The 72089-nt window shown below is 40.4% G+C and overlaps 1 protein-coding gene and 1 pseudogene across 1 annotated transcript; both read right to left on the bottom strand.

The window, feature by feature from the left end:
* Nucleotides 1–766: 766 nt before the first annotated feature.
* On the bottom strand, nt 767–58799 carry HTR2A (5-hydroxytryptamine receptor 2A). The gene is made up of 3 exons (XM_061170989.1): nt 58388–58799; nt 55232–55432; nt 767–1566 (listed from the first exon to the last, which is right to left on the bottom strand). The coding sequence occupies exons 1-3, from the start codon at nt 58797–58799 to the stop codon at nt 767–769; spliced, it is 1413 nt and encodes a 470-aa protein (XP_061026972.1).
* On the bottom strand, nt 26045–26450 carry LOC133076565 (prefoldin subunit 4-like; annotated as a pseudogene).
* Nucleotides 58800–72089: the final 13290 nt, after the last annotated feature.

Below are 72089 nucleotides of genomic sequence, written 5' to 3' on the forward strand. Positions count from 1 at the left end.
CAAACACTAAACAAGACCACACTGGAAATTCAGAATAAAGCACAAGTAGTAGAAGAGAAAGCAGCAATAGTTATTAAATAACACTTAAAATCTTGTTCACTTCTGAGAAGAATTAATTTGAAGTGCAGCAAACGCCAGCAACTTTGTGAATATTGCAAAATGGCATCTATGAAAAAGCAGGATTGAAAAAGTTGTCAAGTATTTCTTTTAAGTATCTTAGCAATACAGATTTCATAACACTGTCTTTCGTGTCTTTTTGTTGTTGTCATCCAAAACGTGTATCATGGTAAGTTTTAAAGAGAATTTTTTCTTTATGTAAGAGGCCATTATATTCATCCAATGTTTCACTATTTAGAGCTATTTTTGTTTACAGCGACAGGTAACCAACTCATGCCATCAATTAACAACACAGTAGCAAGTTTTACACTTGCAAATAGAAGATAATTTAGATTTATTTATGGCCTCATTGTAATTATACAATAAAAGCTAATTATTTTAAAGACATATAATTTACAATGTTAAAAATAATATCATAAAGCTCACAGCTGAAATGCTGTCAGAATATTTTTGAAGTGCACGTTTTGTGGCATCGAACCCTGCTTTTCACTGACATAATAAAATGAGGCATATAGATATTATTGTTGGTTCCATTAGACTGGCCTAATTTTTTCCAGTCTCCCTATTTTCTTTTCTTTTTTCTTTTTCCTCCCAGATAGGGGGAAAATTGCTCAGTGTGCCCTCCACAGTTGCCATGGCAACCAGTCCATCACACACAGCTAACCTTTTCAGTCACTGTGTTGATATTATCTGTAGGAGCATCTTCTGAATGTTGTTTTCCTAGAGCAACCATAGTGCAGTCGTTATCTGTCGTCTTGTCATCTTCCTTCGAATTCTTTCTTTGTCCCATTTGGAGTTGACTAGACTTGTAGGCCAAGGCTGGGATAGTGTTCACTAAAATTAACTGCAAGGGTTTTTTATTTTCCTTGTACTGACACTGAATATACCTGGAAAAGGCCGACCTATAGGTCTTATTGAACAGTGTGTACACTAGCGGGTTGACTGCTGAGGAGAGGTAACCGATCCAAACGAACACATTGAGCAGGGCTCCGATGACATCCTCGTTGCAGGACTCTTTGCAGATGACGGCCATTATGTTGGTGATGAAGAAGGGGCACCACATCACCACAAACAGAAAGAAGACGATGCCCAGCACCTTGCAAGCCTTTTGCTCGTTGCTGATGGACTGCATAGTCCTCCTGCCGTAGGAGCCTGGCTCCCTGTGGATGGACCGCTGGAAGAGCTTTTCTGAAGACAGGGAGCTCTGAGGCAGGAAGCTGAAAGAAGCTAATTTGGCCCGTGTTCCAAGATCACTCACACACAGAGTAGCTTCTTTCTGGAGCGACTTGATGGTTAGAAAGTAGGTGATCACCATGATGGTTAAGGGAATGAAAAAGGACACGAAAGAGCCAATCAGGACAAAGTTATCATCGGCGAGTAGGCAACTTCCTTCCTTAAAGACCTTCGAATCATCCTGGAGCCCAAAGACTGGTATTGGCATGGATATACCTGGAGTTGGACAGAAAATGAAACATGGTTATTAAGGAATTGAGTATATGAAGGCAGGAGCATCGCCACATAATGGCTGTTCACAGGATTTTATGTCAGCATTGTTCAAAACTGAACACAGGGACTTCCCTGGCGGTCCACTGGTTAAGACTTTGCCTTCCAATGCAAGGGGTGCAGGTTTGATCCCTGGTCGGGGAGCTAAGATCCCACATGCCTCGTGGCCAAAAAACCAAAACATAAAACAGAAGCAGTATTGTAACAACTTCAATGAAGACTTTAAAAATGGTCCACCTCAAAAATAAAAAATATCTAAAAAAAAAAAACTTAACATATGCTTTCAAAGAGAATTAAAATTCCCTTGGACTTACTTATCTGTTTTATAAATATATAGGACATAGTTCCTTATATTTACATTGCCCTATATAGACAATCCTTTACTTATAAAGAAATACAATTAATCTAAGTTTAATTTTTTTCATGCTGTATTTTTCTGATTATAACATTATACTTATTAACTGAAGAAGAAACATACTAAGACAAAGAAAAAAATAAAAATGACCAAATGATGCCACCACCCAGAGATAATCATCATTAACAGTTTGATGATGTTTATTTTAGGTACACACACACACACACCATGCACGCACATTTAAAAACAAATTCAGATTCTATTTCATATACAGTTCTATAACACTTTTTTTCACCTTACGTATCATGAGCATGGTTTATACAAATAACTTCATAAAATCAAAAACAATATATTTTCTTTCTAGAAAATTTGGAAAATGCAAAAAAGTAACAACACGTAAAGAATAATAACATGTATTCTTGCCAGTCAGGGGCAACCATAATTTACTTTTTGTGTCGTTTTATTCTTCCATTTCCATGCATATATATATGTGCATGCAATATTTTATGTGCAGTTTTATATCTTCTTATTCCATTTAACATTAAATCATAAAATTGCACATATCTTAAAGTATTTTTGAAACATATGTTTTCTAATGTGAAGTTAAAGTAACTTTAACCAATTTTGATTCTTTTTTAAAAAAACTTTTTATTATGGAAAAATTGTTAACATATACAAACAACACAAAACAAAACAAAACAAAATCCAGCACAATGAACCTATTGCCCAGCTTCAACAATGATCAACTCAAGGCCAATCTTGTTTCACCCATACCCCTACCTGCTGCAACCCTCCCATGTTATTTTGAAACAAATCCCAGACATCATATCATTCAATCTGTAAACATTTTAGTATATATATGTATATATATATATATATACACACATATATATAAGCTATGCACTCTTAAAAATCCTAATACTATCACAATACCATTCCTACTCCTAAATAGAAATTTAATATTTCCTTAATATCATTAAATATAGAGTTGGTGTTCACATTTCCAATGTCCCATAAAAGTCATTATATATTTTTAATAATATTTTTATAAGTAGAGCATTCCAAAGGGTGGATTACAAACAAATAAGCAGCCAGAGACTTTTCTCATTGACAAATACAAATTTGGGTACATAATGAGACAAATATATGGGAACATGAGTCCATGGTCGGTTGCTTTGTCACTCAAATTTGGGGAACCTGTAAAGGTCTTAGGCTCAGGCAGAGGAGGGAGCAGAGGGGATGAAGGCAACAGTTGGCCTCTAATCATGCTAATTTCTCCCCCATGATGATAGGACCAGCTGGCCACAACCACCATTGTACAGTTTGGGGGAAGTGGCAATGTCTTCCTCTACTGGCCCGGGACTGGTCAGGCCAGGCAATCATGTGTTTGTCATAAAGGAAGAATCAGGATGATGGAGAAAGGAGAGGAAACATGTATCAAATACTCTTTATAACTTAGTTTAAGGTTGCTTCCTTTGTGAAGGGTAGATACCACAGGGGCACCCTGGGAGAGTCAGCAAAAAGTGTCTTCCTAACTCTTGCCCATGTTTTCTTCAGAAACTGTATAATAGGGAGTGTCCTGGTCCCTGCTTCTGACCACCCTTTAGAGTCTAGTAAGTGGTCACAATCCAGCCAGGAACACAGGTTCATTCCAGAGGTGGGAGCTACTGCTTGCTTGACTCTTGCTATCCGTGGAAAAACTTCCTTTGAGGATCTATAATCTAACTTCTGCATACTCAGAACAGAGCTCATCTCCATCCAACTATGGATCGGACTGTCCTAACCTCACGTCACCTCACACTGGCCGTCCTTGCAAGGAGGGTACATTAGCTTGAGTTAATGTAATGCTTAACACAAATCTCCCTCAGTGACATTCGCCACTATCTTCACAGACTGAGTTGTCAATATCTGTCACTTGTCTGTGCAGGGCCATCCCAGGATTCTTGGAAGGTGGAGGCAAATGACATCAGAGCCGTTCTTAAGGACACTCAGTGTGGTTGATGACTCTTCATTTCCTTCATTCCTCTCTGTCCCTGGCCTGTTTCTGGGAACATTCTGTGGGCCAAGAAGAGATGGAAGAAATGTGGCTCCAAGAGGGACATCCTCTGAGATTCTGGATACGCATCAGTTTTGCTTATCCTTCAAAAAACTCTTGATTGTAAAAGTTAAGACACGGTTTCCAAGAAGAGTGTTTTGTTTTTCTAATGTTTGAACATATTCTCTGTGAAAGGTGTTGCCTGTACTAATCTACAGGATCTTTGTTAGTGTAGTTATTCACTGATTAGAACGGATGCAACCAACATGCCTCCATGGATGTGGTGAGGATAAAATGAATCAATATGCAGAGCACCTAGGACAGTGCTTAGTTCAGAGTGGATGCTCTACCAATGGTAGGTAAACATGAGAGTAGCTTTCTTTGCAGGATTATTCAGATTAAATACACTAACTTGATTTTTCTCTAATTTTGTTCTATTTTGCTTTGCTTGTGTATGCTGGACTATAATGTATAATAGATCTTAAATCAAAAGAAGTGAAAAAGACTTCTGGCTATTGGCTCTATAGTTAATAAATAATGATGTAATTATTATCTTCTGCCAGGGTGACAAAGGGTCTCAATCAATTTTAGTTTTGTACAGCTAGAACTGTTGATTGCTTTTCTAATGTGATGAATTATAGCCATTATGATTAGTCATGATATACAGAAACAAAATATCAACTGTCCAAGAAAAAAGTATATGATTTTGTTATTCAGCTCTTGGGTGTGCATTTTCCTGATTAATACAAAGGAAGTCACCACCCTGAGAGCCTTTTGCCCTATTTGTTTGTGACCTGGTAATTTATATAAGTGGCAATTCTCAATTAACCAGAATATAGGATTACCTAAAACACCAAATTTCAGTCATTTGGAATTCAGATACGTGCCGTGCCCTTGTTTGAGGAGAAGACATACTTTCTCTCTCTCTCTCTTTCACACACACACAAACACACACACCCCTCCAGAATGGCCCAACTTCTGTGGTCAGGGAGGGAAAGGGATGATGGAGCCATTTCACTGAAGTACAGCTTCCTCCATTAGCTCCCTGGGATGAAGAGCCACTTTAAAGCAGCTGGGGCAAGAGGGCACAGGTAGGTCATCTACTAGGGAGACCTTGGTTTGGAGGGGCAGAATCAAACTGATTAGGTCTTTAAATGGCCCATTCCTCTTTATATGTAACAAAAATATCTTGAATGCTCTCAAATACCGTTCTTTTCAGTGTCTTACTCATAGTAGATGGTAAGCAAGGGTTTAGGGAAAGAATACCTAGACAGTTAAAGCAATACTCTATAAAAGAGGGGGAGGAATTTAAGGCAAAGAACATTTAGATAGACTTTGTGGGTACAATAAGCAATTCAAAAACAAGCTCCTACCAAGAGAGATGAAGACGCTCCCTGATAGCCAAGATTGTGGTCACAGCCATCTCCAGTGCATTAATTTTCTGATTGCTTTGTTTGATAATGGCTGCTTTTGGAGACCTGAGATCTCCTCTCACTTGAAATTTCTGCATATAAAGCATTTTCCTTTATGAACAAACAGACAGTAGCTTGAGCTACGTGACTCTGCATTTTGTTTAACATATTTTTCTGAGGAGTGGAAAACAGCAATCAAAATTCAGTATGAGTATTGGATCCTCCTTGCTCATTTTTATTTCTTTTTATTCAGACTAAGACAATGAAATAATAGGAAACATTGACACCCAGGAACATGAAGGCTTTGGCTGGTGTCTTTCTTTTAGGGTAGCCCTGCCTAGTCTTTGCGTAAAAAGTTTGCACTTCTGGTTAACATCTTACCACAGTCAGGATACATGGCCCTAACCTTGTAGCACTGGCTGTGAAAAGCAAGCTTTATTCTTAATCCTAGATTTTTACACTTTAATATTTTGGGACTGAAGGTACTTCTGAGACAGTGTTTCCTTGGGAAATAAGAAGATTGATTTACTAGGGAGAGATCCTCTGATAGGGAACCAGTGGGAATCCCCAGGGCCTCAGGTCAGGTAGGAGGTGGAGGGGAAAGAAACAAATACCTCAGGACTCCCGTGAAAAAGACCAAATTTGGGTTCATAGGTTTAATTTCCCCGGAAACTACTACTTTCCCTTTGCATTTTAACACACGCTGAATTTTTTCAAGTTATAAGAATGGATTTACTAGCAGTTTGACAGAAAGTGAATACTAAGGGCTGGTCATCATACCACAGGGAGAGAGAGATTGAATATATAGGCCAACCGGGGCTGGGACTCACCATCCATCTAATACAGAGTTAGCTCTGAGTTAGCTCAAGAGTTGCTGAATTCCTTATAATTGATGGTCTGCTGACAGGGCAGGTGTACATAGCAGTGAAAGCGAGACATACATGTCAGTTACCCAAGAGATTGTATGTTTCTTCTTAGATTAATTCTGAATATCTCTGACAATAAATCGTAACTTTTCAAAGTACTTTTGCATGTATTCATTTACTCTGAATTGATTTTTTTTTTTTTTACAAAATTGTAAAAATACTAACCACATTGCCCTATAGGCAGATAAACATTTCATTTTATAGAAGAACTGAGGCTTAGCAAGCTTAAGTAATTTATTTAGAATCACACAGCAACTTAGGGGGAAAAATCAAGACTCAGTCTTAGGTTTCTCAATTCTTATGGCTGATTATTTTTATCTGCTTATTTGTTTCTTTTATGGTAGTTATAAACGTCTATGACTATATCAGAGGTCCTTAACATCGGTTTTAGGAAGAGAGTGATAGTCCTAAAATCTGCAAAATTTGCATATATGTACATTGTTTTGGAGAAGATACAGCCTTCATCAGATTATCAGAAAAGCTTCTGCTCCCAAGAGGCTGTTAATAACTACTGAATTATATCAACACCCTAACTATAGAACACACACACACACACACCCACCACAAGGATTCTCTACACCTTGATACTTTCTTTTTCATTCTTTAATCTCGAAGGCAAAATTTCCTCCAGTGAGACATTATTTTTGAGGCCAGACAGATATTTTAAAACTGAAATCCTTATAACCAACACCTAGTTTTTTTTTTTTTTTTCAATATAGCAGTTATTCTCAACTTTGGCTGCATATTAGAATTACCTGGGGAGCTTTTGAAAATTACTTTGCCTGGGCTCCATTCCCAGAAGTTCTGACATTAGTACCTTAAACAATACTAATGTTCAGGTCCCGCAGGGACATTATTACCAAAACCAAAGAACACCCAGCTGATCCTAATCTACAACCAGTGTCAAGAACCTAAGATGTATAGGATTAAAAGTATAGTAAAAATGTGTTTATTTAAAAATAAAACCAAATCAAGTAAAGTTTTACAATTCTGCCCTTTGCCTTCATTAAACAAATCTATTAATTTTCCAAGGGGCTCAGGCTAACTTCCCGCAGCAAACAGCAAAGGAACATGGAGAATTGATGGAGAGGAAAAGAAACCTGCCCTTTATCCCTCCCCCTTCCTGGGCAGGAGCTGTCTGGGGAAAAAAAAAAAGTGTTGAGTGAGGTTATTATGTTAAGCCCCAAGTCCTTGTTTCAGTTCTTTGACTGTTATGACCAAATCTCCAAAAAGCTTTTAAACCTTGTGTTCTGCCCTAGTCCATACATGATACTTGGAAGAAATGCTCAAAGTCTCCTTGCGGTACAAGCAGTCGTGCACTCACTGCCCAAGCTGGTGGCCTTAGTTCCCGGTCCTTGCTTCCTAGAAAGGCGATTTCTTGCTCTTCTGACCCTCACTCCTTTCCCATTGTGTTTCATAGCCCAGAAATTGTGCTTTTCTTAAATTTAATTTTTATTTTATATTGGAGTATAGTTGATTTACAATGTTGTGTTAGTTTCAGGTGTATAGCTGAAGTGCTTTAGTTATACATATACATATATCCATTCCTTTCAGATACTTTTCCCATGTAGGTTATTACAGAATATTGAGTGGAGTTCCCTGTGGTATACAGTAGGTTCTTGTTGATTATCTATTTTATATATAGTAGTGTGTATATGTTAATCCCAAACTCCTGATTTATTCTTCCCCGTCCCCCCCGAGAAGTTGGGCTTTTAATGTGACGATCTTGCACTGAAAGGTAAAGAGATTGAATTCTGACTTGTCAAACATGGATTGTCAGCTGTCACTGGGACACCTGAAAGTCCATCCACATCTCTCATCCCAGGCAGATTGGCATCCACCCACCATCTTCTTCCCCTGACAATATGTCATAAAACCCAAATAGAATCTGAATGATACAATGGAATTTGAAAAAATTATCAGAGCCTCATTTTGTTGTTGGAATCACCATAAAGCTACTTTTCAAATTCTTCCATTCAACTTGTCATCTGTAATAAGTGGATATCATCCTATCCATCAACAGAAAAGTGTTCTAGACTGCATATTTAGCAACGTGCTCATGAGCAAAGGTTTATTTGCCAAAAAAAATTCATCTCTGTCCCACATGATGGAACCTCACCTTTAAAGAACTACGTCCTTCCATTTGTTTAAAAGGGGGTAGATTTTGGAGTGGTTCCTTCTGAAAGCTTGGAGAATGAAACTCACATGTGACATCTCATTTCAGAGACTCTGGTCTAGAAGGTGTGTGTAGAAATGGTTACAGTGTCTGAAAAGTGAGCTTGTAGCAGGTGCCCTCATAATCCAGGCCTATGGGGAGTCTGTAATTTCCCCAGCCTCTCTCATCCACGGCTTCTCAAAGCACCACATTTATCACATTACGTTATGACGAACTACAGTGTCCCTAATGCTCGAGCCATTACCAGCGACGGAGCCCACCGTACCCTACAAGGTCTCTGTGATCTGGTCTTAATGTCATTATTCAACCTTCTCGATTTTGACATAGCCATGTGGCGTGCTCTCTCTTCTTTATGTTATATCTTGAACTATTCAGGAGGGTATTACACGTAGCTTGACTTTGCAGCTAATCCCATAGTGTGGTCTGAGTAGCTCCCAAGATCCTTCTGGTCCCACTGTGTCTTCCCCCAGTGGTGAGCTTGGTATACTGCAGTGTCCCGCTGCTAGAGTGAAGGGTCCCATTTTGTGTACCTATAGTACCTCGGTGGGTTAACTATTAATCCAAACCTGAGTTGTAGAGGCACAGAGATGCACAGCAGGGGAAACTCCTGAGGGCGTGGGCATCGGAAAGAAGCCCATCATAGGAGAGAGACACAGAGAATAGCTTGGGATGCAGGTCAGAGAGGAATGTGGTGTCCATGGCATGTTGAGTTGTTCCTAAAAGACTTGAGCACCATGGGGGAAGGAAGATGCACTGTACATAGTATCTGGGAGGTATGGACTCACTTTTTCATTTTGCCCTGGACCAGTTCTGATGCCACCCCCTCCCCTGAAATGCTCTACCAGCCCATGGGGGGCTCCGGAATTTCTCTGTAGCAAGGACCTAGGGGTGGCAGCTGGTTGGGTGTGGGGAGCCAGGCAACCTATCTTGTGGCTACATTTGTTTTTAATTTGACTGTTTGATTATTTGGGGGTGGTTTGGAGGCTGTAGATGGAGATCATGTTCCCAGACCATAGTCTACATTTCTTTTGAGACATATCTCATGACATCCTTCTTTCAAGACATCCCTTGTATGAAGCTTTCCCCAAATTATTTCTCTCTGTAATTAGAACTCTTTTTTTCTTACTCTTTAGTCCTTCATCACCTCCATAAATAACTTACACTGAGCTAACTCACACTTCTAATGCCTTAGAATTTTTCTCTAGAAATGTCATTTCAACCATGAGATGATAATCTCATTAATGGCAGGGATATCATTGCTTTTACTTATTGCAGGTCCCTCCAGCATCATGCAGCTCTGTTCATACTTGGAGCTTAGTAAATGCTTGTGGGATTAGTGAGCAAATGAATGAGAAGAAGAGAAAAGATAAGGAATTATAAATGTAAAGTATAATCAATTTTATAGACACAACTTGCATTTACTGGATTATTTCAGAATATTTTCCTTCATTTTTGCCCAAAAAACAAATGAGTAAATGAGGTTACCAATTAGCCACATAGGGCAGAAAGAGGGAAAAGGGATATTTATGTGACACTTAACTTGTATACCTTCTGAGAGAACTATGTATAGGATTAACCAGCACACGTGCTGACTACCTTAACAGCTAAAATCACAAGGGAAAAGATGGCTGTGAAATGCAGCACCTGAGAGAGAATCAGGAGACCTGGGTTTATTCCTGACTGTTCTGACTCATAGATCTAGAGCTGTTGTTTTTCTCAAAGCTCTCTTTCAGGTAAATTAAATAGGTATGTATTAGGAAACTAGAGCATGATACAGTGGGGAAAGCATGGAATAGGGCATCACAAGACACAGGTTGGCATCCTGACTCTGTCCATCACTAGCTGAGTGACCTTAGGCTGCTTAATTTTAAAGCCTCCCTCTGTAAGGTGGAGATAATAAAAAGAGGCCTTCCCTAATTTACCTACAGGGCTTTGGTGAGAAAACAGTGAGGTGATGTGTCAATTATTTTGTAAACTTTTAAGTTGAAAGTGATTATAATTAACTTGGCACTATGCTTGATTCTGTGGGTACCACAGAAGACCTCTGAGAACCTTCGTGAAGTCTAAGATCTTGCCGGGAAAACGAAATAGACACAGGTGATTTAGAAAGACAGCAGTGCAGGATAGAATGAGATCAAGAGGCAAAATAGGTGACGTGGATAAACACTCCTACACGATGTCAGGATGTGATGATCACTGTGGGTTAGTGTCTCCAGGAAAGAGTTGTGTAGGGGCCAGGGTGGCTAAGCTGGGTCTTGTGGGTGAAAAGACTCTGGAGAGGGGTCAGGTCCAAAGGCAGGGAGACAGGTATACGATCGCTGTACATCCGGGGCCGAAGTGCACTTGGCCTTGCCAGGGCTGAGTTGAGCTGGGTTTGGCAGGCAACTGAACTCAGGAGCGAGCGCACGTGTTCGTCAGAGGCATCAAGCAGGTCCTCTGTCTGTGATAGCAATCTGTTTTAGTCATTCATCCAGTGATCAAATATTAATCGAACATACAGTGAACTAGGTATTTTAGGAATTGAGAGGAAGAAGCTGCTTGATTCTATAATCACTACAGTTCAAGACTTTTGGCTGCCATTCACGAACTCATCAATCCAAATCAAGACAAGGAGGAAGAGCATACAAGGTGTAAGCAGAAAATCTAGGTTTAGCACTGGCATCAAATTGTTAAAATGCAATCAAGGTAAATCTGTATCTACCCTGGATATTTTTTTTAAGGCAGCTATAATGCAGGAGAGCAGTTCTCAAACAGTTTAGTCTCAAGACTCTTTTACACATTGAAAAATGATTGGGGGCTCCAAAGTGTTTTTGTTTCTGTGGGTTACATCTATAAATATTTGCTGTGTTAGAAATGAAAGCTGTGAACACTGAAGATAATTTACCAATCCATTTTAAAACAAAACGAATAAACCCATTATATATTAACATAAATAATATTTTTTATGAAAAATACTTATGTTTTCCAGAACAAAACAGTGAGAAGAGTGGCACTGTTTTGCAGTTTTGAAAATCTCTTTAATGTTTGGCTTAATAGAAGACAGCTGGATTCTCACATATGCTTCTGCTTCAGTCTGTTATATTGCATGTCAGGTATCCTCTGGAAAATTCCCCTGCACCCTCATAAAAGGATGAAACAGAAGAGGGCAAATGACACTTCATATTTTCCCAGCTTTGCTGAGATATATTTGACATATACCATTGTGTATGTTTAAGGTGTACAATGTGACGATTTGATACACATATATTTTGCGAAATGTTTACCACAATAAGGTTAGTTAACACATCCTTTACCTCACGTAATTACCATTTTGTTGTTGTTACAGTAAGAACATTAAAGCTCTACGCTCATAGAAACACTCAAGTATACGATAAGTATTGTTAACTATAGTCACCATGCTGTACCTTAGAGTCCAGAACTTATTCATCTTAGAACCAAAAGTTTGCACCCTCATTTCCCCCAACCCTTAGCCCCTGGTAACCAGCATTTTACTCTGTTTGTATAGATTCCACATATAAGTGAGATCATACGGTATTTGTCCTTCTCTGTCTGATTTATTCACTTAGCATAGTGCCTTCAAGGTCCATCCATGTTGTCACAAAAGGCAGGACACAAATATATATGCACCATATTTTCTTTACACATTCATCAGTGGACACTTAGGTGTTTCCATGTCTTGGCTATTGTGAATAATGCTGCGATGAACATGGGGGTGTAGATACCTCTTTGAGATAGTGATCTCCTTTACTTTGGATATTATTATTACTATTATTATTATTAAAATAGTATTGACCTCCTTGGCTTCCCGAAAGCATCCTGGAGATCCCTGGAACCCACATTGAAAGCCACTGACGTGTAGAAGAAAAAGCCACCAGCTTCGAATCAGAAAACTCAAGTTTGGATCCCCTATGACTTTAAGCAAGCCACTTAATCTGTCTGAGCTTTTTCTCCCATAAAATGGGGGATTTAATAGTATCCCCATGAAAGGATTCTCATGAGGACTATAAATGAGAATTGCTCTCCTGTTTGTAGTAAATACAGAATTGTCTAGCAGACAGAAATAATAGAGAAGAACGTTCGACAGCCTTTCTTAGTGGGCAGAGTCCTTCATTCTGTCTGAAAATCCCTGCTGTAGCTGAGAACGCCTACATCCCTTGTTTGGCTCTAACAGAAAGGAAAACCAGCTTGCTGTCATCCTTGCAGCTTAGCTTAAAATCTGTGTCTTGCTTGCCTCTTTTGCACAGAGGTCCGAGAAGAGGGAACCAGTTCACTAGTCACCATAAGGGCCACGTAGAGCAAGACCATCTCCCAGACTGGCTGAGACTAGACTCCTCAGCTCTGTCATTTTCCACAACTGACTAAGTAGCGAGTGGTGAAAATTTAACCACCTCTTCTGCAGATGGTGACAATTAAGTCAACTGCCAGGAGTACTGAGTAATGGGTGTGCAATGTGATATGACTTTAGAAAGTACATGTTAGGATTCACAGAGCAAGGATAAAAAAGAGTTTTCTCCTGTGCACTTCCTCTGTGGGAACAAGGGTGGCCTGATGACATCTGGGGCTTCTTTCACAGGTGCTGGGATTCATGGAAATCAGCACGAATGGCTTTCTCCCAAGGCAGCCCCAATGAAAGTTTCTCAAAGATGGATCTACCACTGCTTGCTTTATCAGTCATGGATTTTGGTTTCAAGCAATAGAAGCTGATTGGGCTGATTTAGCAGAAAATGAGTTTAATAAAATGATACTGAGTAGTTCAAAGAATTCTTGAGAGGGCTGGGCTCCAGGCTAAAATTCCAGGAGTAAAATTGCATTGCCGACCCGGCCTGATGAGGAAACTTCTGCTGTTTTCTTCGTCCACTGAGCATCAGAGCCTCCTGCCTCGTCAATGTCACTTCTTTACTAGGGAATCAATTATGCAACCACTGGGAACCTGATGGCCCAGCTACCTCCATGCTGGCAAAGACATTATATTTGTTCACTTTGCTCTTTTCCACATCACAGTTTTGCCAGGAACCACAGTTTTGCCATGGTCTCTGGAGGAACCTAGACCATGAGCCAATGTCCTAGCTACCAGGAAGGCTGGGAATTTGAGTTCTGCCTCTCGGGAATTTCTCCAAATATAGAAAGGCTAGTTGAAAGAGATAGGCAGCTATGACTATGCCGGGTACCCATCTCACTGGACCTAGGTATGGCCCGATTTGCAGCTGTTTTAATTGCGCTGGGTGTGGGGAGATGCCTCGTCCAAAGACGGCAAGGCTGGAATTTCTGGCCTTTTCCTATTTTCCTCTTTTTCCTAGGATTGTTCTCTTTCTCCATCATCCCTGCAGTCAGCATATGTTCAAGTATCTAATACTTAAAAGTAAGTCAGTCTGGAAATTACATACCAGTAGCTGTGAACCTGAATGCATACGGGACTAATGTAGTCATATAGCTGGGTTACGGGTTGGGGTATAAGATGACAGGAGAGTGGTGCTTGGAAAACTGAACAGGACAATTGGGTTCAATTAAGAAAAAACACATTGTGCAAGCCAAACCAAACAGATCTCTGGGCCAGACCAATTTTTCATTTTTCAATTAGCTTGGCATAGGTTTGGAGCTTTAAAAAGTGTTTTGGGGGTGGATTCTTCTTTATTCACATCCCTTATAGGCTTCTCATCTTGGCCTTGTTCTTGGGGTCACTGCCTCTGTCCTGATAAACTGACACTGTTTCTACCATAAGGCTCAAACACATTTTAATTTTTGTTCCTAAGTCCTTTGATCAAGCAGCGTCTTTCTCAGCGTGGGCTGCAGATGCGCTCCCCTTGGACTCAGATCAGTGCTGCCGCCACACAGCTCGATAAGCTCTTGTTCTGACAGGTGTCCCTGGAGGAGGGGGACACAGAAAGTCCCTAACTAGTGACTCCCTTTTTAACCTGAGCTGATCTTCTGTATGGCCCTCCTGTCTTTGCCCCTCTCTCTTTGAGCTGGTAGGATACTAGAAGCTTCTTCACAGCTTCCCACTCTTATCCCCCATCCTTCTGGTTGGCCCAGACCTCCAAACTTCCCGTCCAGTTTAGGGGAGTCTGAGATGAAGAGCTTTGGGTTTTGATTCTCCTAGACTGTGTTTTCAGCAAGTGCTACTAAAAGTACCACTCTGTGAGATTTCATTTACTCTAACTTCTACAAGGTTATTCCTACCCTGAAATTTTACTGATGTTGGGGGAGATAAAATTTTTGTAACAACTGTTGGTGGGAATGTAAATTGATACAGCCACTATGGAGAACAGTATGGAGGTTCCTTAAAAAACTAAAAATACGACCCAGCAATCCCACTACTGGGCATATACCCTGAGAAAACCATAATTCAAAAAGAGTCATTTACCACAATGTTCATTGCAGCACTATTTACCATAGCCAGGACATGGAAGCAACCTAAGTGTCCATCGACAGATGAATGGATAAAGAAGACGTGGCACATATATATAATGGAATATGACTGAGCCATAAAAAGAAATGAAATTGAGTTATTTGTAGTGAGGTGGATGGACCTAGAGTCTGTCATACAGAGTGAAGTAAGTCAGAAAGAGAAAAACAAATACCATATGCTAACACATATATATGGAATCTAAAAAAAAATGGTTCTGATGAACCTGGGGGCAGGACAGGAATAAAGACACAGACATAGAGAACGGACTTAAGGACATGGGGAGGGGGAACGGTAAGCTGGGATGAAGTGAGAGAGTAGCATTGACATATACACACTACCAAATGTAAAATAGATAGCTAGTGGGAAGCAGCCGCATAACACAGGGAGATCAGCTTGGTGCTTTGTGACCACCTAGAGGGGTGGGATAGGGAGGGTGGGAGGGAGATGCAAGAGGGAGCGGATATGGGGATATAGCTATACGTATAGCTGATTCACTTTGTTATACAGCAGAAACTAACACAACATTGTAAAGCAATTATACTCCAATAAAGGTGTTAAAAAAATTTATTTTGCAACATTGGAGAGACATTTCTCTGGTCTAATGCCTGCTTCTGAACGCTGCATCTTCCCTAGTCTAAATATGACCTAGGCTTGCAGAAAGATGTACTAATATTGGGTTAAAAAGTAGCTTTAACCAAGAAGTTTATCCAGTTGTTATCAAGAGGATGGTTTATTGGTTTTTAAAGAGCTGAAATAGAGCTTAATGATCATCTAGCAAAGCATCTTCTTCTTACATTTGATGAACCAAGGTAGAGAGATAGTAAGTAAAAAGAGTGGGAAAAAACCTATATTTACAGATGTCCACCATAGATAGTATAGGCACTGTGTAGGTGTTCACAGATGTTAGCAAATTTCATCCTCACAAGGCACAAATGAGCCAGGAATTATTATCCCCATTTTACAGGGGAGGAAAACTGAAGTTCCAAAATAGTCTATAATTGGCTCTAGGTTTTTCAGTTAGTAAAGGAATGAGCTAGGAGTCAAGGAATGAGCTAGGAATCATTTGTTTTCTTCTGTACCTTTTTTTTTTTTCCAATAAGCTTTACTTTTTAAAAACTTTAGATTTACAGAAAAAATGTGCCGATAGTTCAGAGAGTTGTCATATACTCACACCCAGTTTCCCATTACAGACACTACATTACTATGGTATGTTTATTACAATTAGGGAATCAATATGGATACATTATTGTAAGTTCATACCTGATTCCCATCTTTTCAGTTTTTACCCACTGTCCTTTTCTTGTTCCAGGATCCCATCCAGCACCCCACACTACATTTTGGGGTCATGTCTCTTTGGCGTCTCGTGGCTGTGGCAGTTTGTCAGACATTCCTCATATTTGATGACCTTGACAGTTTGCGGAGTACTGGTCAAATATTTTGTAGAGTGAGTCTCCATTGGTATTTGTCTGATGTCCTTCTCATGGTTAGTCTGGGGTTATATGGGTTTTTTTTTAAATTAAATTTAATTTTTTTATATAACAGGTTCTTATTAGTTACATATTTTATACATATTAGTGTATATATGTCAATCCCAATCTCCCAATTCATCCCACCACCACCCGGCACCCCCCGTACCTCACTTTTTGTCATGACCTTGGCCTCATGGTCCCTAGGCTAGTGGTCTTTGACTACATCAGAATGTTTGGTTCGCTCCTTCACTGCTTCCACTTTATAACTAATACTTTTTTGAGTTTTAGGGATTAAGAATGTTCATGGGTCAAGAGCCTTGAGACGCAAATGAATATTATGTGGGCTCTTATACACTGGAGGTAGGAATAGAAACAGGAGATAGAAGTGGAAAACAAGCAAAAGGGCTGTGCATTGCCATTGATATAACTAGACTTCACTCTCAGGGCTCTTCAATACAAGTATCCTATTCAAGGTCACAAATAACTCTTTAATAAGCAATAAACAAATATGTAGTTGCCTACTTGGCCTTGCAACGCGGATGTCTCGAATAGGCATCCTAACTTTACACGGCCACAATAGAGCTCTGGATTGCATCCCTCACCGCTCCGCCAACTTTCTCCACTTTTCCCGTCCTAGTTAATGGCACTACCATCCATCCAGCTACACAGCTCAAAAACTAGAGTCATTCTTTTCATTATCCTATGCTTGCAAAAAACTCGCCAACATATTATTAACTCTACCTCCAATACATATTTTATATCCAAACCTGTCTACCTTTCTCTATCTCCACTGCCATCTCTATACTCCAAGCCATTAAGAGTCACACCTGGATTACTGCAAGAGCTTCCCCACTGCTCTCACTGTGTCCACCCTTACCCATGTAACCCTTTGCTTGAACCCTTCAGAGATCACCCATTGCACTTAGAATAACGTCTACCTCCTTAGCTTGGCTGCAAGGCCTTCTCTTATCAGCCCAGCCTCCCTCTCTTTCCTTGTCTCCTGACACACATCTCATCGCTTCCTGATGAATTGCTTGAGCTGCACTGGCTTCTTTCTGATCCTTTAACCCCATCAGCTGGTTTCCACATAGGACTTAGGACTTGCTGTTCCCACTGCCAGGAACGTGTCCTCCATGTTCCCATGGCTGGCTCCTTCTTTATCATTCAGCATCAGTTTTAATTCCCTCTCCTTAGTGAGCCCGTTCCTGACAACTTAACCTAAATTAGCCCTTGCTCATCCTGCCTGAGTCACTCTATAGCACATTTCCCTGATTTGTTTTCTTTATAGCACTTGTCATCATATGAATTTTTTTTATTGGTCTATTTATTTGCTTGTTTATTGTTTGTCTTTTTCCATGAATGTAAACTCCATAAAAATCAGGGACTTTTCCCAAGATAGTGCCTGGCACACAGTATCTAAGCATTAAAAAATAAATAAAGATTCGTGGAATAAATGAACAAGCAAATTCAGAGGCCTTTGGGACATAAAAAGAAGAGCAGAAAGCAATTATGATTAGATAATAGACTTTCTCATTACCTTGGTTATAGGGGTAAGGGCAAGAGGTTGCCCAAATATAGGTCATTTGGGGCACTAGAAATTCTAGTCAAATTAGGTCTTTGTAGGTGATGAAGGTAAAGCTATTAAATATGAGGGCTTTCAAGAGATAGTACCCTTTCTCTAATACCCTGCAATTAATAAGATCTTTCATCTTTACAGCCTAATGCTTCTTTAGGGACACTATGTAGTGGTGGTAGGGATGGTAATAATAATAATAATAATAATAACATAATAGTAGTAGCAAATAGTTGTATGATATTTTCTATGTTCTAAGCACTGTCCTAAGTGCTTTACACAAATTAGCTCACTTAATTTTCACAACAACCCTGTGAGATACGTACTATTATTATCTCCATTTGCTGATGAAAAACGAGGCACTGAGAGGTTAAGTAACTTGCCTAAGGTCACACAGTAAGAGGCGGAACTAGGATTTTGAGATGCAGCCAGTCTGGCTCCAGAGTGTGTATGTTTCTTTGCTTTGTGGCCTCAGCACAGTGCAGCTGTCAGGCATGCAGGCTCGAGGGGTCAAACTACCTCATTTCAGCAAATCTGCTACTTAACAGATCACATCACTCCTGGATTCTGCATCATCAGGTCTGGATCCTGAAATTCATGCTGGGCCCTAGCTATGAAACATGCTGCTGAGTGCAAGCCTCCTTCTTTCTTTGCATATAAATTTCACATTGAGAGCCATTTAGATGCTATTCACGGGAAGGCCAGTCATGGCTTTCCATGAGAGAGAAACAAAAATGAAGAGATACGATAGGGAGCCTGTCGTTCAGGAGCTTAAAGTTAAGGAGGAATTATCTACTATAAGTCTTTAATGCACATCTCCCAGTTTTTTTAATTTGACATTTTTACATTAACATGAACAATTTTAACATTTTTAAAATTACAATTTCCTCCACTATTTTTTTACACTCATTCTCTTTCCCTGGGTTCCAGCTGATTGATATCCTGCACCTGTGCTGATGTTGAATGCTTTTCTTCCAAGTTAACCTTTAGATGATTTCATGGATGGGGGTGGGGCAGAAACCCTCTGAAAATGAATGCAAAAGTTTATGTTCTTCTGACTGTGTAAAATTTTCAGGGGAAAGGTAATCCTGCAATACTCTGTAACACAAAAATGATTCTGGACCATTGAACCTGGATATACAAAGGCTACATTTGTGTGTGTGTGTGTGAGAGAGAGAGTGTGTATGTGCCTCCTGATAAAATCACAGCTTCACAGCTTCATAGTTCCATATCTCCTGGAGAGTGCTTTTCTGAGAATAAGGAAGCAATTTATGCTTTAAAAACACATCAAGAGACCCAAGTCACAGTCAAAAATCTAATGAGCCAGTTAATTTTAAGGAAATGCAGGAAAATGATAACAGGATGAGCTTTTTGATGAATTGTGTATTCAGGTTAAAACACATGCGCGCACGCACACGTGCACACACACACCACAAAACACATTAGTATCCTGGGGAGAAGGTAATTTGCCAGTTACATACGTGTTAAAATTGAAGCAATTCTTAGAATAAGTCAGACCAAAAGAATACTTTCACATAGACAAAAGACAACTTTCATACAATGGAAACAGGAACTTCTGAAAAATTGCTCATTTGTCCAGTTTATAAGGGTAGGATGGTTTTAGAGCAAGTGGGAGAGAGAGAGACCCTCCTTTTAACAACATTTTGGGCATGTGGGGTAGTGGTGGATCCGGTTAAGTAAACTGTGGACTTCTTGATGATACGCTCACTGCTTTTCTAAACTTTGTGACAGTAGCAAAGATACTGTTTAACCAGCTCCAGCCCACTAAATTCTTGAACTGATACATTTTGTGGGGGACAGAATAATGATCCCCTGAAATGCTCACATCTAACTCTGGGAACCTGAATACGTTGTATTTCACAGCAAAGGGGACTTAAGGTTGCAGATGAGAATTAAGGATGCCAATCAGCTGACCTTCAAACAGGGCGAGGATCCTGGATCATCCAGGTGGGCTCACTGTAATCACAAGCATCCTTAAGGTGGAAGAGGGAGGCGGGAGAGCCAGGTCAGAGTGATTCAGTCTTGGAAGATGGCGGCCGGTGGACTCTGGAAGCTGGAGAGGGCAAGGTGATGCTTTCTCCCCCAGCCCCTGGAAGGAACGCAGCCCTGCTGATGTCTTGACTTGGCCCGGTAAGACCTATTTTGAACTTCTAACTAGACTTGAAGGTAACACATTTGTGTGTGTTTTTTTAAGTTGACAGAAGTGTTGCTTAAGTTTGTGATAATTGTTACTGCAGCAACAGGAAGGGAACACACGTTGCCTGGACCGGTTCCTTCTCTGATACTTGGGTGTTGCTGTAAGTAGGCACATTCAGGGGGTCAGTCAGAGAGTGGGGCCTCTCCAGCCTTTGCTTGTACACAGCGTCCTCTGTTCCCACTGTTTTGATGGCATGGCGTTTGTTCATTTGGAGTGAGATTCACCCGGCAGACTCTTCAAAACTTGATGAGTTTTGATGCCATCCAAGCTCATGTATGAACTTTTAAACCTTCCTGTGAGGAAGAAAACTGTTCCACAATATGAAAAGCAGCCTTGCTTTTCACCTTTATTTATTGTTATTAAAGTGCAATTCACAGCTGTAGCCACGTGGGGTGAAATAAGCATGAGACTGGGGGACAGAAGCCCTGCCTTTTGTCCTTGGTCCTTCCTCTTCCTCATACAAGCTACTGATGTGATGGACTTGTTCTCCCATAAACATTTACAATAACTTTGTCGAGTTCCTCAAATCCTTTTGATATTTGAATTGAAACTGTGGGTTTAATTTTGGGGGAAACTAACATCTTAGTTCTGCAATTTACGATGTCAAATTATCCCACTATGAACATGTTGTATCTTTTTAACTGGCCAAGTCTTATTGTCTATAATAGTTTAAGGCTTTTTTGTCATAAAGGTCTTGGGAATTCTTATGTTATCTTTTTTGCATCCAGTGTTGCTGCCTGCGTCAATCTGTGTGGTTGTTATTGTTCCTTTGTATGGTGTGTTACTTCTGAATGATCAGGTAAACGTTGGGCTACTAGTATTTCCTTTATAGATTTGCTTCTCATAGGCCTAAGTATTTTTTCTTGAGTTTGTTCTGAGGATTTAAGCTGCCACAGCTGATTGTGTACAGCAGGAGAAGGGGTTTTACAGCTCACGCCCTAGCCTGTGTGCCTCCCGGTGATTCCTTTTGTGGGGGGGAGGATGGACCTTAGGGCAGAGGACCTCTAGCATTAAAAGGTGGGCTCAAAGATCCCCCATTTGCCCACACCCTGCCTGGATGCCTCCACGGCACCTGCGTGGGCTGCTGCTCTAGCTCCCAATCCCCTATCCCTTGGGCTGGGAGGACCAGGAGGAGAGAAAGCTCGGGGGCCAGCTGGCTGCTTCTCTCCTTTCCCTGTGCTTTGATTCGGCGGTTCTCGACCTCGGAGCACGTTGGAATCACCTCGGAGCTTTAAAATACTGACACCTGGACTGAACCTATATTCTGACTTTGAGCCCCAGGTGAGGCCTAGGACAGAAGGTTTTAAAACTCCACAGGTGACTCTTATGTGCTGCGAAGGCCAAGATCTGCAGCCCTGGCCTGAACTTAGCCCACCGGCTGGAGGAGGTACCAGCCAAGGTTTCTGTTTCTCTGTTTGGTCACCAGGCAAGCAGTCCCGGCCAAGGGCAGTGGCTCTAAGGGGGAGCCCACTACACTGTCTGTGGCTCTCGGCACTTTTCCCCTCTGGGCTATGTGTCTCCCACGTGTGGACCTGATCACCTTCTGTTTTCCTAGAGGTTTTTCATAGCTTTTATGCTAGTTCTCTGATTCCCCAATTCCCCTCTTCTGTTAGGTTTAGAAGAAGTAGTCTGCAGTCCCAGTGAATCTGCCTTTGTAATAGCACCTGGAGGCCCTTCCTTACTTTTCAACCTGGAAGACTAAAGGGAAACCAGCCTGAGGAACTAAGCCAGAAGGGTCCCGGTCATCAGCAGCACGTATATTTTCCTTCAGAACATTATCAAATTGTAGGGGGAGGGCTCTGGACACAGTGTCAAGTCTGGGATTTGATTCTTTCCTAACAAAGAAAGTTTATCCCTCAGAGTTGCTGTGAGGATTAAATGAGAGAAAGCGGCAAGGCCCCCAGTGGCATCTTTTAGGAGATGCTCACAGATGTTAGCTGAACTTGAACTCTTGTGGTGTGAATAGGACAGAAACGTTCATTAACTGATGTGTGACGGGAGGATCAATGCTCTGAGAATAAGAGAATCATCTAGCAGGTGGTGTTACAAATATCAAAGGCTTAGGTATTCCTCCGTGACTGTGAGCCATAACTTTAGTACTCTCTTCTGTTACGATTGCTTTTAGACTCTGTTAAAACTTAGTTAATTAGACTCCTCTGTTAGCCTACAAGAGGGGCACATAATAGAGCTCATACAATTTAGCTCATTTCAGGCTTGTACTGGCTTGAGGTAGAAGCTGCTAGAATTGACTTTTATTGTCAGGAATTCCAGTAGTGGTCTGTTTTTCTTCCTTTTCTTTTTTCTTTTTTAGCCTCTATTAGAATAAAATATCACTCTTCCAGGTCTGGCCCTACCTGACTTCAACTCTTTCTAGGCTGAAATTTTCCTGGGGATTTTATGGTGTACGTCACTAATAAAAGAAGTCAGCAGAGACTCCCTAGGTTCAGGGATGTGATCATATAATTAACATTTGATAAGGGAAAAACAGATCACAGCGTTTGGTTAAGACAATAGATTACGTCCCACTCTCCCCTGCCACCCATCCCGAACCCCTGGTTTTAGTTGAAGAGTATTCCTGGAAAAGATGTTGAAGTCCTAATTCCCAGTATCTGTGAATGTGACCTTATTTGAAAATAGTTTTTGTTGATGATCAAGTTGAAATAAGGTCATGAGAATGAGCCCTAATCCAGTATGACTGGTGACCTTACAAAAAGGGGAAATTAGGGTGCAGAGAGAAACACACAGGGATAACATTACATGAAGATTAAGGTAGAAATTGGGTGGTGCATCTATCAAGACGAGGAATGCAAAGGATTGTCAGCAAAACACCAGAAGTTGGGAGAGAGGCATGGAGCAAACTCTCCCTCACAGCCTTCAGAAGGAACCAACCCTGCCGATGCTTTTATTTTGGCCTTCTAGCTTCCAGAACTGTGAAACAATACATTTCTGTTTGAGTCACCCAGTCTGTGGCATTTTGGTATGGCGGCCTAGGAAACTAGTACACCCTCTTTCCTTCACTCTGCCTCCCCGGAGAAGTGACGCTATGGATCGGTCAGATTCAAGGACACTCATTGAATTATTAGGTTGAAACATGAAAAGGCTGATAGTTAGCCGCCTTTGACCTTCAGAAAGTACAGTTTCACATGATCCAACCTAACATTTTTCTTGTGTGAGACCCTAAATAGATCTCATTAGGGTGGGCTGGGGGGCTGTCTCTCATTTCCACTTCTTCCCTTGTCTGGAGTGTGAAGGGGCTCCCAGCTGGGAGATACCCTGGCCGCCTTTTTCTTTGGCTTTTGCTTTTGCGTCTGTGGATGCTCTTTATTACATGTAGCCAGGCAAACTATAACAGGGGACAGAACTCCAAAGCTTGCTTTCCCTAAAAAGCTCTGAGGTGGGGTGGCAGGTGGGGACCTTTTGGTGTTCTGAAGGGCCTATGAAAATTTTAAGATCTGGAAAAAATCCGAAACACATATATGTAACCTTTTCAAAATAAACATCTAAGTGTCGATACCATGTAACATCTAACGATCAGAGCTGACCTGGCTACATTAATATGCCACATTGAACGTACATGTTTAAGATGATGTGGGTGGAGGCTCTAGAAGTAAGAGTTACCAAAGGTCTTAAACAACCCTGGGCACTGGGGCAAAGGGTCTTTCCTCTGGCTACCACCATCTGATACTTACAACTCTTTCTTGCTGGTATATTCTTGACATTCAAGATAAGAGACTGGATTTAGGACAAAAGGAGTAGAACAAAGCAATCCTTTGTCCTGCTTCATCTCTGGTTGTACATTTCTCTTGGAAAACTGAAAGTGTTCTAAACAGTGGGTTAAGAACAAGGTTCAGGCATTTGTGTCCTGCCAATATGATTCTCATTCTCCTTATAAGAGTACCCAATTTGAATAGTTTTTCTCTGTAAAAATCCCTCATTAAAATAAAGCAAAACAGTAATCCCTCATGGCTTTCTAATCAACCTAATAGGCAATTTAGAAAAGACTTGAAATAAAGTTGTACCTAGTGTTTGCATTTATCTTTCCAGTGAATTCTCAATAAACCTAATTACGTAACCTCTCTTTTTCCCAACAAAGACAGGTAGGAAGTAAAGACGTAGGAATGTTACTTCACTCACTATGAGCTTATGAAACTCAAGAGATTAAAAATTGCAGTGGGGTTTTGAATAGAAATGAGTCTTCTAAATGGATGTGGGGCTTGGCTAGCCCTGTACCTTATGGAATATCGATCTGTTAAGTCAGTACGAGTCTTATATATGCCTTAAAGTTTGTGAAAGGTAAGATCAGCTTGCGCTTCTCTAGTGAAGCCTGTTCAACTCTTAGTACAAAATACTAGGGCGAACGGGGCTACTGGTATATCTAGTATGGTGGTTCTTATATATGCTCTCTCACAGTACTTTCATCCTGGGATCAGGGTTTCCTATGAAAAGGCTTGTAACTTAGGTTAAAGGGATATCATTATCTAACTACTTATCATTTATGGGGAAAATAATTTTTGAATGTCTCCTAAGTGTCAGGCATGATGCTGAGCACCAAGGATACAACCTTGGCCGAAACAGTCCCTGACATCAGAATTTACAGTTCAGTAGAAGGCATTACTAACAGGATAATACATCCTAGGGTAGCAGCAGTTTCAGGGTACGATGAGGAGCACAGAAGGGCACTTGGATTTGGGGACAGATCAAGAAAACTTTCTGTAGAAAGGGATCAAAAACTGAGACCTCAAAAATAAGGCTTTATCCAGACAAATTGGATACATTCCCTAGAGACAAGAAAGCACAGCCCATAATAAGAACTGAAAGTCATTCAATATGAGGTAAGGATCCTCCAGAGAGAGATGAGTCTGAAGAAGTATGCAAGAGCTATATCTTGAAGGGCCTTGTGAGCCATTTGGAGAAGTTTTAACTTTATCCTGAGGGCGATGGGCAGCCATTAAATGATTTAAGGCGGAGAATGGAAATGATCGGATGAAAGGTCTGGCAGTGTGGAAAATGGATCAGAAGGGAACTAGACCAGTAAAGAGGCTGATGCAGTACACAAGGTGAGAAAGTGACAGACAGCAGTGGGGACAGAGAAAAGTCGAGGATTCATAAGACATTAAGAGAATTGGTAGAACTTAGTGATTAGGTGTGGGTACAGGAAGAAAAATGAAGACTGAAGGTTTTTAGCTTTGTAGAGTGGAACCTGAAATAGAAAACAAGTTTTAGGGAGAAAGTCATAAGTCAGTTTTGGACACACTGATTTGAAGCTTCTTGGTAAACAGATATGAGTCTAGACAAGGAAGGTGCTAAGGATTCCTCCAGGACAAGCCCCTCAGACAGCTGTCAGGGGAGGACTCTAGGAAGAAATGAGTGCCGAGCTGAGTCTTGAAGGGTGAACAGTAGTGGTCGTAATAAAGAAGGGGAAGATGCTCCAGAGAGAAGGAACATCCTGATGAAAGAGACTAGAACGCAATGAGGAGTTGCCGGTAGCATAACAGGGTTGAGATAGAGTAGAAAGGCAGAGAATAATTCTTTTTTTTTTAACTGTTAAATTTTCTTGTAATAAAAACTGCACAAATATTCTAAATGATAATATAGAAACGTAAATGATTGCTTAACTGATTTTAATAACATGACATAAAGCCCCTATACTTGATATAATTGTTATGCAAAATACATAGATGAATACTGTCTTTTAAAAATATAAATAAGCAAGACCTGAAAATAGGCAAGTTTCCATTAAATAAATGAAAATTTTAAAAAAAAGTTTTGCTTTCCACATCATTTGGAGAAGGGAAATTATCATTTTAAAGAATATTCAAGTTTATTAAACATTTTAAAAAGTATTATAAAATGTTTAACTTTCATCAGCTTCAAGGTTTATGTTACTCCCGTACTTTGCATATAACTGTACTTTCAAATCTGCTAACACCCGCTGAATTGATTCCATTCTGGATTCTAAGGTGTTAGTTTCTTCTTGCAAATTTTTCTTTGCTTCTTCTAATATTTCTTGTGTTTCTTCTTCAGAATGGCTAATGGAAACATCACAAATCTGATAAGGTATCATTAAGCAGTCGTTGTCTGCAAGCATGATGTCCTCACAAGCATCTTCTAAATTCTGGAGTTGTTTCTTTTTTTACTTCTATTTCTTCCTTCAGCTCTGTGATTCTACTTGTATTCTGTGCAAATCTGTTTGTCTTTTGTTGATCTTCAAAAGTAACATTGACATCTTCTGCAGCCACCTTCCTCATGGTGGCCACCATCCTGCGAGAATAATTCTTGATAAGGCTTCCATGTCATGCTTTATGCACAAGGAACTAGGAAGGAGCCAATAAGATTCTAGGCAGAGGGATAGACCTGGTTATATTTGTGCTTTACAAATTAGACTGGCCACTAACATGAGCATGAACTAGAAATGGGAATAAGTCAGACCACTTTAGAGAATATAGCACGATTCCTGTCAAAAGGTAAAGTCTCAGATGAATGCCAAGGCAGAGGGGATGGAGAAAAAGGAATGAAATCAGGTGATATTGAGGTGACAGAAATAATAGACATGACCATAGACTCTGGGAGGCAAGGAAAATGGCAAGAATGATGTTCAGGGTTCTGACTTGGCCACTTGATAAGTTAGACAAGATGGGTGAAGGGAAGGAGTAGCTATTGAGAAAAGCAGGATAGATGGGCCATAACCCTTGGTTCTTCATTCTACTGAAGCCATGAGTTGTTAAAAGACTGGAATTCTTGTTCACTACAAGAAACAATTGTAACGTTGATCTGCAGTGAAGTATTTGTAGTGATGTCACATTATCCTTTTCTCTCAATATTAAGGCTCAGGAATTATTTCACTCTGAAAAACTGCTTTTCTCTAAGGAGACAGCAATACTCAACATGCAGGGAAAAAGAAAATACTACAGGGAAAAAGAAAATAAAAGACCCAAAGGTTTTTAATAATTTGTCCAAGGCCTCAAGATGTTACTGTATGGCTACTCAGTTTCCAAGTTTCAGCTGAAATAAAAATGGTCAGAAAAGCTTTTCCTGAACATCTTCTCTAAATAGTTACCATTATTACTATCGTGGTACTATGTCCTGTTCGTTCATAGCACTTTTATCTGCTTCAAATTATATTTTGTTTACATATTTGTCTCTCACTGTACTATAGGGTCCTGGGTTGGCGTCTGTGTCATAAAGGGTACTAAATATTTTGACTGTTCCCCTGGCTGGACTTCTAATCTGAGGTCTAGGTCTACTTTATGTTGCTATATAATACATGGAAACCTCCATACTAATTAAGAAATCCCCAATGGTAATGTGAACAAATTAAAGCAAAACCATGGTGCCAGTTATGGTAAACTGGGGGGAGGGTGTGTGGGTGTAGGTTTGTGTTTGGGCCTGAGATGGGGAGGTCTGTGGCAAAGGAGGATTGCAGAGCGAGCTCCTTTATTTTCTTTTGGATGAAGGAAATCTCTGCTGCTTCCAAAGAGAGGAGGAGCTAAGAAGTCCAAATTATACTATGTTGTCTCTGTGACTATATTCTTTTTTTTTTTTTTTTTTTTTTAACATCTTTATTGAAGTATAATTGCTTTACAATGGTGTGCTAGCTTCTGCTTTACAACAAAGTGAATCAGTTACACATATACATATGTTGCCATATCTCTTCCGTCTTGCATCTCCCTCCCTCTCACCCTCCCTATCCCACCCCTCTAGGTGGTCACAAAGCACCGAGCTGATCTCCCTGTGCTATGCGGCTGCTTCCCACTAGTTATCTATTTTACATTTGGTAGTGTATATATGTCCATGACACTCTCTCACCCTGTGTGACTATATTCTTAAGCAGAGAGATCCTGAGTGAGCCTTTCTCCAGAAGCTGGCTTAATTGGATTCAAACCGGGCAGAATGAATTCTTAATCAGAATATATTTTATTTGCTTAAAATGAATATTGTTGCAGTTACCCCCTATTTATTAACAAAGTGGTCATTAACAGCTATCAGTGGCTGACCTTGACAGATTTCATTACTGAAATAATGAAGGCTGATGGGTTACTATTATTAACATTTGCTAATGGTTTTACATTTGCCGAGCAAGAGATTGGAGTGAAATAGAGCTGCTTACTCAGGCAGGTCGACCACAGGGAGATGGAAGGAAGTAATGAAAAGCACAGGGAGCTTGATGAAAAATGAATGGCTCCCAGGAAGAATTTCTACAAATGAATGCAAATTCAGATATATATCTTTTAATCACCATGTTGAAAAGGTTGATTACTTAATATTAGAATCACCAGATGTTTTTGTTGTAGGCAGAAATGGGAAACTAAGTGGGAAAATAGGAATTTATCCCTGTAAAAGGACCTAGTCATTTCATAACAGCTGGTAGGAAACTGAACCAAAATGATAAAATGAAGAAAGCAACCAGGTTCAGAGCCAAATGGAGGAGAAAAGCTTAGAAGCAAGAAAAGGAGAATAAGATGAAATCCTATTGAGTGTTAGCATTTCTGAAACTTGGAGTTTGGGATTCCAAAGGATATGATTTTATTTTATTTTTTCTCCTAAGCAGCTTCCTTCTCACTGACATACTTTTAGATTGTGAAAAATGTCCTTCCCTTATCCCCAAAACCATTATTAAATTTTCAGTACCTCTAGACACATGACCCAGCGACAAATACCAACACAGCTCCTTCTACCACCCCTCCCCCATCCTCAATCAGCTGTGGGCCAAGGAGTAAACTTGCCCTTGTGATATAGTTTGGGAGACGTAGAAAGGTCTGTTTTCAAATTGTCTCTCCCACCTTCCCCAAATTTTCCCATCACAGATTCATTTCTTTATATCGTACGTCTTGATCTTTCTGGCACTCTCTACTTAAAATGCACCCATTTCTGGAAGGGGTGATAACTTAGAACCCATTAGCTCTTATCAACTAAAACCTTATCCCAAGTAGAAGTCCTGTAGGGGCTGAAGCAGATGGAATGAATTATTTTGGAGAAATTTCCCCTCCTCCAAGTGCTACTTTGCAGAGGTGGAAAAGCCCATTTGTGTCTCTCTTACAACTCTGAATAGGAGGTTCCTTCTCTGGCTTAATCTATTGCCCAGACTTCCTGGATCACTAATTACCGAACTGAAGTCAGTTTGTTTTATGCCTTTACCTATTGCCAAAGAGCCCAAGGTAATGAGGAATACTGGATACATGTGGGGACAACCCCCCTTTAGAAGACAAAAATAGACTGTCTTGCTGTTGCCTGCCCTTTAGTTCCTGGGAGTTGGGGCAGGATCCTACTAATTTCTGACATAAGAAATTAGCTGCGGACTTTAAAATGACCTCTGTGCAAGCATGCAAAATAGAGAACCAGACGACAGCGAAGAAGTTCCTTGTCAGATTTGACTATTACAATGAATCAAGTTATTGTACCTTCTCTAAGTGTACTTCAGCCCAGCAGTTGGTACACAGTATATAGCCAATGCATACGGTTTTGAACCAATCAATTTAAGCATTTCACACTTTAGAGGAGATGACTCACAGCAAGTAGCTCCTTGAAAAAACATTTTTTCCCCCCTGTGTGTTCAGTCATTAAGGGCCTATTCTGTAGGTACCACAATCTAAGAATAGAGGTAAGCACTGTGTAAGATACGCTCTATGCAAATTAATGTATTAGGGAAGGCAAACTATACTATCAAGTTTAATAAAATATAAGCAGGACAAGGAAAATTAGCAGGGAAAAAAGTACTGTAGAACTTTGGGATAGATCCAGGGTGGCTCTGAGGGACATAGAGGCCCCCAAAGAGAAACCACCCAAATAGGAAAGAGAAATGGGGAAATAAAAACTGGCTGACCCTTGATTGGGAGATGCAGTTGTTAGTGACTCCTATTAAATAAAGTCTTTGTAAGACAACTTACAACATCTGTTGGGTCAGTTAACTCTAAGAGTGTCCTCTAATTGGTAAGAACTTTGCTGGTAAAATACTCCACTTTACAGAACTTGGAGGCAAGACTTACAGGAAGAGTAAGAAGTGAAGTGAAGGGTGGGTGGGATCGGAAATGATATTTCAACCCTGAAGCCAAAGAGTCTAGTAACTGGGGGAAGAGTAGGCAGGTCCTAAGGGAGATAAGGTGCAAGTGAGGTGAAGTGAGGGTGGAGAAATGGGCAGGTGCCTGAGGGCAGAAGGAATTATTTAGCATTTAAGCCTAACAAAAGCATTTCACAGTCATCCTAAGGGCGATGGGAAGCCATTGAAAAGTTACTAAAAGGTCTTTACTTACATAGCTCATACCTCTGAATTCTGTTGAATAATGAATCAAACCTGTGGTGGTTTAAACACTCAAGTGTTCATCTACAAATTAACCGGGTTAATAGGTATATGTATTAATGAGTATATAAACAATTTTGGCACCTTTGTGACCAGTTGATTACCATGAAGGCATTTTATGAGAATGAAATATACAGAGTACATCGACCACAGCTGACTTTTCCTTGACATAAATAATGGTATGGCTTTCTTGATTGTGAATCTTATCAAGTACTGAAATCGAACTTTTTAATAAAGTAGTATAGGGGGTTAGTTGTCGTAAGTTATAATGGAAGTTGGTGAGAGCATATGATTGTTATATGCAACATTTTCAATAGCACAACACATGAGGCAAAGAACTATAGTAAGGCAATGTACCCAAGGAAAATTAAGTTCTTTGCTTGGTTCATTATAACACTTTATTTGAATATCCCTATTTTGGACTATGTAGAAAAATACTGGTACTACTTATAAAATGACATTTGTTCTACAAATAAAACAAGTTATTGGTGGAAATATTAACTTAAAAGAGTAGAATGCTTTTAAGCACTCGTTGGTCATTTCTGTGTAAATGACTTAAATCACTAATTATACAAGTTTTCAATTTAATCCTCAAAGAAAATATCAAGGACCTCTATACTGACAGTCTCTTTGGTATAACCCTGTTTTTACCATGTACGTTTGAGAGTAAAAGTTTCTTTTAAAATCTGTAACTTAGGTTCTTTAATTCAGACTTATTTTCCCAGCAATTAGCCAAAGTCACATTATAAATGGTTATACAACTTTGAGTTAGCATATTACTTGTATAGACTTTAAGGGCAAATACAAATTAAAAGCAAGAGGATAAATACTCCTTATTAAAAATAAGGAAAGAGACATTCCCTTCCCTTCTCTTAGAGCATTTTCTTTTGTAAAGCTGTAAATTCTTTCTCTGGCTTTGGGCTTAAAATCTTTTAAAAAGCCTCTTGCAAGTCTTACAACTAGGAATGTCTTTCCCAAGGACCAGGGAGCTAACCCTTTGAAATGCCATCATCAAGGGAGATAGGACCTTTAAATAGCAATAGACATGTCTAGTGGCTGTCTTACAGTTCAGAGCTATTGCATTCAAGGCAAAAACATTTTGGGGTTATTTAATTAGAGTATATGTATATATGGGTACGTATATGTATATACACAACCTGTGCTATTGGGGGCAGGGGGAGGATAAATCTGAAGTATGGAATGCTCATCAACATTTATCACTGACTGGAGGATACACAGACCAAAGTTGAAGCACTCCTAAAAGTTGTTAGCAGCAATGGGAACGTGTGGATGCTCAGAACAAGGTAAGCTTTTCTGGGCTCCCTCCAGCCATCTCATGAGACCTTTTTGCTGTCTTCATTATTTTCAAGTTCTGCTGTCTTTATCTTGCCCACATCCTGGGAATCCTAAGAGGATTCATTTGTAAGAGTTTTATAAATTGCTTTGTAGATTAAAATTCTCTAAAGTGTTTATTACTCTGAGCAGTCCTGACTTGGAGAGATTAGACTTCTGACAGTTCACACTTCCAGGGCTCAGAGAAATGCATCTGTGTTATTAGCCCAGGAGGCCGGCTCACACAGATACAGTTGGATCAAGTGATCCGCTTCCTGATGTGCTTACCTGTGAAGCTGACCCGTCCTTCAGCCTTAGCCTGGCCTCACAGTTCTCCCTTCTCTGCTTCCCTCCTTTTCCTGGGGTCTCTCAGCTCTTGGGCAGAGCCACCCTAGACCTGCCTAAAGGCCTTAGGGTAGGGAGAGGCTGAGGAAAGACACTGCTGCACAGTGGAAATAGTCATGGACTTCAAGTCAGAAGACGTGCATTTGACCAATTCTGCCTTCTTAATTATGAAATCCTGACTAGCTACTTAGTCTCCTTGAGCTAGTTCTCATTTAACAAATTTATTGAGCACCAACTCTTGGGCTTGGTATAGTATGTGGGGCTGGAGATTCATCAGTGAAGTAGACTACAAACCCCTACCCTCATGGAACTTTCATTTCAGCTGAAGATAAATCATAAGTAAATATATAATAGAAGCTAATAAAATAAGGTAGAGGGGGAAAATGGATAAATGGATGGGGAATAGATGGGAGAGAATGTGATAACTTCTCTGGGGAGATCAGGGGAGGCCTCACAAGAAATAAGCATTTGAGCAAAGGCTTAAAGCAAATGAGGCAATAGAACATGTACCTAATAGAACATGTACCTATCTTGGGAAGAACTTTCCAAATTGAGTCCAGAAACAGGAAAATAGGAAACTAAAAACTAGTTGTTGACCCTTGCCTGGAACTAATAACAATGACAACAGCATATTCTTAAAATGCTTACTATATGCTAATCATGTAGTAGACATAAAGTTATCTGGCATATATCTTATATCTAAAATATATCTATTCTACAAGCTGGTTACAGCTGACCTTCATCCAGGAAAGTGAAGGCTAACCCCCAAATCTTAACAAATTCCCAGTCTCGGGGAAGGGGCCATTTTCAATTTGAATGTCTTATTCTACAGTCTACCATTTATGAATTTATATCAACATTATGACAGAGCCTGGTACTAATAGGAATACAATGTATTATAAAATTGTGGAGACAATTCTTCATGGAACTTTGAGTTGCTATTTCTCCAGAGTATCTTTTCAAGGATGTCTGAATAGTGAACAACCTTGGATGATATAGTGTATCCATCTGAAGCAAAGGGGAGGTTGCTTACTGCTTATCATAAAGGATTTGGGTTTGTTACACTCAGATTCCTTTTCTCTGTGCAGTCTGCTGTGGCTCCCTTGGCATTGCCCTGCGTGAAACAGGGCTCAGGCAACCAGCACAAGAAAATGATGATACTCTGGCTGTTACTGCTGGGAATCTCTGGTCCAAGAGTCTCATGTCATCTGCCAGCATCCATGAAACTGTAGCAGGCTAACCTGTTACCTTGCAAGTAAAGTAAAATCTAAGCTGCACGCTTCAGTCTTCATGTGCACTTTTTGAATGAATTAGCAATTTTGTTAGACCAAGGGAATAGTTAAAGGAATGTAAGAAATGATGATATACCTTATAAGCAAATTATTGAAGAATTTCCTGAAGTCTAAATTTTAACTTTGTCCTGATTGAGTACAAAATACCCAGATAACGTAGGAAATAGTTCATCAACTGTCTCAGCACTGCTGCAAAGAGGGGGTCAATTCTTAAGTAGCTGGTTTCCTTAGGCAACTGGGAAACCTAGTCAGTCTGTTAAGTTCACAAGTTTATATTATCAGTGGAAACTCTGTTTCCATATTCAAACAAATTTTTTTCCCCATCTCTCTAAAGGTATGGGGATGTGTTTTCCCTAAAGAGGTCAGACTTCAGGGAGCACATAACATTTGAATAATCTGAACGCTCAGCATTCTTGGATGTGCGATGCTGCCAGAGCCAGGGCAGAGAGTCAAGCTGAATGGAATCACTGAAGGTGTTTGTGTGGCTGGAAATGCAGCTTGAAGATGAAATGGAAGGCAAAACTCTGACAGCTTGGTATTGAGATTTAACGTTTGTACAAGGTCTTTGAGGGTGAAGGCATGGCTAAGAACAAAACTATTCAGAAGATGATGTATTTGGAGGAATTGACCATATGACCAAAAGCAAACTCCTACTCAAGGAATTACAAACTAACACTTCCCTAAAATATCATCACCAAATTAGGGAACTGCACCTTTAAAGATATATAACTATTATACCTAGTTCTTTGAGAGAGACTACTCACAGGGGGTATACCTTAAATTCCCTGTATTTGACCGAGTTTCTATTTTATCCTTTATACAGAATTTACATCATTTATCTTCAGGCACTTCCCCAAGGAAGTCTAGGGTGGCTATTCATCCTTGAAGTATCCAAAAGGGCTTATAAAGTAATCTACATTCACTAACAACTGGATGATTGCCATTTCTAAAGATGGAAAAATTATTCTCAGCTTTTTACATTGTCACATAGAAATTTCAATACTTTAAAATATTTTAAAATAATTATAGGAAAAACACTTTTTGCAAGTCTACTTTTTTATTCTCAGATAACTATTGTTGGCTTACTATTTAACAGTAATACTTGAGGTGATAAAGTCACTTTAAGGAATTGGAAGGGAGTAAAAAGGGAAACTAGATTCAAAGAACAGCGATGACACCAAAAGCACAAGCAACAGAAGAAAAAGTTGGACTTAATCAAAATTAAACTTTTGTGCATCAAAGAACACTATCAAGAAAGTAAAATGACAACCCATAGAATCGGAGAAAATATTTGCTAATTGTATCTGACAAAGGTTGAATATCCAGGATATATAAAGAATTCCTAAAACTCAAACATTCTAATTAAAATGGACAAAGGACTTGAATAGACATTTCTTCAAAGAAGATATGCAAAGGTCAATAAGCATATGAAATAACACTAATCATTAGGGAAATGCAAATCAAAGCCACAGTGAGATAACACTTTACACCTACTAGGATGGCTATAACAAACAAAAAATAACAAGCTTTGGCGATGATGCAGAGAAATTGGAATCCTTGTACATTACAGGGGGGAATGGAAAAATGCACAGTTACTGTGGAAAATAGTTTGGCAGTTCCTCAAAAACTAAACATAAAATTGCCATATGACCCAGCAACTACATTCCTCAGTAAATTCCCCAAATTGAAAATGGGACTCAAACAGATCCTTGTATGCCAATGTTCTTTTACAGCATCATTCACAATAGCTGAAGGATGGAAACAACCCAACTGTCCAACAGATAAAATGTACATGCAATGGACTATTCAGCTATAAAAAGGAATAAAGTTCTGATAACGTGCTGTAATATAGATGAACCTTGAAAACATGACAAGTGAAATAAACCAGACAAAAACAGACAAAGTTTTACTTACATGAAATACCTAGAATGGATAAATTCATATCCAAAGTAGATTGGAGGTTACCAGGGGCGGGGGAAGGAGGGAATGGGGAATAATTGCTTAAGGTCAGGGTTTCTGTTTGGGGTGATAAGTCTAGAAATAGATAATGGTAATGGTTGCATAAGATTATGAATATAATACTCCTAAATTGTATACTGAAAATGGCAAATTTGTTATTTAACCATAATTTGTTTAAATGTACATACCTTTCATTTGTGACTTTTAAATAATTTAGCTTCTAAATTGGTCAAGGGATTTTTAAAACTGAAAAAGTAAAATTATTGGGACCAAAGTAAATATATCTGAGGTAATTATAGGCAAGTGAAACTGAAAGGACAAATAGACTACTGTAGGGATAGAATAAGATCAAATTATATGCCAAGCTACTGTTTTGAATACACTACTTTATTAGTCAAAACTAGAAACAGAATTGGGAAAATGGCTAATAGAGTATAATATATCAACATGAGGGAATAACTTGTAGCCATTAAAATCATAATTATGAAACCCATATGGAAAAATAAAAACACATTAATACACCATTATATGATGTATCAGAATGTAGAATAGCATATACAATATCTTTGCTAAAATACATTTTATGTGGGAGTCAAAACAAAAACAGTTCTAGGAATAAAATATTTCTAATGCTGTTGCTCTAATTGTTTTCAAAAAAGGAAAAGTGAAATATATTGGTGGGCTCAGTACTTTCTCTCTCTAGTAATTACCTATTGTGCAAAGTAATGCTGGTGTTTTGAACTAGATTCCCTTTATCCTGGAGCTGTATCAATTATATTCAACTTTAGTCTGAAGGCTTATGTCTAAATTGGGCTACAGTTGATGACAGTAGAGTTAAATCAGTGGTTTAAAGGTGTTATAAGTTAAACTCCAATGAAGTGTTGCTTGGAATCTCACGAAATATTCTCATTTAATGCCAAGACTTCAGGGTTCCTTTTATATAACTATAGGACTATAGAGTTAGGAAATTGGTAGTCCAAACTCATTTTACAAGTGAGGAAACATATACACAGCCTGTATTCTGAAGAAAGCCGGATAGTAGCCCAGGTTGCCTGGGTCTTAATACTCTGCTCGTACCCAGTGCTGCACGTGCATGACAATGTATTATAGCCAGAGGAGCTTGGTGCTGGAAGATTCATCTTCAAAATGTTGTTAGCTTATTGCTGTTAATACTAAATTAACCAAACCCATCATCCCTTCTCTCCTCCTTTAACTTTTAGGATATTTTACATTGTGAGAATTATTTCAGCCGATCAGTAATTAGACTTTTCTGCATGCTAGAAGCTTAATGCAGAAAAAGCTTTCTAAAGAAATATAAATGCAACCTGATTCGTATTTCATAGCTTGTGAAAAATCTGTTAAAAGCCCATAAACTAAACAGGTCCATTTTGACCTGAAAAACAATAAAGGAAATCAATCACAAAACCCTGTCTTTTATCACTTAAAGCTGGATTAAAAGAGAACCCCTTCTGGTCCATCAGTCCCCTCCTGGCCTAATTCAGGCTGCTGAGCCACTGATTGGGTTGCTAAATAATCAATTGTCTGCTCTGCATTCAACCATTATGGAAAAAGAAAAACAAGCAAATCATTCTGAAAATAGACGTTTTAGCGTTATTCTCTCGATAGGGTCTGTGATTTATTGACCAAAACCAACTCTATTTCAAAATATCAATAATTACAGAGTGTTAGTAAACTCTCCAGGTAGGCAAATGGATGGGAGTTGGAGATAACACCACCTGTCTTGGTCAGGCCAGTAAGAGGTTTCAGTGCCTTTCTCTGTATCTTGACACTCAACTTGCTCTAAGCATAATTCTGAAGGTCGAAATAGAATCCCTCTGTACCAGAACAAAAGCCTGTTTGTTCAGCGGCTTGCTGACAATCTTAGGTATTGAGACCTAACAGTAGAAAATATTATAGAGCCGGAAAGGATTATCAAAATGTAATTTAATTCTAGACAAATCCCACATAAGTCTTATGATTTCAAAAGACGTCCAGGGAAGTCACTTCAGTTGTATCTTTTATTTCTTCCTCTTCAATTCTGTTAACGTTCATGATGTGCAATGATAGCTTTAAAATATCATGGTGCTCTTTGAAACGTGAGAAGGTACCTTGTTACCTTGACCAGTTTGGAATGAAAACCGTTCTTAAATTTAGATTTTTAAATCAAAGATAAAAGATTATAAAGAATCAAGGCCAATGCACCTGGTTGAGGAAATCAGGATTGGCTCATTAATGGTCAGTTTTGCCAGCATTTATCAAGTGCCTACTGTGCTAGTGATGAGTGAATCAAAGACAATAAGACATGACCCCTCCCTGCACCTGAGAGGTTAAAAACCCAGTATGGTCTACTGCATGGGTTGACAGCTCTGTGCAACACTATCATTGGTTCGTTGCAAACAAGGGTACGTGCAATGTACTTATCTGAAATTTTAGAAAGTGCATATGTGAGGCGATCCATGAGAATAGACATTAAAAAGTCCATCCCAATTCTAAACTGATAGTTTAGACAGTGCTTCTTGGTGCACACCAATTCTTGGGCTTCCCCTTGGTTTCTCCTGAATCAGATTATCTGGGAGTGGGCCCTAAGAATATGCACTTTCCTGTGATTCTAACACAATTCCATTGTTTCCTTAGAGAAAAGTCATCCTTCACAGCAATAGTTTCTCATCCAAGGGTGAAACGGTCTTCAGTGATAGGTCATTATTTTTGTGTCTTTCACATTGTTTCAGAAACTGGTCTGAGAGTGGTTATGAGGGATGCTTAGAAAACTAGTTCACTGTTTATCTTTGAGTCTTTCACTCAGTTTTCTCTAACACTTATAAATGGTTTAGCCAAACGTGAAGAAAACAAAACAGGCAGGTGAGCAAGTGCTGGCTAAGACCATTCACTGAGGAAAGGGTGGCTGGTGGAGCCTTCGTTCTGAAGGCCATACCCGGAATCCCGAAGTTCTCCACTCCCCCGAGGACATTCCCTAGTAACACTGCTCCTGTAATGGCTTTCACTTTTACGATATACATAAACAGTCAAAAATGAAACCCTCATTAATGTAATGAAACTATTTCTTAATAAGGCTCTCTGATGCTGAGTTTAAAGCACTAAGTTATTGAAAAGACAAAACCATGAGTTACCTTTGCTTAAAGTTAGAATGTGAAATTTTCATGGTATGTGTCTCTCATTCTTAGCTTCTATGACGAGCCTTGCCAAACCTGTTTCTATGGAAACAGACATTAAATCTGTGAAAATACTAGAGAAGTTACAATTGAGATGTTCTTGTAAATTTTCATTTGCTGTCCTTTGCCAGGTGACGCCCCCAGATGCAAAATGGGCACAGGTGGACATTCTAAAGATGACTTGCTATCAGGGAAAAATTACAAGGGCTTCTAGGAAACCCTGTTTCTCTTCCTCCCTTTATTTTCCTATCCTCTTCTTTCTTCTTTTTTCCCTCCTTTCTTTGTTCATTCATTCCTTTTATTTATTCAATCAACAAGCATAATTGAGCACCTATATGTGGTTAAATCTAGACTTTTTTCCCATCTTATATGGGTCAGATAGATGTCTTTAGGAGACAAAACCAACCGGGATACTGTCTTCAAGTATATCTGGGGAGCATGTCAGTTAAACACACTGATAGAAGGGCAGGGTTGTTGTCTCTGCATCCCAACCATCCAAAGCATGATGGCTCAGTGCACATCTAAGAACGATGATGCCTGAATAGAATGGTTGGAGCCGCAACAGAACGCCAACAGACTCTTGTATGGGAAGATGTTGGAGAGTTGGGGTAGCTGAGAAACATAAAAGGCATCCCTCCTTTCCCTTTAAGTAGAGAAACCACAGGTACATGGTTTGTGGTACATCATGGACATCTACCAGGGGTTCAGAAACCAGGGCCTAAAACAGAAATAGACAAAATAACCAGTGTGCCAAAGACAAACAATAAATGGAGATCAACTTTCTTCCAGACAGGCTTGAATATCTTTCATGGGATGAAACAAAAAGTTTAATAAGCAACAGCCCTTACCCAATAGGTGGGTTAATTGCTGTATTAGAGGAAAAAAGAGAACCCCTGAGTAGACAGACTTTTGGTTTCTATGTCAACTGGGTGGTTTCCAAAGTTCTTATATCAAATGTAAAAACTGGGTGGTTTCTTTGAATAAAACACACAGTGGGCATTAACTTGGTCATGTTTTAAGCATCTGAGTACAGCCTGTAAACAAGGTCACCCATATAAACCTTTACAGTGGTTCATCTGGGAGTTAAAAAGGAATAGGAATATGAAAAAGAATCCATCCTATGGAATATAGAGAAATGTAACTAACTAATTTTGGAAATGTTTTAAAAATCTAAGATAATGGCAAGCATTGATAACTTATCATAAAGGTTCTCATGGGCATATTCTAATAGGAATTGAGCAAGAAGTTTCTATTCACCTCTACACCCCACCATAGCCGACAGTCCTAACTCCTGAAATCAAGCTTTAATTAAAAAAATAAGAAATATGAGGCTAGATTAGAAACTAAATTTAGGAAGACATTTTAAAGTACTGGCATACTTCACGCTTCCGGACCCTGTGGCCAAAAAAAGGCTGTTACCCCTCACTAAGCAAGAGAGCAGGATACAGGGCAAGACGAGAAGGTGCCACCTTCTAGAATTAAAGTCAAGAAGGATCATAATAAAATGGATGAAACTCTTCATCTGCAGAATTCTTCCTAGAAGCAACTCTGTCGAAGAAAGTTTTGAAAATGTTTCTGATAGAACCATATCTTCCTGTTTATCCGAGACTCCAAGGTGCCTCTCTTAGCCAGCATCTGTAACATGACTAATGCAAGCCATCTTAGAGCCATAATGTTTATATATAATGGACTATTTTGATGACTGAGATGAAATATTGAAAGAGTCCGAGAGCTAAGAAATCTTCAGCATTCTTTCAGTGCTGTCCAGGGGAAAGATGTTCTGATTCTTGATGACCGGTCTTGCTTATTTAAAGACAAATATCCGTAGAGTGGAAAAGGGCATCTAACTCATCAGTTAGAGTTAGATGAATTTAGACATCCTTTAAAGGACATTTTGATATCTCAATCCTTTGTTTGTCAAGCTATATCATGTCTTTTGCCTGCATTATTCTCTTTCTGCAGAGTTCTGTGTCATTCTCCATTTTCCCAACTTTTTCCCCTTTTTCAAAGCTCCACTCAAATGTCTGTTTTCATACAACCTTCTCTCATCCCCAATTCTGCGGAGTTCTTTGCATTTTTATTATAATGGCAAATTCTGGTTTCTGTTATAGATCGTGCTCCATTAGACTGTAAGCCCTTTGCTGTGTACTTATATTTTGATTCACGTTTTAAAAAAGCTTCAATGTATGCGTCAAACCCTTTGCTACGTGCTTGTATATTTGTTCAGTTCTCACTGTGTCCCTCACGTGCTTGTACTGCCTCTGGCCCATTATGGATCCTCCCTTACTTCACGTTGCTATTTCGCACGGCCATCTGAAAGGATTGCCCTGCCAGGAAGGAGACTCCCAGGCCGGTGAATGGGTCCAGGAAAATGGGTATATATTACCTGTGTATTAAATAAGTCAGCTTACTGGAATTTGACTCATATAAGTCAACTTCCCAGAGTGTGATTATTCCTGGGCAAAGCAGGGGAAAAATCTGAACTTGCAAAGTTGATGTCTGGACTGTAGAATGTGGAGACCCCACTGATGTCCAGCTGCAGCGGTGAGATTCTGCTTGGGAGACCCATGAGGCCTCTAAGAGACACATTACCTGCCTTCTCATAATGAGTTTAAAAAAAAAAAGCAGCCAATGGAAAACTACCCTGAGATGCTATGTAGATTCTGACATGAGAGAACTGGGCTTAGGAGTGGGACGACTGTCCCACACTTTCCAAATAGGTCTTAAAATCTCAAACTAAAACTCACCATCTGGTGGGGAAAAAATTCCACATCTTTCTTACAGACCCTACTAATTAGGCATTTATAATAACCACAACATGATTGGTATTAAGTAGAAAGTAGTTATTTTATATAAATGTTAGGCTTTCATAGAGTATGGGGAAAGCAATCTAAAAATAGCTTTCTGAAACCAAGTGCACAAGGAAATAAGTTTCTTAAAGATGCTTTCAGCCTCTGACTCTAGAAATTAATTTTTGGATAGGCATTATCTACTATATAACTTGGGCTTAAGAGGAAGTATATATTTTTTTGTTTTCTCTGGGAACTCATCCGGTGAGGGAATAAACAGATGATTATAAAGTGTGAAAAGATAATACATGTAAAGGTTGTGGAAGACTCCAAGCAGGGCAAGTACCTAATCCTTGGAGAAAAGGGAGAAATCAAGAAGGCTTCCTGAGCCTGGCAGCTTCCACTCCTTCTTGGAACACAGTCACCATGCTCTGAGGAGCCCAAGGCTCCTTGGAGGAGAGGAGACCCGAGACACTCAGTGTCTGGCCCCAGCTCAGCTCCCAGCCGACAGCCAGTGTCAACCACCAGCCATGTGAGCTCTCCATGGCAGATGTCCAGTTCAGAAAAGCCTCCAGATTGTCGACTAGAGGCCCAGCCAACAACGCATGGAGCAGGAAAGCACCCAGTGGAGCCCAAGTCAACCCACAGAGTTGGAAAGATAATAAAATGCTGGTTGTTTCCAAAAAAAAAAAAAAAAAAAAAGAAGGCTTCCTGGAGGAGGTGGTGCCGAAAGAATAGTAGAAATTAACCAAGCAAGGAGATGAGAAGGCATTTGAAGCAGAAGATGCAAAAATTAAGGTGAAATGACGTGGGAATTAGGGGCAGTTTATTGTAACTGGAGAAGAAAATGTGAGGCAAAGTATGGTGGGAGTTGAAATGGAAGTGTGGATGGGGACCATACTTACAGGGCCTTGTGTCTCTCACCGAAGAATCTATAATCCATCGGCAGCAAAGTCATTCAGGGGTTTCCAACAAGAGAGTGATTTAGTTAAACCTTTATTTCATAGGGTGACTATGGTGACAAGGTGGAGACTGACGGCAAAAACCAAACAGAAAAACCCAAAACCCTGTGGACAGGGAAATGTGTGCAGTATCACAGGACACATGATGGGGCGGAATGAAAGGAGAGAAGGCTGATGTATGAAACAACTAGCAAGTAAAAACCGAAAAACCAAAGGACTAGTCAATGGCTTAGATGCGGAGGTGAGGAAGGGGAGGAATTTTGGGTATCGAGTGACTGAGCAGATATTAATGCCATGTTCTAAGATAGAGATTTCAGGAGGAGGAATGGCAGACGATGAGCACAGCTTTTGATCTGGTAAGACCGGGGTTCCCGTGGGCCTCCCGGCTAGAAGCGCTCAGCACATAGTTGGATGCAGGAGTCTGAAGCCCTGGGGAGCACTGTGGGCTGGAATACAGATTTGTTAGTTCCTCAGTGCTTTGCTAATAGCTGAAGCCATGGAAATGGAAAGGACCCAGCAAAAGCACGGAGGAGAAAAAATAAGAAGGTAGAGAATGGATCTCTAGAGAACACTACCATATAAGGAATAAGAGAAAAAAGGAGCTTCCAAAAGCAACAGATCAGAGAGGGAGGGGAAGATGATGAGGAAGGAGACAGTTTTGAAGAGGAGACGTCAATACACACAAATAAATGCATAAAAGAATAGTAGATAAGGGTATGATATGTATAAATAAAATTTGGATCAAGATAGTATCCAAGCACGTGTCCATGTGTCTATACTCCCTCCTAAAATTCCATTTAATGATTAAAAAAGATAAAGCACATTGATCAGAATAAATTATAACAACCCAAGAAAATGTCAGCTCGTTAGTATTTCACAAATGATGGAGGAATCTCTGGAAGACAGCAGATGGGACCTGGTTTAGAGAGAAGTAGAAGTTGAAGGAAGGGCCAAAACGAAAGAAAAAACTGCAGCAGCGGTCAGCAGGGTCTGGAGGGCACAGCTTGAAATGCAAGCCCAAGAGTCGAAGGATATACCAGTAGAAGGGGACTGAGGGGGCTTTGCTTGGCAAGACTCCCTCTTCTCCTGCTTGTGCTCTACATTGAACGGTCACAGAGAGGTTCAAGGTCTGCACAGTACCTGTGGGTGCTGGTCTGGAGAGACAGGGAGCGATGAAGGGCAAGTTCACTTTTATTCACTATAGTTGGAGCCGTTTGACTTTCTCACATTGAGGATGTATTCATGTATTACCTGAGTACATTATTAAAATAGAAACAATCTTTTGGATTTAATTGGGAATCAGGAAGGTTTTGGTGACCTTGAAGAACAGTAAAAAGGAGGGAGGTCAAAGCTGGATGGTGCTTGGAGGTATAAACGAGAGGTGACAAAATAGAGCAAATGAGTAGAATCTTCAGAGGGAATTAAAATAAATCAGAGGGAGGGAGATGGAGAGAAGTCAAGAAAGATTCTTCTGGGAGGGACAGGAGGTAGAGACAAAGTACGGAAGAACCTGCGTCTTCTTGGGATACCCATTTGGAAATTGAGAACTGAAAGTGGAATCGGCACGTGGGAGTAGAAACAGAAAACGAATTGCGCCTGATGGCCCCTTCTTAGGGCAAAAGGGAATAAGATGGTCTGCTTAGAGAATGGCACCCGGGGTTGATAAGAAGACTTGAATAGGAAAAAGACTTGAAAAAATCCACTAAGGACGAAGCAAAGGATTGATAGCAATGAGAGTCGAGGCAAGGTTGCAAACCACAGATAGGTGGTGTCCGATTCACAGCATGTGACTTTCTCCAGGAGCGCTTGGTTACAGAACGCAGCAACAGTAAAGTCTGGTTGTGCAGGGTTGGCGTTTTGTTAGGCCACTGAAAGAACAGGTACCAGGGCACAAAGGGTGCAGGTGATAACAAATTGATCAGATGATCTGCTATCGCTCCTGACTTAGTGAAGATTCCTACCTGCGGGCCCAAAAGGGATGGATAGATTTGGAGCAAGTGTATGCCTCCATAGCTTGTGAGCTCCTGACACAGTCCAAGGGCAGGAGGGGGCGATATGTGGATGCTCGTCCTCTGCTTTAAGTGGCCAGAAGCAATAGGAGTCCCAGTCCTGTGCTTCCTCCTCTAACTTCTTCTCCTTGGAAGAATGATGAACCAAAAGCCAAGAAACTCAGTCTATGACGAAGGTCAAATTAACAGAGGATAAAGTGATTCTTTTTCATTGGGTCATTTCTTAATTTTGCCCACCAGTTTCCCGTGGCCACGGAGAGTGTATGCTACTAAGTGCTGTTTTATTCAGCACGTAGTCCCATGGCTATGGCTAGAGTCTGCCATGCAGAGAGAAGTCAGCTGTCGCTCTGGAAGGCTCTGAGCTGCCCAGGCCAGTAAACCTCCTCTTACCCATGGGACAGTGTCCTGAAGGACAACCAAGGACACATCCTCCAAGAGCACAGTCTTTTTCGTGATGTTATGTTCTTAAGTATGAGAAGAGGTGGTCTGGTGGGGGAGATGTCCCTAAATTCCCTCCACCCGTGTACAGAAAGGGATATGACCGCTGCACTCAGGGGTCAAGAGAAGGCGGTGGGCTGAGTGGCGGCCCTGCAGAGGATTTGTTTCAGGGCAGTGACAGTGACAGCTGGCTCCTTGGCAGCTCTCTGGTGCTGAAGCACCCTAGGGAAGGCCAGCAGCCCCTCTCGCCAAGGTTGTGAGCATCCCTGCTCCTGGACACCAACCTGCTCACCTGCAGGCTGCGGCAGTGCCCAGAGCTCCTTCCTGGACCTCTGATGTGCTAATGCATTGAGGCAGGGACAAAAAAGATGGGGAAAACGGGGAGGCGATTTTACTTCACCCAGGAGAGAAATTAGAAGATAGAGAAACTGAGGGAAAGGCGACTTAGACTAATTCTTCACAAGTTTCCTTTTGTATCTCGGTAGATGCTCACCTACAATGTGATCTCTAAGCAGTGGGAGAGAGAACAGGTAACCCAAGTCCTTTCCTGTCCTGGTTGCATGATGAGTATCTGAAACCCAGTTCCTAGGCTGACTCCTGGCAGTAAGGGACTCGGGCATAAACCTGTAAGGTCCTAGAGGAGAGACTCCCAAGTGGGCTCCTCAGATATATTTGTTTCTGACGGTGGAGTTAGGGATGTCCCCCAATCTAAAGGGCAACAGAACACCATCTGGTTTTGAGCCCATTTTATTCAGCCAATTTATTTTGTGTTTTTCCAAGCCATTTTTTTCCCCAGAAGATATGTTATGATAGGAATACTCAACATACATATTTCACTATCATTCCTTTTGGACCTAAACATGCATTCAAAATTTTTTAAACCTAAGTGCTAAAATTTTAGGTTTTATTTGTTTATATACTTTCACTTTATTCCATATAGAATTTGAGGCCGCTTACAAACCACAAAAAATAAACAAGACCAAAAATAGTACACAGGTATGCCAGGAAAAAGGTCTAGAAAGTTGACTTAAAAAGTTACATGCAGCTCTAATAAAATTTTCTTTTCTGGGACTAGATAGAAGCTCATTCCTAAAAAAACTCAAAGAAGCAAATGAAAATGGTCAGGAAAAGTCTGAAAGAAAGCAATGAAGGAATACTAGATTTAAGAGATAATAAAAGCCATATTACATATCCTCAATTAAAAATATACTGCAAGTGAATGAACAGACTGATCAATAGAACATAAAGTCCAGAAATAAACCCAAATACATACATGAGAACTGAGTATACTAAAGGTGACATATCAAATCAGTGGGGGAAATAAGGGGTATAATAAGTAGCTGTGTAGAAATAATAAAATTAAACCACAGGTTAAATTCTGGATGGGTCAAAAACTTAAATGTATAAAACAAAACCATAAAAATAATGGAAGAGAATATGGAAGAATTCCTCTTATAATTTTGTAGTGGGAAAGGCAATTTTAGTAATGATTCAAAACTCAGAAGCCGTAAAGGAGAAAAGAACATTTATAGATAAAATTATATAAAAATAAAAGTCTATGTGGGGGGAAAGAAAACCACTATAAGCAATGGCAAGTGACAACACACTGGGAATACATAGATAAATAGTGAAAATACAGACAAAAAGTTAATTCTTCTATTTTATGTTAGGAAAAGTCCAAGAACCTTACAGAAAGGAGTTCAAATGATGTTGTAAGCTCTTAACATTTATGAGACAAATGCTGTATTTATTTAATCATTAAAGCAACCTCACAATATACGTACTGTTATTATCATTTATTCATCAGGAACTGAAGGTGCAGAGAGGTTAAGTAACTTGCCCAAGGTTACACAGCTTATGGGGACAGAGCCAGATATTTGGCTCCAGGCTTTTGCTTATAACCACCAAATTCTACAGCAAAAACTATAAGCAGCCAACCATAGAAAACGTAATATAAATTTGCTCATAAACATGAAAAGATCCTCAGAATACTATATGATCAGATAAATACAATTTAAAACTATAGTGACATATATCATTTTCACTGTCCCTCAAACCTGCCTTATTCAACCGCACTGTCTAGGAAGGTAGGTTTTTTGACCTGCCTGAAGGCATGAGGTTGGACCCAGTGATCTAAGCATTTAGTTTAGGGTTCTATGTGTGGTGTCCCAGTTTGTGAAGGCAAAGGACAAAATAAATGGACACAGCTTGTCTCTTCTATTATAAAAGTAATAGTGCATAAAATACAAGGTCATGCTTAGCCTGAAAAAAAAATCTTATTTACACTCATGATACTTCAAAATTACTCTATGAGCTGCAAATATATTTCTGCAATGAAATGAGCACAAGAAAAAAATTAAATCGGTGTCTTTGCTTGCTTGTCAGCATATGACAATGTGAAAATAGTCATTTTCACATTTTCTATCTAATATATACTTTAACCTGCTAAAGATGGTCAAGGAATAAATAGCATCTACTTTCTTTTCTCACATGGCATTAGCAAGGCAATCCTCATGAGGAAAAGGTTTGCTCCTTTTATATATTGTAGTTGAAGTCACGGTTTCCCCTGATCAAGGGAATTGGGTTTATGAAGGCAAAATGAAATCCAGAGAACCTCAGGATCATTCTTAATCTAATGCTTCCATCTTTACTCTTATCAATTCTTTGCTCAGAGAAGCTCACAAATAGAAAACTCAATTGATTTGCAATTATGTTCATTTTCCTCAGAGTTAGATAGAAGCCTTGGCAAAAATAAAACGACCAAGCCGGTTGCAGTAAGGAGGGGAAAGAAGAGGCTAATTTCAGAAATTCCTAGTGCAAGAAAACTTGAGTAGTCTATAACGTGGTTGCCAAGGTTGCCATCTGTTAGATCCTCGCAAACTTTGAGGGTCAGCCATCTCCTCCATAGAGCCCTCCCTCCCATGATGCAGGTGTAACTGTTTCATTCTTGATCATCTAAAGCACTTTCATCATCATCATACTTGTGGCAAAACTATACAGAAATATATAAGGGAAAATATAACAATCCTATCATTCTTTCTAATTTTACCTTTTTTATGTTGTATATATTTCTTTTAAAATTTTTATTGGAGTGTAGTTGATTTACAATGTTGTGTTAGTTTCAGGTGTATGGTAGGTCCTTATTAGTTATCTATTTTATATGTAGTAGTGTGTATATGTCAGTCCCAATTTATCCCGCCCCATCCCTTACCCCCTGATAACTGTAAGTTTATTCTCTACATCTGTAACACTGTTTCTGTTTTGTAGATAAGTTCGTTGGTACCCTTTTTTAGATTCCACACATAAGCGATATCATATGGTATTTGTCTTTCTCAGTCTGACTTGCTTCACTCAGTATGACAATCTCTGGGTCCATCCATGTTGCTGCAAATGGCATTATTTCGTTCTTTCTTATGGCTAATTTTACCTTCTTGACAAGTGTGAAGTCTTTCAGTAGTTTCTCAGTGCTAATATGTAAATGTCTCCATATATTATTACTATTATCTTACCCGAATGGGCCCAGGCCATGCATACCATCCTGAAACTTATTTTTTTGCACTTAACATTCCTCCGGTTGAATATCATAACCCCAACTCGATATTTTTAAGAGCTGCAAAATATTCCATAATTTAGATAAAAATAATACATTCAGCCATGACCTAGCCTTTCCACTTTTCTGCTATTTCCCCAAATTCCCATAGATTCTTACGTGTACTTTTGTTTTTCTGTAGAACAGATTCTCTCAAGTGGGATTGGTAGGTCAAATTTTAATATTGAATAACTTCTGCTAGATTGTCCAAGAACAAACAATTCAAATTCACACAAACAGAATCTGAGTACCTAGGGCACCATATCCAAAACTGCAGTGGGTGTTTTCACTCATTTTAATATTGCCAATCAGATGCGTGAAAGTAGTATTGCATTATTGTTTTAAATTACATTTCCATGACTGTAAAAAGGCTGAGTGTTTTTCATGAGCTTTGTCCATTTTAACTTTCTGTGAATTGCCTGTTCATATAGTTTACTTATTTCCCTGTTGGGTTGCTTGTCTTTTCATTTTTTATCAAAATGTGGGTGCTCTTTGTATGTTAAGGATAGCAACCCTTGGTCTGTTATTCACAGACATTGAAATTTTTCTTTTGACTTTGTTTATATTGATTTTAGCCACATAAAGTGTACTATTTCTAGTGTAGTCAGCTATGTCTATATCAATCTTTATGGTTTCTGCATTTTTTGACTTGGTTAAAAAAGATCTATTGTGCCACTAGGTTATTTTAAAATTATAGAAAAACCTATGAATTGGGACTCAGGGTGAATGAGGAAATAAAACAATTTAGTGGGGTTATTTATTTTATATATAATAATAGAAATATCAGTGTAATGATTATTTGGGGTGGAACTATAATCACAAAAGGAATGGAAAAGCCAAGTAGAAATTCACACTAACTGGGATGGGGCGAGGGAAATGAAGAAAACATTGTGTAAGTCAGCAAACATATGAAATGGGGAAGAAAATGAACTATTACAAAGAAAGATACATGATGAATGTAAAATGGGAGGAATAAAACCAATTATGTCAGTTGTCACAGTAAATGTAGACAGGCTGACTTTCGTTATCAAAAGGCAGAGACTGTCAGATTTTATTAAAAAAAATCCATCTGTAAGTTACTTGTGAAAATATGTTTATTAAACAAAAGAACAAAGATATTAAAAATGAAGAGGTGAGAAAAGATAGACTGGAAAGATTCAAACAAGGAGGAGGAGGAGGTATGGAATACTAGTGTCAAATAAAGCAAAATTCAAGGCCCCAAACTGTGTCTCAGCGGGGATTGGGAGATCAAAAATTGGAGTTAGGGCTGTCTAGGCAGTCAGGATTTCAGGGGTTAGGATTCTGGAGTGAAGGGAAGAGAAAAAAAGTAAGGTAATAGTATGAGCCTCTTTTCCCTTTAAGGCGTTTACCAACTTGTTAGAAGAACAGATGGAGAGGTTGAGTAAAGACATATACACACTACTCTATAGAAGGGAAGTCTACTCAATTCTCTGTAATGACCTATATGGGTAAAGAATCTAAAAAAGAGTGGATATGGATAACTGATTGACTTTTTAATTAATTAATTTATTTATTTATTTTTGCCTGTGTTGGGTCTTTGCTGTGTGCGGGCTTTCTCTAGTTGTGGCGAGCGGGGGCTACTCTTTGTTGTGGTGCGCGGGCTTCTCATTGTGGTGGCTTCTCTTGCTGCAGAGCACAGGCTCTAGGTGCACAGCCTTCAGTAGCTGCAGCACATGGGCTCAGTAGTTGTGGCTCACAGGCTCTAGAGCACAGGCTCAGTAGTTGTGGTGCACGGGCTTAGTTGCTCTGTGGCGTGTGGGATCTTCCCAGACCAGGGCTTGAACCGGTGTCCCCTGCATTGGCAGGTGGATTCTTAACCACTGCACCACCAGGGAAGCTCCTGATTCACTTTGCTGTACAGCAGAAACTAACATGACATTGTAAATCAACTATACTCCCAATTAAAAAATTTTAAAAAAGAGTTAGCAGCAGCCTTATAGTGCTGAGGAGAGAAAAACTGGAGCTGAGGGCTCTTCAAAATGGAGAACACCTTGGTCCTCCATCTGAGGTCATGCAGGAATATATCCCAGGTGTAAGGGCAAACTGAAAACAGACCAATGGTTACAAAAACTCAGCCTAAACCTAGCTTAATCCCTGACTGGATTTAGGAGACCTATTCTAACTGCCTGCTAAAGTTAAAGGACCCCTGTCTGAAGAATGAGAACATCAGTGGAGTATCCACATTTGTTTTTTCCAATATCAGTGTTTAATAAAATTACCAGGCTTACCAGTTGACAGGACCAAGTGGAAAAAGACCCCAGAAAATAGAAATTCCCAGGTAACTCGGATACCCAGATACCTGTGATTAGTATATAAGAAAATAGATGAAAACATGGAGAGAGATTCCAGAGAACCAGAATCTATAAAAAAAGAATCAAGTGGCAATTCTAAAACTAAACATGCAGTACCAAATTAAAAATAAAGTATATAGGTTTAAATAGCAAATTAGAAATAGCTGGTGAGAGGATTAATAACCCAGGAGAAGAAAAGTCAGTAAAATTATCCAGGCTAAAGGAAGAATTGAAAAAAGGTGAAAAATGTAGATAAGCATTTAAGAGTCATAAACATGGGTAAAAGTTCTACCATACAAGAAATTGGAGTCTAAGAAGTGGGTCGGGGAAGGGAGAGAGAATGGGGCAGAAGCAATATTTGAAAAGATAATGGCCAAGAGTTCTCCCCAAGTGACAAAAGGCATTGAGCTACAAACTTAAGAATCAGTACAAACACCATGTAGGATAAGACCAGAACTAACCCACATCTAGGCACATCATAGTAAAATTGCTAAAATACAAAGAAAAAATCCTAAAGCAGCAGAGGGTGGTAAGAGATGGTAGTTTCTCAGGCAGCGGTCCCCAAACTTTTTGGCACCAGGGACCAGTTTCGTGGAAGACAATTTTTCCATGGATGGGGAAAGGGGGCGCGGGGATGGTTCAGGCGGTAATGAGAGCGATGGGGAGCGGCAGATGAAGCTTCCCTTGCTCGCCGCCCGCTGCTTACCTCCTGCTGTGTGGCCCAGTTCCTAACAGGCTGCAGACCGGTACTGGTCTATGGCCCGGGTGTTGGGGACACCCCCTGTTCTAAGGAACAACAATAAGTCTGACAGCAGAGTTCTCACAAAGAAGCAGTATAAGCTAGAACTTCAGAATGTTACCCATAAATTGCTGAAAAAAAGATAACTGCCAAATTTGAATTCTGTACTGAACAAAAATATGCTTAAAATGAAGGCAAAATAAAAATGTTATAAAAAGTTTTTTGTTATAAAAATAACAAAATTGAGTTAAATAGTCTAAGGTTTTGGCATCATTTAAGAAGAGATAAGGGGCTTCCCTGGTGGCACAGTGGTTAAGAATCCGCCTGACAATTCAGGGGACACAGGTTCGAGCCCTGGTCCAGGAAGATCCCACATGCCGCGGAGCAACTAAGCCCATGCGCCACAACTACTGAGCCTGAGCTCTAGAGCCCGCGTGCCATAGCTACTGAAGCCCACACACCTAGAGCCCGTGCTCCGCAGCAAGAGAAGCCACTGCAGTGAGAAGCCCGCGCACCTCAATGAAGAGTAACCCCCGCTCGCTGCAACTAAAGAAAGCCTGTGTGCAGCAATGAAGACCCAACACAGCCATAAATAAATAAGTAAGTAAGTAAGTAAGTAAATAAATAAATAAATAAATAAACATGATACAAGTAATTTGTATTAGCCTCTTTTAGGTCAAAAATGAATGCTGTAATCACTAAAAGGATTTAAAATAATGGGATAACTAACAAGCTTATAAAGGGGAATAATGAATTAACAATTCTTGATTAGTCTAAAAGAAGGCAAGGATGGAGAGAATCTGGAATATAGAATAAATGGGAAATAAAAAGAAAATTGTAAGAGGGTAAATTTAAAGCCCAATATATCTGGGTTACATTAAATGTAAATGAACTAAATATTCCAATTAAAAGACAGATTGGGGACTTCCCTGGTGGTGCAGTGGTTAAGAATCTGCCTGCCAATGCAGGAGACACGGGTTTGAGCCCTGGTCTGGGAAGATGCCACATGCCATGGAGCAACTAAGCCCATGTGCCGCAACTACTGAGCCTGGGCTCTAGAGCCTGTGAGCCACAACTACTGAAGCTCTTGTGCCTAGAGTCCATGCTCCACACAAGAGAAGCCACTGTAATGAGAAGCCCACGCACCACAATGAAGAGCAGCCCCTGCTCACCACAACTAGAAAAAGCCCATGCACAGCAACGAAGACCCAACACAGCCGAAAATAAATGTATTTAAAAAAATGGCAATCTTCAAAATAGTTTAAACAAAAAAAGACTGATTGATTAGATAAAAACAAAACAACTTTATATGCTTCTTACAATGTACTTAATATTAAGTCAGAAAGGAGTTTGACAGTATATAGGATGGAATAGGATATATCCAGAAAATGACAACGTAAAAAAACTGGCATAGCTATACTAACATCAGATGAAGCAGACTTTAAAACAAATAGCGTTACATTTAATAATGATAAAAGAATCAATACAAAAGATAACTTAAACTTTGTATGCAGCTAATGACCCAAAACAATGTAGAAAATGTAAATGAAAAATTTTGAAGAGGTTTGTGATATAATTAAAGACACCATTTGAAAAGGCACCAGGACGAGAAAGATTTGAACTAAATTCTATATAATCTTTAAAGTACATTCCTACCAAATATTTCAAGACCTTAGGGGAAAATCAGAACCCTCCCAGATTTAATAAGGCTACAAAAAGAAACCTTATAAGAATAATAAACCAACTAACAAAGTCATAGAAATCCAATTTCACTCATGAATACATTCCAGGCATGCAAGGGCAGTTTAGTATTAAAATCTACAAAGAAAACGAAATACATCAAGAAATTGAAGGGGAAAAACTGATATCAATAGATACTGAAAAGGCTCTAATAGTTGGTAGAAGAAAACATGTTAGACCATATACAAAAATTCTAGCCTAAGGATTTAAATGTACAACAACAAAAAAACAACAATGGAAATAGAAACACTAGAAAAACAATTCGGGAGGATATATATGCTAAGCCCCTTCACTAGAACAGACATTATTATTTTACCTTTACCAACTCCTCAGACACACATCTCACAGACTTGTGTTATAGAGCCTACGTAACTTCAGCGTTTCTTATGTTTTCTTATCTGCCTTCCCCGACCACATGGTCAGAGATCTCTGAATGCATACCTTAGTATATTCAGTGCCAAGCACATAGCAGCTATGCAGTAAAAGTTTGGCCAAATGGGTGATGACCCCCTGACCATAACCCCACAACTATTCATTCCAGCCTGCCTGCCTCCTGGGGTGATGGCTGAAAGGAGCAGGAAGCAGGCTGTCTTACTGGGCAGTAGTAAGGGTATAGGCTTTCAAATAGGATTGACCCAGGGTGATTCCTGGTTATGAGCTATGTCATCCTGTGCAACTTATTTCTCTGCAGCTTATTTTCCATAAGGTGCTTTGAACACGACTGTGTCTCTGGTCGTTGCTCAGAAACAGCCCTTACTACTAGTGCTATTATTAAGCTTGACTAAGGCAGGGAAAGGGATGGCATTGCGACTGAGGGGAAAAGATTGGGTGACTCTCCCCGCATCTGTCTCACCAATGGGACAGCGTCCAGGGGTAAAGCTAAGTAAATTTGACAATAGCTCGGCTCGCTTCCTTCACGTTATTCTTGCCCCTCTAATTGCATTTCCCTCGGCAACTGTCGATCTCAGTCCTCAACCCTGGCTGCACCTCAGAGTCACCAGGCCCTGCCATGGACCAATGAAATCAGAACTCTCCCCAGGGCTTTTATGTGCAGCTGGGGTTGAGAACCACTAGTCCTTCATTCTCTTGATCCTCGTAGGATGAGTCCAAGATTGCACAGGCCCAGAAACTACAAGCATATTTTGGGAGCGACATCTGTTTCCCAGGAAGGAACTTATTAAGTTCAACAGTACAAGCAGGGTTTGGAGTCCTTGATGTCAAGCCTGCCACCAAATCCCATAGTTCCTCGTGTTAGTAGATACTGGCACCCATGTGGCCGTAAGCAGGCACATCGTTCCCACTTGGCAACTTTAAAACAAATCCCAGGGAATTTTTGGTTATGAATCAAGGCTGCTTAGGGGACAGGTACAATTGATTTAGCTGCCTGGGAGCTATTCCTTTAGCTTCCACTACCTGGGCTTTCCTGGCTGTTAGGTGTGTGAGAGAAGATCAGTACTGGCAACAGGTGAAGGTGTGTAATCAACCTAAGTGAAGTGGGTTGAAATCCTCTGGCATGTTTTATCATAAGAGGAAGAGGAAGGTTGCAGAAGTGCTGGGTACCCTATGAGCAAGTCCTGCCACCATCGTCTGTCCTCACTTTCTTTCTCCCTCTGAGTTATGGCACCTGGTACCTTCTCTATCCCCCCAGAAGCTGTGTATTCTCCAGTATGGGGCTCTGTATTATACTGACCACAAGTCCAGTGATTATAAACATTGAGGTCTCTGGGGAAACTCAAGATTTAGGAATTTAGAAACTTGAATTGAGTGAATTTGAAAGTGTGAGATGGGGAAAGTTTTTGGAGGTGGCCATGGCACAGTTATTCTCGCGTTTGGCCCTATTGGTGTATATGTTTTTACCTGTGCAAAAAAATACAAATTTATGTTGTCAGCCAGTGACATTAACAGATTTTTCTTTCCTAAAGCAAATCTAATAATTACTATAACATGTCTTGCAACAAGCAAAACAGTACATTCAGGATGTCAGGGTTCAGTGCAACAAAACAGGACAAGTCTACTTAGAAGGCATGAACTGTCATTTCAAATGAGATTCCAAAATACCGTTCCTACTTACCTACTGATATAGTCCAAACAGCAATTATTTTCAGAAATGCCTTAGTTCTGGAGTTGAATCGGCTGTGATGGATGGGGTTCTGGATGGCAACATAGCGATCCAGGGAGATGGCGCAGAGGTGCATGATGGAGGCCGTGGAGAAGAGCACATCCAGGTAAATCCAGACGGCACAGAGCTTGCTAGGCAGAGGCCACCGGTACCCTATGATGCAGAAGGTTAGCATCAGTTAGCGACCTTGAACTTCTCTGGTGTGTGGAATTTACCCTGCTTGAACAGTTTCCATCTTGGGAAAAGGCACAGGTAACAGCAAAGGGCAACACAAGATATTAATATTTTCAATATTTCAAAAAAGCCTGATGGCAACTGTACTTAACTACACTAAGATTGCACTGGCTGAACACAAGGTTTGAAAACTTCTTGTGGCTGGAATCATGCTGGTATGTTGTAAACTCAGGTTGTGTCTCTCTGGGGTTTCTCTCGTTCTGTCTCCTCTGCCTAACAAGATCTACCTCTTTTTTGTTTTTGATGACTTAGGTCAGGAGCTATGAGGTACTATGGGTTCCTCTATCGAAGCACCTCTTGCAGTGTACTGTCATTACTTATTCACATATCTGTCACAGATTCTAGGTTCCCTGAGGTTAGGCCATCTCTCGGCCATATTACAACTGCTCAGTCTTGCCCAGTGATGGCATTTAGTGGTCTCTCAAAAATGCTACTGGTGTGAACGAAGAAATGATTAAAAATCCAGATTGGGAATTTCTTTGTGAAAATGAAAAATAATTACCTAGTAATACTTTGGGGGTTAAACTCAAACTTGGGGGGTGTGGGGTGAAAAGGAAGACAGTGGTAAAGAAAAGCATGGTATTCTTGTCCTGAGAAGTGTTTCAGGGCAGTGGTGCTCAAACTTTAACGAGCCTCACAATCTCCGAGGTGGTTTCTTAAAATGGGACTGCTGGACCCCATCTCCAGGGGTTCTGATTCTGAAAGTGTGCAGTGAAGCAGGAAGATTTGCATTTCTAACAATTTCCCATCTGGTACGGATGCTCCTGGTCCTGGGACCACACTTGGGCAACTGCTGCCCAGGGCAGTGGTTCTCACCCAGGGCTGCACATTAGAATCAGCTGGACAGCTTTTCTGTAGGTCCTGATGCCCAGCAGGGTGGGTGGAGGGCGCCCCAAACATTAAAGTGATTTAAAGCTACCCGGAGAATTCCACTGTGAGACGCACTGCAGGATGTCACCTGCTGCACTAGGAAGGCAGGGTATGCCTTATGGACACACAGTCTCCTGTTTCTGTTTGTTTTAGAGGGAGATCAAACGGTTATATAAACCTTAATTAGTTTTGATGACAATATAAGCAATGGTGTTAAATCTGTGCACAGGTGAGAAGGAAAATTATGAAGACCACCTTTCTTTCACGGCATTCTGGACCCACAGAGCTGAACGAACTCTCTAGTCACAAACATACTCTCTACCAAAATGCCACCACCGATGTTTAGAAAAGTAAAGGGTGCAGGATACAAGTCGGACTTGGTGCCTTTCACGCCATTTGCAGAGAGCTTGAGCTAAAAGGAGAGACTTTTCTTAGCAGCGCCTGGGGGGAAGCCATGCTTTGCCTGGTCGGAACTGATGTTGACCCTGGGAGGAGTTTTCTCTGCAAGGAGGCAGCCGCGGGCCGTAGTTTGGGTTTCCGTGGTGGGGATAAGGAGGGGGCATTTCCTCACCCACCCAGCGGTGTCCGGAGGACCAGTCCAGGGACAGGGGCATCTCTGGGCAGGAACCAGCTGTGCGCGGAGTGGTGGCCGCCAGGGGGCGCCATTGCACCCCGAGCCGGAGGCTCCGGGCAGATCTCGGCTTCCTAACCCGGCTGGCCGGTGCCCGTCCCCACGGGCCGCTCGGGGGGGTCCCCCCGCCCTCCCCCCACCGGGTTTTTGGTTCCCGGACAGGCCATCTGAGAGTCATCTCCCACTCCTGGAGTTTGCCTTCAACGCAGCGGGGTTTTAGGAAGCGGGAACCTCTCCAGGATGTCTGGGAAATGACAGGCGAATTTAATCAAATCATCCTGGTGTGACATTGTGAGTGGTCAAGCGGAGGCTGGCCTTGCAAAGAGCTCTATCGACCCTGTGCAAACCGGCGCCCCTGCGCTCCATTGCTCACCTCCTTCCTCCTCCATATTCCTTGGGGCTGGGTTGATTTTTTTTTTTTTTTTTTTAACCCTTAAGACTTGGCCAGAACATCCCTTCTAAAAGACAGCGCTCATAACTTGTTTCTAGCTCTGGGTGACTGCTGGTGTGCCTGTATCAGCAGTCTGAAGATTCTCTGCCCCCTTTTAAAGAGAGAAATCTAGCTGTATTACTCATAATTTGTAAAGAATATCACATTCTGCTTCCCGCTGAAGCCATCCCAGTGTTTGCCTACTTGCTGAGAGGTCTGACTCTTTCAAACTCTATTGAGAAGAAAGCAAGATTAATCTCTTCCCATGTGTTTCCCACCCTCCTCCAAACCAGACGGGAGGAGTTTAAGCCTATGCATTTTTAAAGAGTTGAGGTTATAATTCAAAGGCACACTTCCAAATTAGCTTCTCCGGACAGGGAACAATTTAAAACTGGTGTAATTCATTTATTCTAATGGAGACTCCATATTTTAACAGTAAACCCACTGCACCACTAATGTTCTCTCTGCAAATGTTCCAAGGTAATTGGGAAGGTTTTACCCCTTCATTAGAAGTGCTGAAAACAGTGTGACAAAGATAAAAATGTCCTGTCTTGAGGGCTGGAATATTTGGTTGAGAATATAAAGGAGCGAAAACCAAGTGGATTCAGAACGACAGATGTCATTGCTTTATGACTGTATTGGGACCTTTATAATTCTACATAAAATGTACATGTTTTTCAGCACAACACCTTATCTCCCTGCATAAAATATACACGTTTCAAAGCACAAAACTCTCCAGTGATCACACATAACAGGTTGTCTGATTTCTTAAAATGTGAGATCTCATTTTAAAAGTAAAATTTAAGTAGTATAACATGGTAGACCCTCCTGTATAAACAAAGCCTTGCGCTTAGTTTGCCCCGTGAGCCCTGACTCATCTGCTAATGACATGCACATGCTTTGTTACCAGTGTGGGTACAGCTGGGAAACTAACGCCACTCACCATAAAGGATGGTTAATGTGGACACGGGCATGACAAGGAAACCCAGCAGCATATCAGCTATGGCAAGTGACATCAGGAAATAGTTGGTGGCATTCTGCAGCTTTTTCTCTAGGGACACTGCCATGATGACAAGTATGTTTCCAGCAATGGTTAGAATAATCACTACGGTTGTCAACAAAGCAGACCAGTTCTTTTCCTGGAGATGAAGTAAGGAGAAGCAGGGTGGTGACAGGCAGCCCTCACAGGAAAGGTTGGTTCGATTTTCTGAGTCCACTGTCCAGTTAAACGCATCCGAAGTGTTAGCTTCTCCGGAGTTAAAGTCATTCTTGTAGAGCCTTGTGTCATCATTTAATTGCATTAAGGAGTTTGTAGTCGAGCTCAAAGAAGTGTTTTCTTCACAGAGAATATCCATCTCTAAGCTGGAACTTGTAGCAGATGAAGTGCCGAAAAACTGAGTTACAGGCTCTGCTCACCATTCAGCTTTATGTCCCCATGCTCTGTCACACTGAGGCTGGCGTACGTGCTGGGCTCCTTTGGTTGGCTTTTTTCCTCCCATTATTACAATAGTAGTTAAAGAACTGCGGTGGCTTCCTTATACTTCCTTCCTTCACAATTTCAGTAGAATCCTTTGTCTGCTTTCATTTTTTTCTCCAAAGCAAGGGCAAAAAAGCAGAATGAACTTCTAACATAGAGGTTGCTGAGTTTTTTAGCAGTCAGGGAGAAAAATGTGATCCTGGCCAAAAAAGAAAAGTTTTGTAACCCCCGGGGATCTCTCTTAGCTCTGTCTCATTCAGCTGGTTTTGCTGATCATTACTCGTTGAGCCACAGCATCATTAAAACAGCAAGCAATCCAGAACAGTGGGGCTGTAGGCACTCTACCCTGGCAGTCAATTAAAAATACATCCAGGGTTAAGCCCATAGTAATTGGATGTACTTTGGGATATAGTTCTCCGTCAGTCTTAGGCTGAGTCGCCACGGCTGCCGGCAGGAATGTCAGCTTGTATCATGTGGCTTCGTTAATCAAAGAAAGAAAAAGTCTTCAGCAAAGATCAGCAGACAACTTTCCACTCTAGAAATTCTCATTGAAACGATTGCATTTCGGCCAAGCAGCCTTTCAAGCCAGCAAGAAAATTATACGGCAGTAAAATACAGCAGCCTGAGAGCGCTACAACTTACATAGGTCTTCAGGGTCCACACGGTAGACACACTTGGCTGTTGTGTGACTCGCTGCATCTCTCATGGCGATTAAGCCGGCAGAAAGCCCCTTGTCCCTGAGCGTCCACCAGCATCATAGTAATTCGATTTCTGTTTTGCTGACTTCAAAAACTGCCTGGGAGAGTCGAGCCAGTTCCAGCGCTGCAAGGTCCGCGGCGGTTGCCTCTGCCCCCGCCTGGCTGGGTCCCTCCCTCCCTCCCTCCCGCGGGGCTCGCCTGGGCCGGGCGCGCGGTGAGACATCGTCCCCAGCCCCTCTCAAAGTCGCACAGAAGACATCGCAGGGCACAAAGTAGGCAGAGGCGCCTGCACACGGGCACTCGTGGGTTCCCCGGGAGGGGACTTGCTGCCCGGCCGCCTCGTTCACTCCGGCAGCCCTCCCTCTATCTGTGTGTCAGAAACCGCAAGGTAGCGACAGCCAGGGAGGGCGGACCAGACGGGCTTTTTTTTTTTTTTTCCCTTCCCTCTTTTTGCTACATATTAACAGTGGGAAGTTTTCCATTATTTTTAGAAAAGAGAGAAACGGGAGAAATCGCCCTTTGTACAGATTCCTAAGGCAGGTAAGCCCCACTGTGACGTTTTTTAGGGTGAAGGGTGAAGAGAGAATGTAAATAAAGCCAGAGAATGGTATATCCTAGGAGCATCGGTGCTTCCACGCAGAGCCCACCGAGCTTGTGCCTGAAGTGGAATTACTGACATCGGTGACTTGGGCTCAGAGTGGCCGAGCAGATTTTTGGTGATAACGCTGATAAACTATCAGTACTGTTTATTATTAAATACATACATCATTCAACTAGCTTATTTTCTTCGGCAGAAATATACCCCCTAGAAGTAATTCGATACCTCACATGTGGAGGAGAATAAGTTGGTTTCTCCAGAGGTAACACTAAGGACAACCAGCTTTACTTCTAAGAAAGCTCCTTCTCAGATTTTTAAAGAACGCAGATATGTCAGGGGCTGTGTGTGTGTGTGTATCTTCTTCTTTTTACAGGTGGGAAAATGGATTCTTTCCTGAATAGTTGATGTTTTCTAGGTTTCTGTCCCTCTTCTTATTCTTTACACTTTCCCGAGACAAATTAACCTCCTCCCATGCCTTCAACATGTTTTTGGCCAAATCTGTACCTTCACGGTGGATTATTTTCCTCAGCTCCCAACCTAAATATCTAGCTGCCCAGCAGGCCCTTCTGTCTCTAGCCTAGGTAGAACTTGACCTTAGCATCGTTTTTTTTTTTTTTTTTTTTCCTCCCATCCCGCTGCCCACCTCTCAGTGCTTATTTCCACCCGTTCACTTGGTTAAGGAATCACCATCTCTTTCCACATCTATTCCCTCGTTCTCACGGCCCGATCTTAAGAAGTCTCCAGTGCCACCTCTGTGTACGTATTTCTCAAATCGCTTCTCCAGCCCCCAGCTCTCACTTCTTTGGTTAAAGGTGGCTGCATCATTGTCTCCTGGGCTAGAGCATGAGTTCCCCCCTCACTGCCCCTCTGCCTCCCGAGTAGGGGTGGGGTGGGTGAGGGTAAGGTGTGATCGCCGTGTGTTGTAGACCCAGCAGCTGAGAGGGCACAGGTTTTGGGGTTAGAGTTTCCTAGTTTTGAACCACAGCTCTGTAACTCATAAGCAGCAGAACCCCGGACAATCTAGTTTCTCCCTTTGATTGTAATGAAGCTGAAATGTGGTAACGAGTAGAAATATGTAGCCCATGTCTGGCTGCTCTTGAAGAATGTTAGCCATTTTAATTCTTATGAATATTCTTATTGATATTACTAAACACCCCGGCATTTTGTGCTTGCATTCCTTCAGTCTCTGTAGGGCATGTGGATTCTGTCTTTGCCCATCCCCACCGCTCCCACTTTTCAGGCCTGGACTCCTGTAACTCTCCCACCAGCAGCCTACATGCAGATGAACTTGGCGGTTTCTGATGATTTTTAAGCATTGGTACTTGCAGTTTCCTGTGTCTGGAATACTCTTACCACCGCCTCCTTTTTGTGTCCATTTGGCAAATTCCTAGTCAGCTTTCAAGGCTCAGTTCCAGTGTTACGTCCTCTGAGAATCCCAGGCCACCACTTACCGCCTGTGTGACCTTGATTAAGCTGCTTAACCTCTCTGGGCTGTGATTTCCTCACCTGTAAATAGGGAATAATAACAATACCTACCTCAGCGGACTGATTTGAGGGTTAAATAAACTTACGTATATGCTTGGCACCTTTTACACCCTCAGGAAAGGTTAATTGTTATTGTTGTTGAGCTTACTGTTAGAAAGCTTTCTGTGGCACTCCTTCCCTGTGTAGGCAGAGACTATAGCACCTTCTACAGTCTTCTATGTGAACACTTCTCACACTGTATGTAAGCCCCATGAGGGCAAAGACTATGTTATTGTTGTTCAAGGTATGGCGCCTAGGTATGTTTGAATGAATGAATGATTTATAATTACCTGTTTACATGTCTGTCATCTTTATTAGATGGTGAACTTCTTATTCATCTCTATACCCTCAATACCAAACATGATGTCCCTTAATGGGATGTCCTTGGTAGATACCTTTTGAAGGAATATATGAATTGATTGTTAGCATATATTAAAAAGCAGAATCAGGGAGACACCTCTAAATGCTTTTTAATTATTTTGTCCAATGGGATACTAAATTTTATTTAAAAAAAGACAAAGGAAACAACAAGGTCCTACTGTATAGCATAAGGAACTATATTCAATATCTTGTAATAAACCATAATGGAAAAGAATATGAAAAAGAATGTATATATATAACTGAATCACTTTGCTGTACACCAGAAACTAACACAACATTGTAAATCAACTATACTTCAATTTAAAAAAGTGGGGCTTCCCTGGTGGTGCAGTGGTTGAGAATCTGCCTGCCAATGCAGGGGACACGGGTTCGAACCCTGGTCTGGGAGGATCCCACGTGCCGCGGAGCAACTAAGCCCGTGAGCCACAACTACTGAGCCTGCGCGTCTGGAGCCTGTGCTCCGCAACAAGAGAGCCCGCGATAGTGAGAGGCCCGCGCACCGCGATGAAGAGTGGCCCCCGCTCGCCGCAACTAGAGAAAGCCCTCGCACAGAAACAAAGACCCAACACAGCCATAAATAAATAAATTTAAAATAAATAAATTAATTTAAAAAAAAATGAAAAAAAAAGGCAAAGGAAAATATGATGGGAAAAAAAACCACTTCAGTGTTGGAAAGTGATTCTAAAGCTTTTTGATGCTAAATCTTGTTTTACTGATTGTTGTGTTTTAGTTCTTAAAGAAATCTGATGTTCTCAGGCCATTATTCTTCCTGAAGAATGGCTAGGTTTCCAGTCATGGCAAAGCTAGTCATATGAGTTTCCTGGTGTATAGTTTATATTGTGAGAGAATTTTTTTAGTAACCGTCTAAGATTATTTGCAGTTTCTATTGCAGTTTTGTGAATGCTTGTCAAGGACAAAGCAATATGGGCAAAATCTCAGTCCTTGACTCCTGGTACTTAAACAGAGCTTGTCTATTAATAGCCTGAGAATTAGATTTGGTCGGGATGGTTTCTTGCAGATCAGACACCCCTTTGAGCCTGGTGAAAGGGGTGTGTATTGGCTGCTGTAGTGGACACTGGTGTGTGGCGCCTCTCCCCCTTCAAGGCTGAGGCACTCACTCTCTCTGCTGCTGGAAGTGTTGGTAGCTGATGGCTCTCAGCTGATCCTCCCCGTGGAAATTACCCTCAAAGAGGCCACCGTGCCCATAGTTGTGCCCCTTTCCTAGGGCAGCCAGCATACAGTGATTGGTCTGTTGTGAGGATATAAAAGTCTGGCCCCCTTGCCTCAAGGCTGGACAACACTTAAGGGCTGCCCTGGTTCCAGAGCTGCCCACCTTTGTTGTGGTTGCATCACCGTTACACTTCTCCCCCTGCCTAGTCCTGTTTCCCGACAGGTGTTGGTCTGGAGCTTTCCCCAGTAAATCTGTACACGAGGGTTCCCAGGGAACCCAGCCTAAGACTTCTATTTTTAAACTTGTGTTTCAATGCCTTGATGCCACCTCTGGATGAGTTGCATGTCTTACAGAGAACAGAGAGATAAGTATTGTCTATATCGTTGCATGCTTTCTTGACACAAACTTGGAATTGTTTGATAGACAACTGGCTTTACTGTCTAATAATTGCGAGAAGGAATTTGAGGTCAACAACTCCAAAATGAAATTTATTATTTTGGACAGAATTACTCCAGTACTTAATTGGACTTTCTTTAAGGGTACGTTTTGCAACTAGTTTATTCTGGGGGATTCACTAGAAAATGATGTTGATTTTATTTTTTCAGAGACTGCAGTGGTATTTATAGCCTTTGTTTGAATTTTTCCAGACTAAAATTACTGGGTTCTGAAACATTAGTGCCTTAGAGATGTTAATATATGTAAGAAAAACATAAAGTTCCTTGAGCAATTGAATCTGGAACATACAGCATCCTGTAGCCTCTCTTAGAGATTTACAGTGCACAGAAGCATGTTAAAGGCTCTGAGAGATCCTGCAGTGAAGGCATTTGTTTTTTATTTTTCCCACTCCCCCTCCAGCCCCCAGACCACTCATTGCAGGAAAATTTATTTGTTAAAATTGAGTTATATTTTACATTCATTAAATATTAAGATCTTAAATGGTTCAATGCATTTTGATAAATATATTATACACCCATATAACTATTACCCAATCAAGACATCTACCATTTCCATAATTTCTGAAAGTTCCCTTATGCCCTTTTTGGACCTTCACTTAAATGGAAGCATGTAGTACATGCTCATTTTGTGTCTGGCTTATTTTGCTTAACTGTATGTCTGTAAGATTCATTCATATTGCTGTGAGTAAACTGTTTTTTGTTTGTTTGTTTTTTTAATGGATTGCAGTCTGGGAAACTTAAATAGCCTGGACATTTGGGGTATCAATCACTTATTTTTATTCAAAGAAGCATAGACTAGATCCTTCTTCTGTCTGTTCTTTTTAGGCTTTGTTTTTAAAGATAGTGGCCACCTTAACCTCCACTCAATTGTATCTGATTTTCTTCTAAATTGGCCTCATAGAATTTGTTTATTTCATGTTCATTCTTCACAATATGTCCCTGAGATTTCTATTAATCAAATCTTACTAATGGTCTAAGAATGAGAAAAAGAATTTCCCAGATTTCCTGAATGATATGTAATCCATCATTTCCTTTGGATGTTCCAGTTCTGAGGTTTGGAACAAGCCAGACCACTTGACCACTGCATGCTTGGAAAGCAGTGTCTTGCATTGCCTTCTGTTAATGTCATTGGCATGTGTGAAAAGAAACAACTACTTGAAATTAGCTAATGACTGTCATCTGTCTTTTCAGTTTTCCCACAGTGGCGTCTAGTTTTAACAATATTCATAAATTTAATGGATAATTACCAAGTGCTGTGTCAGACACTGTTTTGGGAGCTGAGTAACGCCGTGAAGATGGACAGCGTTTCTGCCTTAATTCATTCACTTAAGGAATTGTTGGCGGTAGCAAGTGTGAGTATAGGGTTGAGGTATAAACTGGGTTGTCGATGGCCTGTTGATGGTATTTAAAGTCTGAAACTGGGCCAGATCATCCAGAGAGTGAATGGGGATATGAAAAGAAAGAGTTCTGAGGACTGAGCCCTGGATTACTCCAGTCAGGGAGTTGTAGAGGGACCAGCCAAGTAGATGGAGAAGGAGCAACCAATGAGTAAGGAGGGATGCAAAAAGAGAGTGATATCCTGGAAGTCAGGTGAAGACCCTCAAGAATAGAGAGTGCTATTGGGTCAAATGATCCTGGTAGTCTGAGTATAATGAGAACTGAGAAATGACCATCAAATTTGTCAAAATGGAAGCCTTTGGTGGCCCTAACTGGAACTGTTCTGATGGAGTGGTTATAGTAAAAGTCCAACTAAGTGGGTTTAAGAAAAAAATGGGAGGAGAAGTTACAATGAATGTGAAGAGCTACTCTGAGGATTTAAAAAAAAAACACAGCAGAATAATGCAGTAGTAATTGAAGGGTGATAAGAGGCAAAGACTTTTTTTTTTCAAGATAGAATAAATTATGACATGTTTTTGTGCTGATGGGAATGGTCCAGTAGAAAGGGGGAATTTGACAGTGCCATAGAGGCAGGAGATAATTGCTGGAATGATGTCCTTGATTTGATGAAAAGGGATGGGTCAAGGACACAAGTGGAAGGGTTCCTCCATCATAACAAGAGAGAAGACAGAATATGTGGGCTCAGATACAGGCAGCTGGTAGATGTGTTGATGTCAGATGATGATCAGAGTACTTTATGATGTTTGTATTTTAGTTAGGGGAGAAAGTAAATATATTTATGTGTCAATTTAAGTTCTGTGGTGTTGTGATAGAAAAGGATGAGGGACATTTTGTATAAGGGGATCAGGGAGGGTCTCCTGTGGTCTTCGGATCAGAGCTGAGATCAGGAGGGTGAGAAGATGGGGGGAGACTCTCAGCAGCAGCAGCACGTGGGGAGACCCTGAGGCTGGACCAGGCTTGGTGTGGCGGGGGGGAGGCGAGGTTCTGAGGACTGGTTGGGATTTGGGGTGGGGATTGGTGCGGGATGAACACTGAGAGGTGGTCAGGCATCATTAAGGCTTTTTGGGCCAGGATGAATAGTCTGGATTATATTCCAAGTACAGAGGGAAGTCACTTAGGGTTTCAGGGAGTGAAATACCATAATTTAAGTTATAAAATGTGATGCCTATTTAGATGAAGGCATTGAAGAGTCCATTGGATTTGGCAACATGGGTTGGTTGGTGACCTTGATAAAAAACAGTTTCATCGAAAATGGTAAAATGTACAAGAGCAACGTGGTGGTGGTGAGCAGGGCGAGTTCTGGGAGTGTGAGGTGGAAGGATATAAATTATATAGTGTCTCCAGGTGATAGGTGTCATGGAGAAAAGTAAAGCATGGGAAAGGGATAGGCACTGGAGCAGGCGTTGTAATAGTAGGTGGTCAGGGAAGGCTGTATTTGATCAATGGCTTGAAATAGGAGAGGGAATGATCCAGGCAGATATATGGGGAAGTGGGGTGAAGATTGGCAAATTTCTCTCTGAGCAAAGGCCTTGAAGGGCATGACTGGGGTGGGTGAGAAAGAGCTATGAGGTCAGTGTAGCTGGAGCAGCATGAGTGGTCCGGGAGTCCTGTGGATAAACTTCCACAGGTCACTATGGGCAAAGGATTTGGCATTTGGTCATAGTGACGTGGGAAACCATTTGATTTGGGCGGAAGTGTGCTATGCTCCGACATACAATTTTTTAAAAATAATTTTTATTGGAGTATAGTTGCTTTACAATATTGGGTTAGTTTCTGCTGTACAGCAAAGTGAATCAGTTATATGTATACATATATCCCGTTTTTTAGATTTCCTTCCCATTGAAGTCACCACAGAGCATTGAGTAGAGTTCCCTGTGTTATACAGCAGGTTCTTATTAGTTATCTATTTTATACATAGTAGTGTATATATGTCAACCCCAATCTCCCAATTCATCCCCCCCCCTTTCCCCCTTGGTATCCATAAATTTGTTCTCTACATCTATGTCTGACATACATTTAAACTGATCACCCTGGCTGCTTTGAGAACAGAATGAAATGAGGGGTGTGTAGCGGGTAGGATGGAAGCAGGATGTTGGTTTCAGGTGAGGGAATGGTGGCTTGGACTAAGGTAGTGGTAATGGGTTTGTGAGAAGTGATCAGACTCTGTGTATATTTCGAAAATAGAGTCAACAGGACTTGCTGATGGATAGACAGGATGTGGCAAGTGAGGAAGAGAGCGGTGACAGGACGCCTGAGGCTTTAGATCTGAGTAACTGGAAGGATGGAATTGCCCTTCCCTGAAGTGCTTCAAGGGGGAGCAAGTTTTGGGTCAATATGAGATCAGTTTTGGACATGTCAAACTTGAGATGTCTATGACAAACAAATGACTATGCTGAATATAAGGGTCCAGGGTAGAGTGGAGAGTCCAGGCTGCAGATGTAAATTAGGAAATTGTCAGTGTATAGAGGGTATTGAAAGCCATGAGATAGGATGAGATTTCCCAACATCTGAGGAGAGAAAGAAGCAGTTGGAGAGCTGAATCCAGTGATAACCTCAACATTTAGAAGTGAGGAAGAACCAGCAAAGGAGACTGGTGTGTAGGCATGGTGAGGAAGGGGGAAAAACAGAGAAATATTTTCTTCCCTTGGTGTTAGAAGAAAATATTTCAAGGAGGAGAGAAGGCAAATGAAACACCGTGAAGCTTTAAGATTCATATAGTTGAAGAGCATTTCATTATGTGGGAAGTTACTCACACGTTAAATAAAAGCAGGATAAAAACTCCAAAGAGTATGACCTCAACTTTAAAAAACACATGTGCGTGGTCCTAGACTGAAAGGAAATGCATGAAAGCGTTCACAGTAATCACCTGGGCCAAGGAGTTATGGTGATTTCTTTTCTTATTTATGTTTATTTTGGATTTTATAAAATTTCTGAAGCATGCATGTGTTATGTTTATAAACATAAAATAATTTAAAAATATTTAAACTAATTAAAGGTCATAGGAAGAGAGCCAGGGATAATCTTCTGTTCTAACCATGACTGGGGTGCACTGGCTTCAAGGTGAGATGTTAAAAAAAAAAACCAAAAGCAACAGCTTGTTCTCTTTAGGCACAGCAGTTGTATTATTCAGGATAATTATTGGTAAATGGCAGAAATCCAAGACGAAGAAGCATCAAAGGAGATTCTTAGGTAATTGACAAGTCCAGGAATGGAACTGGTACTTCAGGCATGGCTGGATCTAATGGCTAAAAATGTGCAGATTCTATTTCTATCTCTGAAATCTGTTTTCCTCTCAGTTGACCTGATTCTCTTCTACTACACATGGCTTCCTTCATGGGGCTGGGAAAGATGGTTGTTGGCAGTTCTGATTTTACATAATTGAAGCTTGTGAAACAGGATTTAACTTTGTGACATTCCTTTATCACATGCGGGGAAGACCCTGACTGGACCTGCATGGGTCACTTGCCCGTTTCTGAACCAATCATGGTGGCTGGGAGGAATGGAGCCCTCGAATTGACCAGTCTGGGACCTGCCACCTGCCCATTCCTGGGGGGAGAGGTCAAGGCAAAGTGATTGACTACTTCCTTGGGACTGTATAGAATGGACCCCTTTCCCAAATAAGGATTTCTGAGACTAGTAAAACGATGACTATCCACTCTGTTAGTGGAAAGTCATACTTGGCTTATCTATTTTTTTTTGCCATGTGTTTTCATTCAGTCATATAGGCTCTGGTGCCCGAGTCATACTTAGGTATTACTATGTCTTAAAATTGGTTTTTATTTTAACTAATAAAATACATGCATATTGTTAAAAAACCATGTAGAAAAGGATCTCCCTTCCAATCACACTGCCCATATTTTAGATCCTCTCAGATACTTCCTTTGCATATGCAAGTGTGTTTGCATGAGTGTATGCATACATGCGATATATAGACATATATATAATATATATGCATACATGTGATATATGTATATATAATATATATTAAATTTTTAAATGTATAAATTAAAAAAATATAGGCAATAGAATTCTTCTGAAGGACACGCCAGGATTCATTTGACCAGTCTCCTCTTGATAAACAGGCAAATAATGTATTAGGATTGAAAATACTAAATTTCAAAGATACCACCAAATATCTATTCAAAATAATATGTTAATTTATATTTCCACCAACAATTTAGTAATATTTTCCCCACATCTAACACAGGGTTCTTTAAATTGGCAGCTCTAACATTTTCACATCTTATGAACCACCAATTGGTTACTCTAATAAAATTTGACTCATTAGAAAACAAAATTATTCTAATGAAGATATCTATGACTATAAATGTTTATGAAGTATTGTTACTTAGGAAAAATTTCTTTTCACTTATGTATAAACTCTCAAGGCCTAAGAAATGTAGCAATTTTTGGAAGCCACTATTTTAGTAGCCACTTAAAAACCCTGACTTTCACTTGGAGTATCTTCATCCCTCATTTGGAGATTCTCTGCTTTTATCATTTCCATCAATGTTCATTTTAACTGCATTTTAGTAACTTGGTTCCAGGTAATTTCTCTCCAAAGATCAAGTGCTTTTCTCTGGATGATTTGCCATTAAAAAAGTCAAAGGCTGTAATGTGTTTGGAGAAAATACTTCACCTACTAATGCACTGTGAAATTTTAACACACAGGACTTGTGCGGGGCTGTGTCTGTGATCACAGTCTTTACAGCGCTTCTGACTTAAGTGTATGTGTACCTTTACTTATCAGCATTACATAATATCTATAAAGGGAGAGAAAATCATCATGCTCACATTACTTGTTGCTTTCTTTCTGATATTTCCTTCCAGTTTTGTTAATTATATCATTTCTGAACTATTCTGGGGCTTATAATGTTAAATTCATTTTGTGATCATAATCTTCACAACTGCTCTAGTTGTGAAAACTCCTACAGTTTGCTGGCATGACTGCTTACCAACATCTGTTTTGCCACTGATGTCTAGTTATCTCTTGGTTGATTGAAGATTGTTCTTTAGCGGGTTCTTAAAAATGAGTCATGGAACTGTATTCCCTGAGTGCTTAATAGTTCAAAAACATTTCTCTATCTTTACACCTTAGTCTAAAATTCTTGTCACATTTTCTTTCCTTGAACACTGTGTGCATATATATATATAAATACATATATATATGTGTATATATGTGTGTGTGTATATATATATAACCATTTTCAGGTATGATTGACATATAAAAGAACTGTACATATTTAATGTATACAACTTGATGAGTTTGGAGATAAGTACACATTTGTGAAACCATCACCATAATCTATGTCATAAACATATCTATCACCTTCAAAAGTTTCCCCATACCCTCTTATCATTTTTTTGGTGATAAGGACACTTAAGGTCTACCCTCTTAGCAAATTTTTAAGTATGCAACACAGAATTGTTAACTGTAGGTACTGTGCAATATAACAGATCTCTAGGACTTCCTCATGTTGCCTAACTGAAACTTTGTACCCTTTCACTAATACCTCCCCGTTTTCCCCTCCTCCCCAGCTCCTGGCAAAGACCATTCTTTCTACTTCTGTGTTTGACTATTTTAGATTCCTCGTGTAAGTGGTATCAGCTAGTATTTGTCCTTCTGTACCTGGCTTCTTTCATTTAACATAATGTCCTCCAGTTTCATTCATGGCACAAATGGCAGGATTTCCTTCCTTTTAAAGGTTGAATAATATTCCATTGCATGTGTATATCACATTTGCTTTATTCACCCATCAATGGGCATTTACTTCCATTGCTTCCGTGTTTTGGCTACTGTAAGAGGGCATTGTACATACTGTCTTACCGTCTTCCTGGGTTGAATATGGCTGTGTAGAAGTATGAGTTTAGTGAGATTGTTTCCCCTTTCTGTCTTGATGCTCGAAGGACTTTTTTCATTTGTTTTAAGCTTTTGGTGTCTAGTTAAGTTTATCAGGAAATGTATTATTCTTGCTTGTTCGGTGTCAGTTTTTCTTGAAACATAGTGTGCTCTTTTAATGTGTAGATTAAATTCTTCTTGAATCCCTCTCTCTCTCTCTCTCTCTCTCTCTCTCTGTCTCTGTTTCTCTCCATCTCTGTGTGTCTGTGTTTGTGTCTGGCTCTCTGTCTCTTGGCCAGATTCAGTTAAAACGTTGTTTGATGTATTCCACTCAATAGGAAGGTGGTCTTAATGATGCTCTCTAGAGCAGGGGTCATCAAACTGTGGCCCTCAGGCTAAATACTACTTGCTGCCCATTTTCTCAATAAAGTTTTATTAGAAGACAGCCATGCTCATTAACTTGTATATTGTCCATGGCTTCTTTTATGCTACATGGCAGAGTTGAGTAGTTGTGAAAAAAAATCATTTGGCCTGCATATTCTAACATATTTATCTGGCCCTTCACAGAAAAAAAGAAAAAAAAGTCTGCTGATTCCTACTTCAGAAGAACTAATTCTCTATCACCTCACAATTGTCTCATTTAAGTTTTCTATGGTAGTGACTCTAAGAATAAGCCAGAAACTTCCATTTCTCATCTCTGTCACCACAGTAGAGAGCATGTGAAAATTTGGCATGTAAACAGACGTTTCATATTATTTCTTAGCCATGGGCTTGACCACATTTTTGTAAGCCATCAATTCACTTTTCGGGAGACTTTAAAATTTTAAAGGTTTAAAGGTAAAGAGCAAAGTTAGAATATTTTACTATTTTACTATTGGTCATCCTTTTTGATATTCAGAAGTCTGTCATGTAATATATCAATCTTTCATGACTGTATAACTGCCCCCAAATTTTGTTAGTATCTGTTTGGGGGAGGGGGTGGTCATGATCCATGACTTTTAGAGCCATTTACAATGGACTCTATTGGCCAAGGAATGTAATGGAAGATTGGAGAACATAAAACAAATTTATTCACCCAACCATCCCTTTCTTTTCCATTCTACT

This window comes from Eubalaena glacialis, chromosome 16 (genome assembly GCF_028564815.1).
Source record: "Eubalaena glacialis isolate mEubGla1 chromosome 16, mEubGla1.1.hap2.+ XY, whole genome shotgun sequence".
NCBI lineage: Eukaryota > Metazoa > Chordata > Mammalia > Artiodactyla > Balaenidae > Eubalaena > Eubalaena glacialis.

What these genes read in the sequence shown, in the direction of transcription:
- HTR2A (XM_061170989.1), bottom strand. Translation starts at nt 58,799, where the DNA reads ATGGATATTCTCTGTGAAGAAAACACTTCTTTGAGCTCGACTACAAAC. An exon ending in CACATTAACCATCCTTTATG is followed by an intron (nt 55,433 to 58,387) that starts GTGAGTGGCGTT and finishes TCTGCATCATAG; the next exon opens with GGTACCGGTGGCCTCTGCCT. An exon ending in TGTTTGGACTATATCAGTAG is followed by an intron (nt 1,567 to 55,231) that starts GTAAGTAGGAAC and finishes GTCCAACTCCAG; the next exon opens with GTATATCCATGCCAATACCA.